At 34.9% G+C, this 60,948-nt stretch overlaps 2 protein-coding genes across 2 annotated transcripts; both read left to right on the top strand.

Annotated features, from left to right (window-relative positions):
* The first annotated feature begins 30,186 nt into the window (after positions 1-30,186).
* LOC132616622 (GDSL esterase/lipase At1g28590-like) lies at positions 30,187-36,310 on the top strand. The gene is made up of 5 exons (XM_060331165.1): positions 30,187-30,600; positions 31,138-31,368; positions 34,398-34,546; positions 34,993-35,269; positions 35,781-36,310. The coding sequence occupies exons 1-5, from the start codon at positions 30,360-30,362 to the stop codon at positions 36,035-36,037; spliced, it is 1,155 nt and encodes a 384-aa protein (XP_060187148.1). The 5' UTR covers positions 30,187-30,359; the 3' UTR covers positions 36,038-36,310.
* A 4,765-nt stretch (positions 36,311-41,075) lies between these two features.
* On the top strand, positions 41,076-59,271 carry LOC132616623 (uncharacterized). Its single transcript, XM_060331166.1, has 3 exons — positions 41,076-42,167; positions 47,319-51,126; positions 51,296-59,271. Exons 2-3 carry the CDS (start codon positions 47,402-47,404, stop codon positions 54,753-54,755), a joined length of 7,185 nt encoding a protein of 2,394 aa, XP_060187149.1. The 5' UTR covers positions 41,076-42,167; positions 47,319-47,401; the 3' UTR covers positions 54,756-59,271.
* Positions 59,272-60,948: the final 1,677 nt, after the last annotated feature.

Consider the following 60,948-nt stretch of genomic DNA (forward strand, 5'->3'; position numbering starts at 1 on the left):
TAGTAACATGTCCTATCTCTGCTGCTCTGGCAAAAATTAAATTGCCCTCCTCATTCCTTACACAAAAACCAAAAGACCCTCTCCCAGGGTTACCTCTTGATGCACCATCAGTGTTGCACATAATCCAACCCCTAAGAGGGGGTTTCCAAATCACTTTCTTGTATTTCACCTGTGTTCTGTATCCTTCCAAAAACTGTAACATGTCCTTCCAACTGTGAGGAATTTGTTGTATTGAAGGATTTCTGAATCTAACCAAGTTCTGAATTGTAACATAGATCTGATATATGCATCTTCCAACTGATTTCCTCTCTCCATGTTTATATGCATTTCTTCTCTTCCATAGTTCCCACAGAACTATAGCCGGCACAGCATAAAAAACTGGTTTCAACCTATTATTAACAGGTTGTTGCCACCATTTAACTATGATTTGTTGTAGTTGAAGTCCTTCAATATTAATACCTGCAAGAGAGGAAAAAAAGGACCAAGTCCTGTTAGCAGAAAAAGACCTAGCGAAAAGATGTTGAATTGTCTCCTCCTTAGGATTTGAACAACACCAACATCTAGATGCTAGGTTAATATTCATTCTTTTCAACACATCATCCAATGGAACCTTAAATTTCCAGCATCTCCACATGAAAAAGGAGATCTTAAAAGGTAGTCCTTTTATCCACATGTATTTATAAATCTCATTCTCCTGTCCTCTTAATCTCAAAAAATCCCAGGCTGATTTAACTGTAAAATCCCCTTTGCTATCCAGAAGCCACCAATGAATATCCTTCTCCTCAGTCATCACAGGTGGTTTAATAGTATCCCTTATGTGTTGTACTACATCTCCTGGTAATATTAGTTCCAATCTTGCCACATCCCAATTCCCATCAATCACCATTTCTGAAACATTTTGAATTCTGTCATCATATGTGTCCCCTGTTGTGACATAGTATAAAGCCCCTAAACCTGTCCAATTATCATACCAAAACAAAGCATTGCCCATTTTGGTTTGCCACCAAATGTGGTGTTCTATCAAGTCCCTAGCTTGAAGCATCTTCTTCCAATTTTGTGACCCATACTTCCATTGTACCACAACTGCATTTTCTTTTTTACAGTATTTATTGCTGAGATAAACACTCCACAGGGATGGTGAAGTTCTAAACTTCCACCATATTTTGCAATATAAAGCCATGGATACATCATGAAGTGATCTAAAACCCAGTCCCCCCTCCTTTTCTGGTATACACAACTTATGCCACGCTGACCAATGTCTATTTTTACCTCCACTTGTGTTATTCCAGAAAAACTGTGCAAAGAGCTTGTGCATTTGTGTAATTACACAATCTGGGGGGTTCAAAGCAGATAAAAGATGAATGGGCATACCTTGTAACACATGTTTTATTAAAACAACTCTTCCTCCAAATGATAACATTTTTCCTTTCCAAGATTGCAATCTGTGCATTATTTTTACCAGAATAGAATTATAGTAATCCTTTTTCCTCCTACTATAGAAAATAGGGTAACCAAGATATGTGAATGGGAAATCCTTTCTTCCAATTCCTGTTATCACCTCCACAATTATTTTTATATCACCTGTGACATTATGGTGCATGTACACAGAGCTTTTATCCCTGTTTACCTTCTGACCTGATGTTTCTTTATATTTTTTCAAAACTTCCATGATTTTCTGTAAGGATATGATATCAGCAGAGGCAAAAATGATCATGTCATCTGCATATGCCAGATGATTGATCTTAGGACTCCATTTAGGGAGCCCATATCCTTTGAAATGTGGTATTTGGTGCAACTGATTTAGATTTCTTGAAAGAACTTCTGCAGCCAAGATAAACAGAGTGGGGGATAAGGGGTCTCCTTGTTTTACCCCCCTAGATGATTGAAAGAAACCATGTTGTTGCCCATTTATTAGGATGGAATACCAGTTATTACTGATTATTCTGAAAATCATGTCCACTACCATGTGTGAGTATCCCATCTGTCTCATGACTTTTGTCAGAAATAACCAAGAGACCCTATCATATGCCTTAGCCATGTCCAATTTAAGTACCACATTTGCAGTTTTAGTCCTCAGCCTTATATCAGACACAATTTCCTGTGTTAGCAACACATTTTCCACTATACTCCTCCCTTTAACAAAACCAGCCTGATTTAGAGAAATCATTCCTTGAAGCCCATCTGCCAACCTTTCATGGATTAATCTAGAAAAGATCTTGTTACTAAAGTTACTCAGACTTATAGGTCTCATATCTGAGAAAGTATTCACCAATTCCTTTTTTGGTAAGAGGACCAAGTTTGTGTGAGTCACAAATCTTGGTAATTCTGTACCACAAAAGAAACTTTTCATCATGTTGGTTACATCCTCCCCAATTATATCCCAACAGAATTGATAGAATAATCCTGTAAAACCATCTGGCCCAGCAGCACTTTCACCATTAAGTTTAAACACTATCTCCTTAACTTCTTCCTTATTTGGCAGGGCTGTGATTCTGTCATTCTGCTCCTCTGTGACCATTCTGGGTATATGGTCTAGAATGCCAAAATTAGAAGGATCTGGTTCCTTTGCAAACTGATCTTGGAAGAATCTAATGGCTTCATTTGCAACTTCTTCTCTTTCTTCTAACCACACCCCATTCTGCCCCTGTATCCTCCTTATTTGTAATCTTTTCCTTCTACCTTGCACATAAGTATGAAAGAACTTGGTATTCCTGTCCCCGTCATCAAACCATTGCATCCCTGCTTTCTGTTTCCAGAAAGCCTCCTCAAGGTGTAAATATCTATTTAGTTCAGCCTGTACCTTGTGTAAATTCTCCCTATTCTGAGGAGATGGGTGCAACTCAAACTGGACTTCTTGTGCCTTTATGATATCCTCCAGAGACTCTATCTGCTGAAATATGTTCCCAAAAGTGTTTTTGCTCCAAATCACCAAAGCAGCTTTAACCTTCTTTAACTTAAAATGGAATAATGAAAAAGGGTTAGCCATGAAATCTGCATCCCAGTTCTCTTTCACTATATCCAAAAAAGTATGATGCTTCACCCAGAAATTTAGAAACTTAAAAGGTTTTCTAATAGGTTCAGAATTTCCAGCATATGAAATAAGCATAGGAGCATGGTCAGACCCTGATCTAACCAGATGTTGGATATCTATATTAGGGTAAACAGTTTGTAAAAACTGATTTCCTAAACATCTATCCAATCTTTTAAAAATACAATCACTCCCACTCTGACCATTCCACCAAGTAAATTTGCTCCCTTTAAATCCTAGATCATACATCCCACAATTATTAATACAAGACTTAAAATCTTGTATCTCCTGCAAACTGACAGAAAGTCCTCCATATTTTTCCTCCTCTGAAGTAATTACATTGAAATCCCCTCCTATCATCCAGGGACTGTTACAATTTTCTGCAATGTCTTCTAAGCTTTCCCACAGAGCCCTCCTCTCCACTTGGGTACATTTTGCATATACCACAGTGATGAGTAAAGCTTCCTGCATTCCTTGAGCTTTGATCTTTATAGTAATGTGTTGCATGTGATCATGAATTATTTCCATCTCAAACATCTCATCCACAAAGATCCAAATCTTGCCAGATATATTTGCAGCAGCAGTATGCATATTCAGTCTTCTTCTATAATCTTCCATTTTATCAGGATCTTGAAAAGGCTCCAAAATCCCTATGAAACCAAAATGGTACTTAAGGTTCATTTTTGTTAGCCTTGGAAAAGCTTCCATAGTATTCACTGACCTAATGTTCCATATCATTGCATTCATCACTCAAACATTAGTCTTACTCAGTGCCCTTCTAGTTTGGATACCAGTTCCAGGTGGAACACTAGAGTCTCTTTGTTGCTTCTTTTTGCCTCTTCCTCCCCCTTTGAGACACTTTGGTGAGATGTCCCCTTGTATTAATGATGACTGATAGTGCTGCTCAAGTGATTGGCCATCCATATCATTTCTACCATCACTGCATTGTATCATGTTACCCTGACTGTCTACTTGTTTATTTAAGTTGCTATCCCCATCCTCCGTATTTTGCTGTGACTTTTTACCACTGCTGACTGGGCTTGTATATTGTACAGGTACATGTATATCCTCCTTGCTCTGTCCAGTGTCCTCTATATTATATGGTGGATCCCCATTAGAACTATTGGTACCTCTTTTTTTTTCATTTAATTCTATACCTTGTAAGTTGTAACCTGTCTTTATTGGTAACATGTGATGATTCACTCATTATTGTTGTTACTTGCAGGTTTTCATCTTCTGGTGCTTTCTCTCCTATGATAGAGCTTTTCTTTTCCTTTATATCTGCTTGTTGGTCAGGTAATGTATGTATTTCTTTTGCTTCTTCTATATTCTTCTGGCTGCTACTATCATCTTCTTCATGGTTTTCATCTCCCCCTTCTTCTAACCTCTTAAGGGATGAACTTATTGGCTGCCTTTTATCAGAATGAAAAACCCTCTCAATCCATTCCTTTGTGTTTGCTGGAACACTTTCATCACTTTTGCTTTCCTCCCTTTCTTCTGTATTAGCTATGTCTTCCTGATGCTTCTCTTCTAAAACTGCAAATGTATTGCTTGTTTTCATTCCTTCTACTGCATGTTGTTCCTTTTCCACTTCTGCAATAATAACCCCTGACTTATCCTTGATGTATTTATTGTTTCTCCTTTGCATCCATTCCTTCTTACCGTGATAATTCCACCTTTTGTTATTGTTCTCCCTTTTCTGTTGTACTACTGTGGACTCCTCTGCTTGAAAAGCTTTCATCTCTTCTCTATGTTTCTTTTGCAATTCTGGATTCAAAATTCTGCATTCAGTTTCTCCATGCCCTCGTAATTTGCAATGTTTGCAATATTTTGGCAAATAGTCATAATTTATCTTGATCCATTTTGATTTGTTTTTTCCAGTATTTTCATCTACTTCTGCAATATTGATTCTATAAGGATGAGTTGCTAATAAATCAATTTGCACCTTCACTTTTGCACAGCTAGGCCTGGTCCTATTTGCCGTAGCCAAATCCACTGTCAAAGGTTTTCCTACTGCAGTTGCCATGGAGAAAACAGCTTCTCTTGCAAAAAAAATTTGGACCCATGATTTATTCTTCAATTTCAGTTGGTTACAGTCTGAATACAGACACCCTAATTAGAAATTTGTGGTACGAGTCAATATATATGGTCACTTCAACCTAATTTCCTTAGTTATCCATTCGTTTTTTATTTCTAAAACTGAAAATAGTTTGTTCAGTATATATTGACTCTTGTGTTAGGGAATTGACCAAACCCTAGTCTAGGGGATGGTGCTACTACGGTAAAGAAACCAATAGTTGTATAATTTTGTTTTTTGTTATGTCTTTAAATTTGTTAGCAAATTTCATTAAATACTTAAATTAAGGTTTATTTCAATTAAGCACCTGAAGAAGGTAATAAAGTGTTCTTATTAGACATATTCAGATCAAATTTTGAAGAAAAAAAAATGCCCGTGTCCTTGATGTCCTATTAGATAATTAAATTAATCACATAAAATATGACATCTGGTATGCGAAAGTGATTACATGGAGGCTGATGTGTATACTAAAAGGAGATGTCATATTTTGTGTGATTAACTTAATTACCTAATAGTGCATTAAGAACAGACGCAAAGGAAATTCAAAATTTGAGCTGAAAATATCTAATAGAAACACTTTATTATGTGTTCAGGTGTTCAATCGAAACAAGCCCATAGTACAAATGCCTATATGAAATTTGCTGGCAAGTTTAAGATGATATCCATATATTAAGCGTAAGATTAGTGGATTTAACTTATATCTCTGACACGTAAAGATTTGGTTGCTCTAACTTATAGAACAGATTGTATATATTACAGGCCTTCTACATGATTTTTTTGGTAAATTTAGAAAAGTGAATAATTACTTTAAATTACATTACTCCATTTCCTTGAGTACATTTTCTCAAATTAATAAATCTCCTTCAAATTTGGTGGCATTTGTTCGTTAGTAAATATGTAGACTTGTTTGCCTCCCTCCAGTTATGTACAATTGTGACTTGTTCACTTTCAGTTTGAAAACTAAAATCTTCAATAATGACACTAAGAGGACAACAAAAACCTAACAACAATTGAGCAATCCGTTTTTACTTTTAAAATCCTCTTTCTTTTGCTAATAACTTAGTGTAGGATTATCTTAAATGTATATCCCAATGTCCACTTTTCTTGGTCTTCTTTAGTCATCCTTGTAGCCTCCAAAAGAGGCATCTTAAATTTGATTCTTGACACTACCATTAGTATTAAGTTTCATTTTTCATGCACAAAGAGGTGACCAAGCAATTCGTATGTTATTTGCTTTATTTTCTTATGTATTAGATTCACTTATCATGAGTAATTATCTATAATTACTTTCTATAAGTGGATTAATAGTATAAATTTCTTATACAATTGATAGATATAAGTTAAACTCTTATCTTTAACTATGAATTTTTTTATTGAGATGTCACAAAAGGGGCGGATAGCCGGGGAGGGGACTTTTGCACGGTCTCTGTTCTCCATCTTCAAATTCTACTTTAAACAAAAAGACCAATACTCTTTCTGTCGCAATTTATGTGATTAATTTAAAGAATTGTATTTTTATATTTATAAATAATTTAAGTTTTATATCAGTTTATCTACAATGAGATGATTTATAATTTTAATTAAATATTTGCACCTTATTCTAGACAACACATCTCAAAAATTATTATTTCTCTCTCAAATTTTATGTCCAGTATATCATATAAATTGGGATGTATGAACCGAACAAGTTATATATTTATTTTATAACAAGATGATCTTATCTTGGAATAAAAAAAAAAATTGAGTGGTATACAACATCAAATTATTAGGAGACAACAGAGCCCACTCAGAATCAAATTTTCCACATCGCAGATGCATATATCTTCTCACCAACCCCTTTTCTTCCTATTAATTAATAATTGTTGCAACTTAGCTTTCGTCTGCCCAATTATCTCATTTCCAATTATAAATTGCCAAATGGATGAAACTATTTTTGCAACAGGTCTTATCCAATTGGGACCCACCATGTTTGACAAACGCTTATTCTTTCTTCCTTGTCATCTTTCGATCTTTTACTGTTCGATTTGTCATCTATTAAGTTACATGGCGAAAATCATTTGCATCCCAACTTTGTTTTAAAAATTAAACTCGTTCCTCAATTTTGAACAATAGTCATTCTCCCTTCTTTATTTTAATTGACTTATTTAAATTTTTATTTTACCCTTACATTATCAACTTTTGTCTTCTTCTTTTTTTCTTTTTAAAATCAAGATATTCTTCTTCTTTTTTAATCTATGTAACAAATTTTTTATAAAAAATAAATATTATCTTCTAGGTGAAAAAAAGTGAGAAATATTAATTGAGTATATAAGTTAATAATGTTTTATAATGAAATAAATTAGCAGAATAAAAACAATAAATTTTATTAATAACAATCAAAACTTTAATAGCTATTTATACAACTAAAAATAACAGGTAATAATAACTTTATAAATATATTTTAATGAAACTAATACAAAAAACAAATAGAGACAAATTCTTAAAAATTATTTATTTATATTGTAAATGAATTTTATATTATAATTTAAGAAATATTTCATTAATTACAACCAAAACTTGTTTATTTTTATGGATAATAGAGAACAAGAGAGTCGTTAAATTTAATTATACATAGACATGCTTATACATACATATATTTAATACGTATGTAGAAATAATTTATAAATATTACTACTATACTTTGGTAATAAAATTTCCAGTTACAAAAAAAAAATTGAGATAACAATTATAGAAAATAGCATTAGATTTTGTGACAAATTCATAAAATTATTATTCTATTTAATATGCTAATGAACTTAAATAAATTTATAAATACGTAAGTTAAAATAATAAATATTACATATAATATAAAAATGTTTTATATAAATGGAGGATTGAAAATAATAAGGACGAAATAGACATTACATAGGATAAAGGGCGAAGAATGACTATTGTTCAAAGTTGAGAGGGGAGTTTGATTTTTAAAGCAAATTTGGGGGGTGAAATGATTTTCACCCTTAAGTTATATTACGTTATCGGTCATTTACTTTCCTTTTTTGGTTTGTTAAAAAAATAGTGTCTTTCTATATTTAGTAAGTGACAATTCAAAATCTTACATGGCAAGTTTAAAGTCACAAGATTCTAGTACATTACACGCATATTCAATTTAGGATCATAGGATTTAAAAAGTCTCGTTTTTATTCCTTAAACTTCGTACTCAGTTAAACTAAGACACTTAAGTTGGAATCGATGGAGTACTATACTCTATCCGTAAATGTGAACTTACTTGAATAGTTGAATGAGCATGTAAATTAATCAGTAAAAATTATTAAAATTTGTGAATTAATTTTTCACCTATGTTCGGTATCCGAGTTGACGTTTAGATTAATTTAAATTTGCTTCACATAAAATCTATAATAGGGGAAACATGCCTATCGGGTTATGTTCATACTCAAGGCTCGAATTCAAGATATCTGATTAAGAGTGGAAGAATTTTATTTATTTCACCATGATCTTGGGTGATAAAACATATAGCCTTAAACATACCATGATATTTATGCGATTATAAAATTATGTTATTAAGTGTAAAATAAAAAGTTAAATTAATTATTTTCTAAATAGAACAAAAAAATAGAGATTATTCCTTTTGGAACATATTATCTATAGGAATTTTAAAAGCACGAAGGGTCATAGAAATGTTGATTGAACATTTTGTCCTTCATTAAAAGATTCTGCAATAAATAAAATTGTCATTTACTATTTTCCACGAATTATTATTTAAGAGATTTTAAAATCCAGTTGATAATAATAGAAGTATTTAAGTTACCAATTCAATTTTACTTCCACGAGGATTCATCAGTAATAACTATTGTTCTGATTTCCATAATTGAAAGATTCTCCAAATTATCAATTAAAAAGGTAACTTTTTTTATTTTTAAAAAAAAAAAATTGAACCCTACGTGGAAAGCTACCATAAACTTTAGGACTTCTATTTCTATAAGGTAGTGACTTTTTAAAAAAGAAAATTGAACCTCACATGGTAAAAGGTGACTAACGTAATCAGGGTCATAAATATTTTATTATTTTTTGTTATTACATTTTAAAAGTAGAGTTGTTATTGAACACTATTTCAGATTTTGGTGGCAAATTAAATCCTCTTAGTGTAAGAAAAGTGCATATGTACATCTATAAGAATTCTAGCAATGAGAGAAAAAAACACCTCCCTAAGACCAGGTTCCACAATCTTTTCTAGGTTAACCTGCACATGATTGATAGATGTGTGACTTGATCTGTTTTTATTTTTATTTTTGTAGATTGGTTGATTCATACTACAAATTCAATTGCTCTATCCAGCTAATTTCTTCCACCTTGCTAGCTAGATCGAAGGCCAAAAAAAGTTTAGAGTTTTTTATTTTTAATTGTCTCTACTAATATATATATATATATATATATATATATATATATATGCATGCCTGTAATCCATAAAGCTAATTAGTGAAATTTAATCTAAAATTTGGTTCATTATTTTTTGTAAATTGATTGATTTTAATTAAATACTTCATCTTTATTGGTTCAGAAAATATCAAATCCATCTAATGTGTCACGCTATGCACACGTGTAACGCATGTATGCTAAAACTATTAAAAGTCCGAAGGTTCATCGCATAACATAGAGTCTCCAACTAGAGATCGCACCCCCTTTGGGAGGATGCCACTTATGAAACAAACGCAAATTCCATACTTACAACGTTCAAAAGAAATTTATTTAATAAGATATTCGCTATAACTTAGTAGCGAAAATAGGCCCATGTGAATAAGTTTCAAAATACAATATCTCAACGTAGCAGGACCTAAAAAAATAGAAATATCCAATCATAAAAATGGGCAACACCTATTTTGAGTTAAATTAACACTTTAGAATTCATCAAACACGTAGTAGAGAAATGTCTTTCATGCTACAACATCTAAGGCTCATACCATGCATGACATTCAACTCCTAATCTTAACTACAAATTAGTTAAGTTTCCCAAGTTCAACATAAGTACTGAATTGAAAATATTACAAGACTTGGGCATGGACACTCCCAAAATAGTCAAGTCATTTAGCAAAATCAAGTTACAAAATATTAGTATCATGACCCAAATTTCATTCAAAAGTGCATATCTGAGTGTATCAGATGGATCACTACAAGTCCCCTAAAGTATACAAAATGAACCTGCTCACGCAATTGTGATCTTCATCTAGGCTTCCAAATAGTCTACTTCAAATGGCCATCCTTAAGTCTCCCTTGGAACATCACCTAAGATAATAACAAACTATCGTTAAGCATAAAGCTTAGTGGCACATAAACTTAACTAACATTTCATATAAAAAAAAAATGCTATGTAAAAAGTGCAAAAATAAATTCTAGAAATGAGTATATCAAACCATCATCAAGTACCTAATGAAGGTACAATTGTTTCAAGAGAATCAAATATCAAATCATAAAATAGTTCAATATATCAATATTCAAAATATCAAATATCAAGAAGCTTTCCAAATCTAATTCAAAAAGGTCCACCGATTAGTTAATTGAATAGTGAACTATGTATCAAATATGAGTGCAAGAAGCAAATTCAAGACATAAGCTTATCCGATTTATCATCAAGTACTTAATCAATGTACGACATTTCAAGAGAACCACCAAACCATAAGATAGTTCAAATACCAAGTGTCAAGAATGCTTTCGAAGCTAATTCATGAAACGTCATTCAATTAGTTAATTTAATTGTGAGCTACGTATCAAAAATGAGTCCAAGAACTAAATTCAAGGAATAGACTTATCAAAATAATCTATATACGATATTCAAGAGAATCAAATATCAACCCAAGAATTAGTTCCAAATAACAATATTCATATCTCTAGTGTCAAGAAAGTTTCCCAAGCTAATTTGAGAAAGTCATTAAGTTAGTTAATTTAATAGCAAGCTACGTATCAAAAAATGAGTTCCAAGAACTAAATTCAAGGAATAGACTTATCAAAGTAAGCTATATACGATATTCAAGAGAATCAAATATCAACCCAAGAATTTGTTCCCAATAACAATATTCATATCTCTAGTGTCAAGAAAGCTTCCCAAGCTAATTCGAAAAAGTCATTAAGTTAGTTAACTTCGCCCAACACATATGTCATGCCATCACATCAAGCATAATCAAATAACAAGAAGGACTGAAGCCCAAATCAAGAAGGGTCGTCACCCAATAATCAAGAGAATCATGAACCATGTTGAAAGTGGTTTTCCACTCATACTCGAAAATGGATAAAAGTCCATCATCAAGACGAAATGTAAATTCAAAGTCAAGATGGGCAAGATCCAAAATTGAGAAGGGTCGCCACCCAATAATCAAGAGAATCAAGAGTCATGTTGAAAGTGGCTTTCCACTCATACTCGAAAATGGACAAAAGTCTATCGTCAAGATGAAATGTAAATCCAAAGTCAAGATGCGAAAATCCGAACAATACCATTAGGTATGTCATTATAAGTGACAAGGTCACTATCACAAGAAGGACAATGTCCCGACAAGAATGCAATAATGCTCAAGCAATCCATATGTGTAGGCGAATTAAGTCGTCTTCCAAAAATACTTCACATAACACCAATGTGATTTTAACATACTCATAACTCAATTACAAAATTATACCCTCAAATGATAACGTTGTCATAGTGAAGTGTCACAAGATATTCTTTCTCAACCAACAAAGCAAGTAAACTAATAAAGTAGCAACAAAATCAATGTGACGACATTTTAAAGTAGAACTATTTCACCAAAATTCAAGCTTTTCACAATATCTCAAACAAAATAAATTGAAAGAAAAGTTCAAGTTTAGGTGCAAACTTTAGAGCTTTAGTGCTTCTAAAGCTCAAACAAACATCTGTTATACCCCATTTTAAACGGGTCAAATCGGAGTGCAACATATTGGTGATTCCTATTTGTTTATTTTAAGGAGTCGCCACCTAATTATTTTAAAGGTGAATTAGGACACCTAATTTATTAACTAAGGTAAAGCTAGACTGAACCTCTGTTAAGAGTCTGCTTAACTTAATGATTCTAGTTAAGAGTTCTTAATTATCTTAAAGGGAAGGGGTAAGGCATCCTTTAAAATCCGTTAAAAATACGGTTACTGACCAAACTTAGGTTAATATCGGAAAATATAATAAATATAAGTAATTTTAAGAAGAATATCTCATGAAATGCATATAAGTAATTAAAATAGTGAAAACTTTGCAAATAAACAATATAATGCGTTTCTAAACTTGCATAAGGAAATAATTATCTTTAAAAGGCCAAAATCATTCTTTATAAATCGTGCATCTTAATATCACCTTATTTTAAAAGTACTGCCACCATATCTTGCGTGAATTTCAAGTAAGGAATTGCATATAAATAATAACTTTTAAAAGAAGATTAGCAAATTTGAGCTTTGAATAAAAATTATGTTATGTGAATATGGTGATGTAAAAAATATATTTTATTCTATAAATATGATGCGAAAGGGCATGAGTTTTATTTTTATTATTTTATTAACTATGCTCAGCTAAAAAAATATGCATAATTGGATCAAACTTGAAGAATTGTTTAAAATATACTTGAGTTCATATTTGCGTATTACTGACGTTTTAAAATTTCTAAGATAGTAAGAATAAAAACATGATCCTCTTAACTCAAAATATGTGTTCACGCTATTGAAAATAAAATATTCTAATAAAAGTAAATATTATAGGTACTATAAAAAATTTAATCATAAAAGAAGAGAATGAAACCTATGGAATTAACTATTGATTTTTCGCTTTAATCAACTACCCCGTCTAATTCCAAGTATCCTAAAATCTAAGGCTGGTCGTTCTAAATAAATAAAATATACAATCAAAAACCTATAACAAGCCGAGACAATTAATCATAAGAGAAGAGTTAAGTAATGCAACAAATATTTCCCTTTCTTTTTTTCGTTTCAGAGAGGAAAAAAAGTGTATTAAGAGGCGAATGAGAATCCCGGGATTTCCTTCGAGTTTCTGTTCAGATAGATTCGAAGGAATGAGAGAAACAACTGGAAATGCATGTTCTAAGACCAATAGCAGCTTAGTCTCAACATGAGACTGCTCGGACAATGAGTCTTTATGAAGACTCCATTTTACCCCGAGGTGTACATGTAAAAAAAAAAGACAGATTAGAAATGTACGTAATCAATAAATAAGGCTAAACATATGTAACGTAAATTAAAAAAAAAACAGATCAGTGACTTGTATGTATACTATATATATATTTGAGTATACTCCATATATACACATTCATAAGGAGGCTTAAAGGGTTAATATTGAAAAGCCTTTGCCCCCCGTCTTCCCGATGTCGCACAAATTCCAAGGGATTTCCAGGAATCCCAGGCATGGCTAACACTAGGGAGGGTTCAAGCTTAATCCATAATGACCAACTAATCTCCCTATTAACGTATTTTCATGAACATACTTCAAGAATACATAGTTATACAACCTCACTGCCTTAATAAAATTAGAACATTTATAGGTGTATTGAGAATATTCCAGCCATTCAACCATACAACAGTAAATGAATATCACAAAAATACTAATTTCAAAATGTGTTAATTAAGGCAAAGAATCTGCATAACTACAGCAGTGACAAAGGTCTACAGGTTGTGAATAACTAATGAATCATGTAATCCCACATAGTAGCATACCACAGCAGACAGGTAATACATTAGGCATATCGACCCTTAAGTTCCCGAGATAGTCTTAAATCCATTTAAGTAAACTGCAGAATAACACAATCACCTTAAGACTCTTTTAGGCATTTTATTATTTTACCACGGCCAACTTATGCAGAGATACATTCATTTATTAAAGATCCAAGGGTCACAAGACGATAAACTATCGACAGGAGAAGGGCAGAAATATTACAGTGCACAGACTTACCAAGATTCTGATAACAGTCAACTTATATACATTTTTTAAACGAAAATTGACTCCCCAGCCTATACTTGCAACCTTAAACTGACCTATGAATTCATTTACTCTTTCTAGTTGTGTCAGGTTATCTAAACTTCACATTATACCAATAAGTCAATAAACCTATCGTGACAGCCAAGTCATAGGTCGACAATTTTGATAGTATATCAAGCTGTCTCCCTCTATTTAAACCATATTAGACCTTTAAAGTCATATTGCTCACTTGTTCAGTCATATAGAATTATTAGGCAAGTTCATAAGATCATACAGCCTCATTTTACATCTTCAAAGCTTGTTTTGTACTAGTACATCAACATAGCCTTATTCATGATTCTTTAGGTAAACGAAAAAAAGAGTGTATAAATGTCTTATTTTCATGTCAAAACAGAAAAGAAATTAAATATCTCAACCCAGACTCCATAGATGACATCGAAAACTAAACCAAACTGACCTCATTACCACATTTTCTGATGGACAGAACTGAAACCAAAAAGGAAAGGTGATCTAACTAGGCATTAGGGAACAAAAAAAGGGGGAGATACACTCAAGAAACATACATTCCCAGGAGAATACTAATCAAAACAGATGAAACATTAGGATTCAAGATAGGCTATTTAGCATTGCCCAATGCCCATTCTCCCTGAAAACTAAATTTGATTTAAATCATAGCACATTTAAAGCATGATGGGTTGATAACTAACACTAGACTGCGTTGGCCTCACAGTTTAAACATACGAACACACAGGGATTTCAGCATACATGGACATCTTGCTAAACTGCACTTAGGTAGCCATCACATAAAGAAACAACGCACTGATTTTGAAACTTATCTAATTCACATGAGCATAGAAATACAAGTTGGTTTCTGAACAACACATTATACTAAGCATAAGTTACTAGTAATCTCATTTTTTAAAACCAACATATAGTATATGCATATTCAAAGAAAGCTAAAACATGCTTATTCAATCTATGTTTGGCAGGACTTAATGCAAATCTTAAGCTATACAAGGATTTCCCTTAACCATCTCAAGTCATCTCAGGCTAAACCCTTAGCCAACTAACAGAGTTTATACTAATCTCAATCCACTTAAACCGAAGTAATATTACAAAGCATTCTAGTGAGTGAATACAATTCATACTGAACTTATGCATGTAACTTAGACTTATGCAAACTGTCTATGGCATAAAGCAAACTACCATAAATTCAAACTATCATTAAATAACATGCTAAACTAGCAATTAAAATTACCACAATAACAACCTAGAACACACATGAGCAGAGGAACAACTATAAATTGAAAATAACTAAAAAAAGAAGATTTACTAACCTTCTTCGGGTGCAGCGAAAAGGGACTTGGGGTCTCTGATCTAACCTCGAATTCAAAGTAGCAACCGGAGTAGAAGAGAATGAATGGCTTAATATTTCAAATGCAAAACCAGAAATATTAAGATTGTAAAACATCAATTTTTTTAGAGGAATCAAGGCGGCTAAAAAGACCCCTTTTTAAGTCCCACTAGGGTTTGTATTTATAGATTTAGATCAGGGTTTGGTTGGGATTCGAAATTTTGGGCGGGTTTTTTTGGGTCAACAACACCCCACTCCAGCTACAAATGTTCAGATTTTGTCGATATTTCAGAAGCTTGATCAGAAAAGAAAGAAGTAGACAAAAACCATTAAAACTTTCGTACCCGAAAATAAAAAGGAACTGATAAAAAACCGATTTGAATTCACAAATAGACAAAACTCATCAAGGTCGCTTCAGATCAAAAGCAGAGGGGAGGGGAAGAAACAAAAACAAACCCTTCAAACGACAGAAATTCTGAAGGGTAAAGGACGGGATAATTAATTTCTATCCCTTAAATGGCCATGCATGGACTGTATTCACGAAAGGCCTATGTGAATTTTACTGTTCACATCGGAGAGAGATGAGTGAAGAGAGAGGGAGCGGAGAGGAAAAGAGAAAGAGGAGGCGCCGCTAGGGTTTATTTTAGGTTTGAGGTGAATAAGACGCGAAATGGGTCGGGTCGGACTATTTTAAAAACGAATAATGGGCTAATTACAATGGGCTGGTCCGAAAACGCTTATAAGTGGATTGGGGCGGACGGGCTAAAAATCAATTTTCTTCTTGTGCTATTTTGGGCTTCTAGATGTGCATAAAAGACCACCTTCAATTAATTATCTATTAACGTGTACCAAAATATTACTTGCTATAAAATATATTTATTACTACTCAAATGAAATTATACGATGTCGTAAATAGCCGTGCGATAATATTTTAAAGTTCAACAGTAAATAAACGCTATTATTTAATTACACAAAAATAAATGCGATGCATGTGCATAAGATGGTAAAAAATGCTGAAATGATTATAATGCAAATTTTAATAATACTGGTAATAATAATAATAACAATAATAATAATAATAGTAATAATAATAATCATAAAATAATAATAATAATAATAATAATAATAATAATAATAATAATGATGATGATGATAATGGTAGTATTAAGATAAAAATAATAATAGCTAGTGACTACGATAGGATAATGAAACGCTGGTATTAATAAAAAGCTAATAATAATAATAATAGTAATAATAATAATAATAATAATAATAATAATAATAATAATGGTAGTAGTAAGATAAAAATAATAATAGCTACTGACTACGATAGGATAATGAAACGTTGGTATTAATAAAAAGCTAATAATAATTGCAATAAAGCATAAATAATTATTTCTTAAGTTTCCAAAAATATTAGAATCGTAAATAAATATTTTGGAGGAAGGCCGGACAAAATTGGGTGTCAACAACATCAAGAAGTTATAAATCCCCAAAGCAACGATCAAGCAAATATGTCGACATCCTTAGCTTTTACAAGTGCCTTATATACCTTAAATACATAATAGAATACTTACTTAAGGTCTGGAGCTTAAATATATAAGAGCTAAATCATGATGAACAAAAACGGGGCTAAATGGGTCACCGCTATTCCTAGTTCTTAAGTATAAAAATCTGGACATCAGTTAAATCCTGCATCGCACATCATTTTTGACATAGTAAACAGAGGAATTAGAATTTTTGTAAAACATGAAAGTTGTGGGGAATTTTCATATCCTTCTACAGCCTTTTGCATCACCTTAATCGGAGTTATAGACAAAAATTTATGATAGAAATATTAACAGCTATGCAACAAAAATGGGATTTCAATTCTTACCACAAGTGAGAGCAATGACTTTTGAATCTTTCAAAACAAAGGTTAGATTCTTCTTTTAAACGGAATATATGAAGTATTCAACAAAGAGGATTTGATTTCTCATGAGTAAAGTGAAGAGCCAGGGTTTGAGCTTTAGCCTTTAGTAGAGAAGATCAAGTAGCTTCTACAAAAACAAAAAAAAAAACAAAAAAAAGGTAAATTTCATCTAATGCTAGAAAAAAATTCTCATGAATCCAATGACTAAGATATAAAGGCTATTTTCTTGAAATTGCACATGACACCTCCTTATTTTAAACTCTATAGAGAATATCCTTCTACCGAGGACATGTAATAGCTATATTCATACTATTCTCGTGGATTCTTTTTTATTTTTGGTATTATTTGTCGTACAAAATTGTTATGTTTCATAATTCAAATAAGGAAATGATTTATATAGGATATTTAATATTAAGGTTGACTTTATACATATTTCAAATAAGAAAAGATTTAATGTGCAAAATTCTGGTGAATTAAACCTCTAAAATATTAGGGAAAACTAAAATAATAATTTTTTCAAATTTGAAGTCTATATTTTTAACGGGTAAAAAAAAGGCATTTCACCAAAGGAATTTACAAGAATAATAAAATAATTATTAGCTCAATTCTTTTTTCACGTTATCAGAATTTTGCCTGCATGATAACCTTTGATGCTGTAATACATGATTGTTGTTAAATCATATAGGGGAAAGGATTAAGAATTTTATGAAAATAATATATTCCAATTAAGAAAGTTTTTTTTTTTTGAGAAACTAAAAATAAAATAACATGCCACTGCGAGGACTTAAGCTTTAAAGTATCATCAGGAACGGTGAGACATATGTTGGATGATTTGAAATGACATAAAACAATGGGGAAAGGACACAAATGGCCGCTGGGCCATAAATAATCCCATGCGCTGGTATCTATTCCCAAACCTAAAAATTAGCCCATAAACTGTTCCCATCTGGTAATCAAAATCTGTAGCAAACCTTTTGTGGCGACTAAAGTCGCCACACAAACTTAAACAGTCGCCACTAAAGGCTGGGTGGTCCAATAGCCCATCGCTTTTTTTTTTTTTTATAAAAGTCAGACTTTTTGTGACGGCTAAAAGTCGCCACTAAAGGGCTGTTAGAAAAATCAGGATTCTTAGTGGCAATTAAAAAAGTCGTCACTAAAGGTTAAATATCCTAAAACATGTATAATATGTGTATATTTAGTGAGAAACATCCCAGAAATATCCCAAAACATGTATAATACGTGTATATTTAGTAAGAAATATCCCAAAAAACTCCGAGGCAATTTTTGTATATAATATGTACCGTTTGTGTATAAAAATATGTATCAGTACCTATCTGTAATGTATAGAAACTATATAAATTATGAATCACTAAGGTATGTACCACTTTCGTATATAATATGTCTCATTTGTGTATATAATGTGTATTATAGAATAGAAAATTGTATCATTTTTGTATATAATATGTATCATTCTTGTATAGAAAATGTATATATAATTTCAGTATGTGTATATAAACTATATCAGTCTTGTATAGAAAGTGTGTCATACGTATAAAAAATGTATCATAGAAACCGTATCATTGTGGTATATAATATGTATCACTATTATATATGTTAAAAATAAATATCATATCATTATTGTATAATATGTGTATAATAAATGTATAATTAACGTGTAATTTATTTATAATAAGTTTATGATTAATTCCAGCATATGTATATAAAATGTATCATTCTTGTATATAAAGTGTATATATAGTTCCAACATATGTATATATGCTAGAGCAACCCTTTAGTGGCGACTTAGTCGCCACAAAAAGTTTTTTTTTTTTTTTTTTGTTTTTTTAAGCGCCTGGGCTGTTGGGCCGGCCAACCTTGACATTATTTTGGGCCGACCGGCCATTTGTTGGCATTATTTTGGGCTGAACGGACACCTAGTGGAATTAAGCCCAAACAGTGGTTAAATGTGGGATTAGTTTGGCTGAGTGGACACACAGTGTCCTTTTCCCTGAAACAATTGATTAAATTTTTTTACACTTCATTATAAGACTATATAATAGATAAAATTGTCATTTACTATTAATCCTTTCAAAATAAAAACATCCAATTGTTGTCCTATTATTTAGGACATCAAAACAAACTAAAATTTGGTTATTAAATCCTATGTAATACACTATTCAAATTAGTCTAGAATTCTTGTGCCAATGCATTAAACGCCTAAGTATTATTCACTAGGAAACAAAAAGATTTTGTTACGCTACAAAGATACATAAGTACAATAAAACATAGGAATTTTTAGCAATTTAGCGACGGATTAATGACGAAGTTTATATCTAAATCCAACTTTTTTCCTTATAGTGTTTGTTGTCAAATGAGGTACACGCATTTGTCAGGCGCAAAGCGCGTACGCTGAGACTAATTAAAATAGTGTCAAATAAACGGAACAAAGAGAGTAAATATTTTTCATCCTTTTTTTTAACCCACTCATATTCATCTTATCCCACCTGGTTATTATATTAAATTTTCTTATATCGTTTTCAGCTTAAATATTTTTTTCATTTTATTCTCTACAACCTTGTTTCAGCTCCGTTTTAAGAGTCACCTACCCCGTTCTGTTACATTTCTGTTTATCTAGTGAAGTGCTTTTATTTTAAAAAGATAAAAAAAAATCATGTTCACTGAGCCGGAGGTAGAATAGAAGGTCGCAAAAATCTAGCGGTTTTGATCCAAACCTTATATTTGTCTATAAATTTTCATTTAATAGACAGAAATTATTAATTTAGAACCAAATAACTCAAAAAGATTAAAATTCAGAATTCATAAAACTTTAAATTTATGAATTTGTCTCCACATGTCCGAATAAAGGGTGATTTTAATCTTCTAAAAACAGAGAAAGTATTGCACTATTTTCAATAGTTGAGTGACTTTTCTATTACAAAATAAAAAAAAAAAGTGACATTAATTCACTATTTTCTATAATTGAGTGACTCGTTTTTCTTCTTCATCTTTTTATTTTTTTTGTGGTTGAAGGAATGACTTCTATTTTTTTTTTTTTTTTGTGTGTGTGTGTGTTTTTTTTTTTTCTGAAAGAATAACTCTTCGACTATAAAATAAAGAAAAGTTACTTTGTCACACCATTTTCAATATATAGTTGAGTGACGTGTGTGTCTATATATTTATATCCAACTTTAGTTATGTGAGAAACTATGTATAATGGTTATCATAACTCGATTTAATATATTATACTAGCTAGCTCAGTAGCTAGACTATACCCTGATTATGGAAGTAAGATACATATAATTTCGTTGAATATATGGTGTTGTTTTATATCCATGACGGGAAAGTAATTAAACACGCATTAGTAATTAATCGGAAACAGCCGCTTGGATTTACGGATTTACTTTCTTTGAGACGAGGGTCTATCGAAAACAGCGTCTCTACCCCACAAAGATAAAAATAAGATCTGAGTATCTCTTACCTTCTCAAGACGCTACTTGTGAAATTACACTGAACATGTTGTTGTATAATTAATTAATCGGACGTCTTTTGTCAAATCGTCAAAGTGAAGGATTGTGTAGCTCCCGAATAAATGCTCAACCATAATTATTGATTAGTGTCCCTATATGAAATTAATCACTACGATTTTTTTTTCATGAAGTATTTTCTCCGTCTCAAATTAGTTGCCTTGTTTTGCTTCTTGAGAGTTAATTTGACTGATCTTTCAAGTTAAATTGAGTTAGATTAATTTAATATTTTAAAATTAAAATTTAAATATTAAAAAATTATATGAAAAATATTATGACTTGCCATTCTTCTTATATGATGAAAAGATACGTTCTAAAAGTTAGACAAAAACCCACCTAGTTTGGCTATCGAGAAATGCAATATGACAACTGAATCGAGAAACGCAACATGACATCTAATATCCGTCACACGTAGTAGAAGACAATTATGAAATGGTGTTTCATCATTAATAGTCCCTTTCGACACTTGGACACCACTGAGAATTTTGTTTGTTTGTTTTTTTTTTTTTTTTATATTCCTTTCCTTTTTCCTGAATAATATGTCTTGAATTTAAATAAACCATGTGGGCATGGGGACATGCGTATTTGAAGCCATCTGAAAGTATTGGAATCTTGAATTGATTAATTCCTAATGTGGCTAAATACAGAGCAACTTAATCAATGGGTCTATTCAACTACAAATTAGGTAGTTACTGTTAACAATATTGAATGAATTTTCAAGGAAAAAAGAAATTGGCAATAGTAATATTGTTGAATATGAAGGGAATATCCCACTTGTATATTTGGCAGTCAATTAAAGCCTCTCTAACTTAATTAATTTCAATAACAAATAACCCACGGAGTACTTCAAAATTTTGACCATCTATATTAATACTACTCTTGGTTATTACATCCTAGCAAAATATAGGCCTTTACTAATCATTGATTTTTTTGTTACATTTTCTATTATATTCACTTTTACCCTGAACGACACACCATGAATTTTAATAAATAAAAAATTAAACTGAACTATTCTCGTTAGTCATGGTGACACCATATTTGAAGCTATCTTAAGAGAATCAGAACCCTGATTATTTCACAGCAATTGCTAAAAGAGTAGTTTCATATGGTCATCATTCAATTTCTACTTTATTGCTAAATATCTGAGATTATTGCAGAAATAAATAAAGAGATTGGACCCAATTTTTTTCTCTGTCCCTTCATATTTACACTACAGCTATTTATAACACTGTTAAAGGAATCTGCTGTGTATATTTACACTGCAGCTATTGTGCAAGTCATGTGCCCATCACTATTCTACTGGTACTAAGATAAAATATTTACATCAGCCCATAACACCACATTGTGGCTTTTATGCTTTTACTTTCCACGTGTTCCATCAGCCCATAATACCAGATTTTGTGTACTCCTTGTTTTCTGTAATTCCAACACCCCTCCTCAAATTGGAGGGGGAGGAACGAACACCCAATTTGCTTAACAAGAAACGATGAGAAGAAGCGGGTAAAGGCTTGGTAAAGAGATCGGCGGGTTGAGACGAAGATGGAAGAAAAGAGAGTGAGATCAAACCATTGAGATACTGTTGACGGACGAAGTGGCAATCAAGATCAACGTGCTTCCTCTGTTCATGAAAGACGGGATTTTTAGCGATATGTATCGCCGCCTGGCTATCGGAAAACAGAGGAATTGGAAGGGAAATGGGTAGATCTAGGTCGGAGAAGAGACGAACAAGCCATGTGAGTTCTGCTACTACTCATCGCATGGATCGGTACTCCTCCTCGGCAGATGAAAGGGAAAGGGAGGTTTGTTTTTTAGATTTCCAAGAAGTGGGAGATCCACCGAGCGTGACATAAAAGCCACTGATAGATCTGCGTGAGTCCGGGCAAGTAGCCCAGTCAGAATCGCAAAAGGCGAGTAAAGAGAGAGAAGGTGAAGAATTTAAGAAAATGCCTAGACTTGGGTCGTTGAGAAGGTACCGGAGAACATGGTGAGCAGCGTTAAGATGAGCTTTGTGAGGGTTTTGCATATACTGACTAAGGTGTTGAACGGAGAATGAGATGTCGGGACGGGTATGAGTAAGAAAATTGAGTTGTCCTATTAACCTCCGGTAAGCAGTAACATCGGAAAGAGGTTCACCCATGTCTGCTTGTAACTTGTGGTAAGGGTCCAAAGGGGATGAAACTGGTTTCAAACCGAGACAGTTGTATTCGGAGAAGAGTTCAAGTAAAAATTTGCGTTGATTGAGGATTAGTCCCTGTGGCTCGCGGATGATCTCAATTCCCAAGGAGAAATGTAGGTCACCCAAGTCTTTGATTCTAAATTCTGAGTCTAAGAATGATTTTAATTCATCGAGTTCTGCTTTGTTGTTTCCTGTAAGTAGTATATCGTCCACATAAACTGCTAAAATTGAAATAGAAGAATTGTGCACTTTGTAGAACAGTGAATAATCATTCAATGAATGTGTAAAACCTTTGAACTTCAAAGCTGCAGTTAAACGTGAATACCATTGTCGTGACGCCTGTTTTAAGTCGTATAACGATTTCTTAAGACGACAAACTTGAGTAGGATCAACAACTTTCAAACCAGCTGGAAATTGCATATACACTTCTTCGTCTAATTCCCCATGTAAGAACGCATTATTTACGTCCAACTGGAAAAGGCCCCAACCTTTCTTAACTGCCAATGCTAGAACACATCTGATAGTTGTTATCTTAACAACAGGACTGAAAGTTTCAGTGAAATCTATGCCTTCCTTTTGTATATCACCTCTGACAATTAACCGAGCCTTGAGTCTTTCCACAATACCATTGGAGTTCAATTTCACTTTGTAAACCCATTTTTTAGGCAAAGCCTTTTTCCCGGGTGGTAAAGATACAACTTCCCAAGTGTCATTAGTGATCAAGGCTTCTAGTTCCTTAGTCATAGCATCCTGCGAACCTGGATATAAAACAGCCTGGGAAAAAGTGATAGGTTCTTGAATATGTGACAAAGAATTAATGTAGGATTGGTTTGAGGTAGACAAAGTAGAGAAAGCAATAGGAGACACTTCTAGAGAGGAGGTGAAATAGGATTCTGAGACATTAGAAGGGTGAATACTGTCACACACATAATCTTTCAAGTAAGCTGGTGTTTTGACTGACCTGGTTGACCTTCTAAGAATAGTAGGATTCAGAATAGGTGTAGATGGTGTAGAAGGAACCATAGGACCATGAGAATCAGCGTTTGCCGGACTAGTAGAATGTGTGGGACTAGGTGGAGAGGGAGGTTGATCAGTTGCAGCAGGTGGAGATGGATTAGGATCACCTTCAGTAGTGAAAGAAGGTACAGAAGTTTCAGGCTGATCATGAGCTAAATGTTCATTAGGGTCATCTAAAGGAAAAGTAGGCACTGTGATGGGGTTAGAAAAAAATGGAAAAATTGATTCATAGAAAATCACATTCCTGGAGATAATGAACTTTTTGGTTTTGAGGCTAAACATCTTGTATTCTTTCTTCCCAAAAGGATACCCAAGGAAAATGCATGGTTCTGCCCTAAGAGCCAATTTATTTCTGCCTTGTGAAAGAGTGGAGGTAAAGGCAAAACACCCAAAACATTTCAAATGAGAGTAAGTGGGGCAGACACCAAAAAGGTTTTCATAAGGTGTTTTAAAAGACAATACTTTAGTAGGACATTTGTTAATAATGTAAGTTGCAGTCATGAGTGCATCCCCCCAAAACTTATGAGGCAAATTTGATTGGAAAAGCAAGGCTCTACAAACTTCTAGGAGATGCTTGTGTTTCCTCTCCACAACACCATTTTGTTGTGGAGTGGCTACACATGAGGTTTAATGTAAAATTCCTTGAGAGGAAAGAAAACTAGAGCTTTCAAAACTGGATCCTAGCTCCCATGCATTATCAGATCTAATGATCTTGACCCTTTTATTGAACTGTGTTTCTGTCATTGCCAAAAAACTCTTAAGAATGGGAAAAACATTGCTTTTAGTGGATAATAAGAAGGTCCAAGTTCCTCTTGTAAAGTTATCTACTATGGTAAGGAAGTATTTATATCCATCATAGGTAGGAGTTTTATAGGGTCCCCAAGTATCAATATGAATTAAATCAAAAGGTTGTTTAGTAGAAATATGACTGTTAGGAAAAGGTAGTTTGAGTTGTCTAGCCAAAGGACAAACAGAACAAGGAACAGAAAATTGTGAACAAAAATTGAAGGGGATTCCATTGATATTTCTCATATTTGAAAGAGGCATATGGCTCAATTTTACATGCCATAACTGGCTTTGTGCATTACAAGCAGAATAACAAGAAACAGTGGATGAAATATCCTTCATTCAATGGAAACTAGAACTAGGAATACTACAAACTTTGGATGAAACATCCTTTTTGGAATGAAAACTAGTACTAGAAGTCAGGCTAGCATAGGCAGGAGCTGTTGGAATCCTATCTTTGAGAATATAAAGTCCATTTTGACTCTCACCAAGCAGAATTGGGCTCTTCATTGAAGGGCCCTGCATAAAGCAATGAGCAGTGGTGAATAAAAGGAATTTAGAAAACTATTTACACAGCTTATACACAGATAAAAGATTGAAGTGGAAACTTGGAACAAAAAGGAAATTATGTATAACAAAATTAGAGAACAACTTTATGGAACCTGAGTAAGACACTTTAACATGTTGAGAGTTTGGCAACTTAACAAAGATAGGTTTTGGTAGAGGTGTAAGATTAAAAAAGAAATTCTTGTTATAGCTCATATGGTCACTTGCACATGAGTTTATGATCCAGGTGTGTCTAGAAAAGATCTTCTGATTGACTTTAGAATTTAAAGAAAATGGACTAGGACTGAAATTCATACCAGCATAGTTTGCAGTTGTTGTGGCCTCAGAAACAGAACCTTGTTCACTTTTGTTTATATGTTGTAACATCTGCATCACCTGGGCAAGCTGCTCATTGGAAAGCAATTTTCCTTGCACCTCTGTGTCTTTAAAAGTCTCTCCATAATCATTTGTTGAAACTGCATTTCCTTGTGCACTGTTCTGAAAATTCTTTTGCTTAGTAAACTTGAAATTGGGGGGGAAACCATGTAGCTTGTAACATTTATCAATCAAGTGTCCAGTTTTCTTGCAATATTTGCAAATGAGAGAAGATATTTTGTTATCATAACCAATCCTTTGTCCCCTAAAATCAGTAGAGAAAGTCCTCTGTCCATTACTTGTATTTGTAGCAACAAAAGAGGAAGATTCCCCTGGACATTTTGGTGTGTTCTGGACTTCCCTTTGTTTTTCTTCTTGAATTAAAAGTGCATAAGCATTTGACACAGTAGGTAGAGATGAAATCATTAGAATGTTTCCTATTGCACCACAGTAAGTATCATTTAAACCCATTAGAAATTTAAGTAATCTTTCATCTTACTTAAACTTGATATTCTTTTCTTTTGCTCCACATGAACATTCACAAAGACATGGTGAAAAAGGATCCAAGGTATCCAACTCATCCCAGAGTCGTTTCATCTTGGTAAAATAGGTTGCAATATCAGATGCACCTTGAGTAAGGTCACTAAGCTCCTTTTGGAGTTGAAAAAGCCTTGCACCTGAGCTTTAGCCAAATCTTACCTCCAATTCTTCCCAAATATCTTTAGAAGTAGAATAATATAAGACACTTTCTGAAATTTCCCTAGATAAAGAGTTTAATAACCAAGAAATGACCATGTTGTTGGCCCTAGACCAAGCTCTGTGCAGATCAGTTCCTGCACTTGGTTCTCGGGTAGATCCATCAACAAAACCAGATTTATTTTTTGCTGTTAAGGCTATCCACATTCCTCTTTTCCATCCACCAAAACTCCTGCCATCAAACACTGTATTGGTTAACAGTGTGCCAGGAGAATCAAATGGTGAAATAAAGAATGGATGAGAGGAATCAATGAGTTCATTTTGTGTACTGCTGGCAGCTAAATTGGAAACTTGGGTCCCAACAGCAGCATTAGCATTTTCTGTCATTGTAACAGAGATGAATCAGATAAAACTAAACAAGAAGGAAACAAAAATTGGAATAAAACAATAGAGGGATTCAGATTGAATGCTCTGATACCATATTGCAGAAATAAATAAAGAGATTGGACCCAATTTTTTTCTCTGTCCCTTCATATTTACACTACAGCTATTTATAACACTGTTAAGGGAATCTGCTGTGTATATTTACACTGCAGCTATTGTGCAAGTCATGTGCCCATCACTATTCTACTGGTACTAAAATAAAATATTCTACTGGTACTAAAATAAAATATTTACATCAGCCCATAACACCACATTGTGCAACTCATGTGCTTTTATGCTTTTACTTTCCACGTGTTCCATCAGCCCATAACACCACATTGTGCAACTCATGTGCTTTTATGCTTTTACTTTCCACGTGTTCCATCAGCCCATAACACCACATTGTGCAACTCATGTGCTTTTATGCTTTTACTTTCCACGTGTTTCATCAGCCCATAATACCAGATTTTGTGTACTCCTTGTTTTCTGTAATTCCAACAAGAGTTATCTTATATAACGAAATAATCACTTAAGTTTGTTTTAGTATCCCAGAAGTTATCGACTTTTTTTTTTTGTAATTAAAAAGCCATTTCATTTTGTATGAGTATCACAAAAAATGTCTTTTATTTCTCCTACTGACTTCTTGTGATACTTAGAAAATGTTATGCAACATTTTGATTATGAAAAATATTGTAGCTACTTTCGTGATACTTAGTTAAAACTCGTGTTTGTTAAAAAATAATTTAACAACTTTAGTACAATATAATAAAAATTCAGTTATCATTCATAAAATTAACTCCAATGGCTAAATGAATAGAAGTAGAAACTTAACCCGTAGATTCAAATATCAAAAATTAGGTAGTCACTGCTAACAGGATTACAAGTTTTATAGAACTAGTGAAGGTTATGGTTTAGTGGTAATTACCATTTCATTTTTTTTTTAATAGAAGCTTTAATTAATTTCGAGTTTGAAAGAACAGGGTCCTTTTTAGTAAGGGTCATTTTACCCCCACATATTGAGACTCTTTGACATGAATTTATATTAGTCAGCCCCAAAATAGATAGAGTAAAATTTGAAAAATGAAAAAAAAAAAAAAAAACAGTCACTATATCGAGGGAAATTTCCCCTCAGGCCCTTGCCAATTGGACATTTGGGGGTTGGTGAGTCAACCAAAGTTGGTACATATTTATTCCAAAATATATTTAAGCCTTTATATCCATCGCCAAATAACGGCCAGAAAAACAAGCAAACAAATTTCGATGTTCCTTATCCATATAGGCTTTTACGACGTGGACATCACTAAATTTTTTATTTTATCTTTCATCCTTTTGTTTTCCTGATTGACACATCATTGATTTCAATAATTTAAATATTAAACTGAACTGCTTGCGTTTGTCAGGGTGATCACAGCATATTTTAAACGGAAAAGGGTCAAATATATTCCTGAATTATTAGAAAAAAGTTAAATATACACCTCGTTATACTTTAGGTCCAAATATATCGTTTTCGTTATATTTTGGGTTCAACTATACCTCTCTATTATATTTTGGGTCCAAATATACTCCTCCTCCGTTAAAATTGTCCTTGGTAGACATGAGATATGACGTGGCACTGACAACTCGGTGAGGTGGATATCACATGGCATGCCACCTCACCACGCCAACCCATTTACCCATCTCTTCTCCTTCTTCTTCCACCACTACCATCTCCTCCCCTCCATAACCTTTGCCACAATTAGCACCACCACACCACATAACTAGAGGTTCCCTTGATTATGCGTTATCACGTTAAAAGAACTGAGATTTTTTATTTCTTTCCTTTGATCTCAATGTTCTAGGGTCGTGTTCACTTTAGAAGTATATTGGCTGATTTGAACACTGACACAACACAATTGCTGAAATTGATTGGTCTCAAGCACTAGTATTTTATGGGGTGATTTTATGAAGTATTTTCTCTTCTTTTGCATCTAACCTAAGGCATGTATCCAGCTTTGAAGCTCTTCAGCCAGTAAATAGGTATAATTTTCCTGTCCAACTACATGTAATAAACATTTTGCTGCTATCTGAAGAGAACAGTTATTCATTTGCAATTGCCCTCTATCATGATATCACTGTTGCAGCTAAACAATTGTATCTAGGTTCTTAGTGTGTGATTTTCCATTCTTCTAATCAATTGCTTAAAAAACATGGTTGCTTCTTTCTCTTCATCGTCAAGTTTCACGCACTTAGTTGGCACCATCAGGAATCTGAAAGGGCAGAAATTCCAATCCGAAGATGGTGGTGTGGTGGTGCTAATTGTGGCAAAAGTTGTGGAGGGGAGGAGATGGTAGTGGTGGAAGAAGAAAGGAAAGGGAGGGGTAAATAGGTTGGGGTGGTGAGGTGGCATGCCATGTGGTGTCCACCTCACCGAGTTGTCAGTGTCACGTCATATTTCATGTCTACCATGGACAATTTTAACGGACGAGGGGTATATTTGGACCCAAAGTATAATAAAGGGGTATATTTGAACCTAAAGTATAACGGGAAGGGTATATTTGGACCCGAAGTATAATGAGGAGTGTATTTAACCCTTTTCTGATAGTTCAGGGGTAGATCGACCCTTTTCCGTATTTTAAACTATATATAGTATCTGAAAAGTGTTATAATATTTGATTAATTCATAACAATGGCTAAGTACAAAGCAATATAATGGGTTTTATTGTATCAGGAAGTTAGCTAGTCACTGTTCATTTTTTTTTTTTTAAATTGTTACGAGATGAAGTAGACTTTTGATTCCTAGTCTTTTTATATATGAAACGTGTTGCGCACATTATTTAGATTACTTTTAGAACTACATTATCCGTACATTCAGTAGTCATATAGTATAAGAGACTGTAATTTGTTATATAAAGATTCACAAGTGGATGGATCAAAAGTGTACATATGTAAACAAATTTAACCTTCACTTAACTGTAATCAATTGAAGGACAACTTTGCTTAGTCAAATATCACAATGACCAAATCAAATTTGTTGACATTTGAGGGATTAAAAGTGCAAATCTTCCTTCTTCTTTTTTGGAAAGATAAATCAGCACTTTTAGTCCTTCAAACATCAATATATTCTAATTTTCTTGTGATATTTGACTAATTTAATTAATTGCAATTATTTGACAAATCTAACCTTTAATTAATTGCAATGTGTACCTTTAATCCATCTCAACAAATTTAATGAATAACTAAGTAACGTTTGATATAACTAGTTGTTATAAATAACGTCTGGTGAACGCATTGGGGTATTTCCTCGTAGGCTCTCTTGCAAATTGGACATTTGAGGGGTTGGTAGGTCAACAAAAGCTTCTATATATTCACTCCAACTTCATTAAACTCCTCAGAGGACTTCAAATATTTTTGAACCCTCTATCATATCCAATAGCCAAAAACACAAAAACCAAACATTCAAACTTTTCTCAGAAAGAGAAAAAAAATACATTTTCAATGCCTTCTTCTAATTGTTTTATTTGTATAATTCTTTTGTTAATTGCATCATTTGGACATGCTCTTGGATGCTATGACTCGATAATTAGCTTTGGCGATTCGTTAACCGATACCGGAAACTTAATTCGACTCTCAAAATCCAATAATCAAGTTGCTTCTTCAGTGCTTCCTTATGGTGAAACCTTCTTTCATCATCCTACTGGTCGGTTTTCCGATGGCCGACTCGTTATTGATTTCATTGGTACGTGTGATATATTAACATTCTAGACTTTTATCTTTCAAGTGACGTGATAATGCAAATATTTTTTCAAGTAGAAAAGTGTATAGTGGTGGATATAGCTTTTGAGCTATACGGAATTATTCAACCTTATGTCTACTTAATCAGTGTTTTTGACATGGAGCATAAACATGTACGTTGAAATTTACAATATTTCAACAAATTTTAGCTGAATTCATAATTTCAAAAGTTATTAGTATGAGGTTCGTGTTAAAAACTTTAAAGGTCGAACCCATCAAGTTCAAATACTGAATCTGAACCAGCATTTTTGACACCAAACGTAAATATATACGTGAAGAATCACAAAATTTCGACAAATATTAGATATTGAATCAACATGTTTAAAGCTACAATGAATTCAGTGCTAAAAACTTTTCAATGTCGTACCCGTCATATTCAAATACTGAATTCGCCGCTGACTATATAATTATGTTATGGGATGTATTTCCCTGTTTTATTGCTTAAACTTTGTTCTAATTATTTTATGTGATAATTTTGCAGCTGAGGGTATGGGATTCCCACTTATTCCACCATATGCTGGTGTTATGAAAAACATGTCAAGTAGCAGAAATTCCATAAGAGGAGTGAATTTTGCAGTAGCTGGAGCAACAGCTGTAGATATTTCATTTTTAGAGAAAAGAGGAATTAAGAACCCTGCCACCAATGTCTCACTAGGAACTGAACTGGACTGGTTCAAACAAATGTTGCCATTTTTGTGCAAGTCTCCTGCAAGTAAGTACGCGTTCCCGATATAGATTTGGTTGAAATTTGAAAAAAAAAAAGGTTTTCGAAAGTTAAAATTGAAAAATTATATTTGAAAGTTGAAGTTGTGCTTGAATATGCCTAGATATGCATTCACTAGAAAAAAAAAAAAAATTGTGAGTGGAAAAGAGTTGTCAGCTTTTCAAACTTGAAAATTCACCTTCAAAAACTAACCACAAAATCAAGTCAAATCATAATTAAGGGCGGAGCCAGCCTTAAAGCTAGTTCGGAAATCCAGTAGCTTGGCTCAAACTCTTTATTTGTATCACAAAATTCATGCTATATATATATATATATATATATATATATATATATATATATATATATATATATATATATATATATTAAGAAGCAAGTAAATAAAAAAAATTATGATTTAGAACCCATAAATTAAAATTTTAGCTTCGTCTCTGTGTATAATCAAATAATGTTTTGAAATAGAAAATATTTCTATGATCAAACGGGGCCTTAAATACCCTACATCATGGATTTATCTTTCTCGGCAAACCACCACCAAAGTGGACCAAACCATAGAAGAAGATACGTTATTTTCGAGACAAGGACGTAAAAAATACGAGGATAAGAAATTCTAGGCAAGCTAAGAAAAAAAAAAAGAGATTGATAAAACCGTAAGTTAGGGAGAACACAATTATAAGCCATATGCAAAAAATTTTGCTTGCTCTGCACTCATTTGATTAAAAAGAAGTAACTTCATAATTACTCTAATTAACAATATTTTATTGAACATTATTACCCAAAGTCATTCTTTATCCGGGTTTAACGTTGTTTGACAATTTTTATATAACTTTACTTCGTTATTAAGTATATATAAGATAGTAAGAAAATTGTTAAAACTTGTGATCTTAAATATGTCATAATATTTGTATGATTATATAAGATTGTTCTTAAATTAAATTGTTTCCAAATTGAAAATAATATTATTTTTTCTGAAACAAATGAAAAAGTCGTCACAGCCACCAATTCAAGAGTGGGACCAACCCCTATATTTCTAGCCGGTCAATTACTTAATGAAAAAGAAGTTATTATAAGAATAGGCTTGACAAGGAGTAGTTGAGAAGTTGATCCAACCGTAAGTTCAAGCTTTAAGGAAAGGGGTTGCACATATTTAGAAGTAACCACAAAATTGAAGACAAATAGTCTTTGTCAATGACAAAAGAAATTAAATCTAGTCATACAAAGCTAGGTTGGAGTGGTGGAAGTAGTCCATTTTATAGTTGTGAAGTCCATTTTATAGTTATGCCAAGTTAATCCAGAGACGGATTCAGAATTTAACTTTACGTGTTTGGACTCGAAATTCTATGACATTTCGTCTAATAATATATTATGTTTGAAATCAATTATCTATATTTATTTCATGAGTTGTTAAGTATATATACAAGGTGTAAGCTTATTAAATCTATATATTGAGTTCGAGTGTATTCATAGCTTCTTCACTATAGATTGCGTCAGTCATAGATGCCGTATTTTATGCATCGACATATAAACATTTTCACAATTAGATCACTTATAAGATAATTAAACGTATATTATTATAATTATATTAATAATTAGTAATTTGTTAAATAATAAGTAACCTACTGAATAGGTATAAATAGTATATACCCGATCGATAACGTAAAAAGTGACATCTAATTTTCAATGTGCATAATTAAAGCCTTGATTAAAACAAGCCAAGCAAAGCCATATTACTTGGTGATTTGTTCCTAAAGAAATAGTTTATTAATTAGGGATCTATTATATATATATATATAAACCAACTACTTATGCTTAGTTGTTCTAATTTTATTACTGCATTTCTTTGTAGTACTAATAATCCACTATTTGGGTCTTCCCCTGTAATCAAAGTATGTATTTTATTAGTAAAATTATATGGGTTTGCTCCCATGGATACTAAGTGTTGAAATTTCATTGGAAAATTTTCTTTATAAGATTCCCATAAAGCTTTGGCTGATTCTCCTAAAAATGTTTCTAAATATTTATACATTGTTTCTGCGTCTGTTTCACTATATATTTTTATATAGTCTGCTACTACTATTCCTTTCCAAAGATCTATCACTGAATTCCATCTTTGCGGATCATGTGCTGCTATATTTAATATTTTACCTTTATTACCTCCTTCTTGAAGAATAATGGGTTCTTCTATAGGCATTCTTTTTCCTGATGGTTTGACATTGTCTAAAGGTTCTCCTGCTGTTCTAAAAACTCTTCTTCTAGGTACATTTCCTGTGCTTGTGTCTATATATATATATATATACTATTAGATCTTCTTGGATTTCTTGCTAAGTCATGTATTCCATGATAAAGCAAAAGACGAATAAAGTATAGTGGAAATTGCAAAATTCTCTTTAAGATCAAGTGCACTTTTGTCTAGGATAAAGCCTTCCCTTCATCACCAACGTCTAATAAAAAGTAATCAAATTTAATCAGAAAGAATAATCATATATATATTTGAGTCCTATTATGAAATTTACGTGATTAAGATGGGCAATATGCTTTGTTACGAACTAAAGAAACAAAAGAAATATATAATGGCCTAGTGGGGCAACCATGTTAAAATGTTTTTGAATAAAACAGCTTGGTACTATTTTCGAAACACCGCAAAATATATGTTTTGGATTATATGTTTTTGGAAGATAGAAAACTTACAAACTGTTACATACTAATTTATAATATCCTCAATCACACCCCCACAAATATTAATCCACCTCCTTGTACAAATATTTTAAAAACTATCTCCACATAAACATGCATTAACATACTAACATTGTTATTTTTTATCATAGCAATATAAGATGACACAAGATGACTTAAATTATTTCAAAACTCAGTAGGAAAATGGATGTTATTTTTCTAAAATAAATGATAAGAGCGAGGGTTAATTAAGGTGATAACTTTTTTTAAAATTGTGAACAAATTGAGTTGAGAAATGTTTGATTTTGTTTCTGGAATGTTATTCTAACAATTTAAAATATAATCAGGTTGCAGAGAATTTCTTGGCAGCTCACTAGTTCTAATGGGGGAAATTGGAGGCAATGATTATAATCATCCATTTTCTCAAGGAAAATCAGGAGAAGAAATTCAGTCATATGTGCCTGCAGTTATTTCAGCCATTGGCCTAGCCATTAATGTAAGTATCAATTATTAATTATTTTCATCAATTCATATACTACACTAAAAAAAAATCAAGAATTAGCGACGGCCTTTTTTTGCTAATCATCTTTAAATAGTTAGTAGCTGAATAAGATATTTGATAATCTATTTAATTACTACAAATAAAAAGAAATAGAAATTAACGATGGATAACTTATGTTGCTAAATAACAAAAATTTGTTGCTAATTTATTTAACAAAACTTATGTTTAGTGACGGATTATCAAAAGATTCAAGAAGCTATAGATTAGCGATCAATTTTATAGCTACTTTCTACTTTTTTTAATAGTGATTGTTAATTCATAGCTAAGTAGGATTAGTGACGGATTTTTGTCGTTTAGTGATAGATAATTCGATTTTTTGTAGCGTTACTTAAACATTTTTTTTAATTCTAATAAGTAAGATTTGTTTGATTATGATGCAGGAACTAATTGAACTCGGAGCACAAACATTGATAGTACCTGGAAATCTACCAATTGGATGTTCATCTTCTTATCTAACTACTTTTAAAGACTCAAATAAAAATGACTATGATGCTTCAACTGGTTGCATTAATTGGTTAAATGATTTTGCTGAATATCATAACCAACTACTTCAAGAAGAAATTCATCGACTTCGTGAGATTCATCCTCATGCCAATATTATCTATGCTGATTACTACAATGCAGCCATGCAAATCTACAAATCTCCTAAAAATTTTGGTAAGTTAAGATGTTTAATATATTACATCATCATATCATTATAGATTTGACTTATATACTCTGACGGTGTAAATTATTTTTACACTATCAAAAGAGGTTCAATTTGAATCCACTTATTGAAATTCCTAGCCATGTCACTGCTAACAACACACTACAAAAAAAAAAAGGAATTAGCTATAAAATTTGTCCTTAATCTGTCGCTAATTCGTCGTTAAATTGGATTAGCAACGTATATTTGTTGTTTAGCGACTTATCCGTCACTAATTCTTGTTGTTTTAAAGTGATTTTAACCTGTCGCAGAAGATACATGCATGTCTTATATATTTTTCATGTTTCACTTATCGTGACTGGTTACCTGTAGTTAGCTTTTAGGTGACCAGATAATATAATTTTTATTTTTGTACTGTCAGTATATAAAAAATTAACATGATCATTGTTTCCACACTTAATGAAAATAAAATTAATTAATTGGTAGTTCAATGATCTCATTTTTTTTTTAATGATGGTATAGGTTTTACAAGCTCTATTGTAGCATGCTGTGGAGGAGGTGGTCCATACAATTACGACTCAAATGCAAAATGTGGCTCACCATCATCAAATGTTTGTGATAACCCATCTTCGTATGTTAGTTGGGATGGTGTACACTTGACAGAGGCAGCATACAAAATAATAGCTAAAGGATTATTACAAGGTCCATACGCAATTCCTCAAGTGAATGGAATTTGTTCATTTGATGGATCTAGTAACAAGGGATTATCAGACCAATAGTATATTATAAGGGATTGTATATAACTGTCCAATATTTTAGAGATTAATCTTGTAAAGAATATTGTACAGTTATACTTGGGTGGGTCGATCAGTTGTGTAAGCAACTTGGAATTATAAGATACAAACACCAACTTTTAGCTTGCATTTGATGGAGAGTTAGAACCATTACAAGTTTGAAAGTAATCTTGTAATTGTTCTTCATATGCAAATGTAGCTTTCTTTTATTAAGTTTACAATTATTTGATTTATTAGTCAATGGGCATGTTTGTTTTATATCTAGTGTCAATTATTGCAAATTTTGTATATAAGAATGTAATATTAATGTGAACTGCGGACAGGGGCGGATCTACCTTATGAGGTAGGGATGCCACGTCACCCCCAAATTTGGCCAAAAATTAATAGTATGTGTGCAAATATCCGTGTAGAAACGTATATATTGATTACTAGATGATGAAAGCCCGGCTAGCATGGGTCCAACACAAAAAATAGTACCACGCTTTTCTTTTTAATCTGTCTAAAAAAATGATATATTTTTATGTTTAGAAATCATTTAACTTGAAACTTCCCCTTTTACCTTTAATGAAATGATTTAAATCCACACAAATATCTATGACTTGTTTTAAACCACAAGTTTTAAAGATCTTTCCTTTCTTTTTTAAACTTCGTGCCTAGTCAAACTATGTCACATAAATTAGGACAGAGAGAGTACATTTTAGTAATATAATTATGGAATTTTTATTATAGAAAGTATTATAATTCAATTAATTGAAAATATCAATAAATTATTTTACTTAGTCCGCTTCTTCCATATAGGACTTTCCTGGTTTGGTTCTCCAATCGAAAGATTTGAAATACACATTCTCCTACCGAGTTTCATGCCATCATCTCTTTCTACTCAACAACACTGAAAAGTGCTTTCATGCGTTAGCATCTGTTGTAGTCTTAAATTTTTAAGTATAGACCAACTTCATCATTTTAAGAAAATATGTGTATACGTTTCTTGACCGTTTATATTTCATCTTCTTGATGTTATTCCTCATTATTTGTGTGAGACGTGTGTGTCTAAAATTAGTGCATTTTTATCCTTATCCAAAGGTATAAGTTTTAAATCTTATGACTTCTTTAGCGGTTTTTGTGTTCAATTTAAATCGTTATTTTTTTTTTCCTAGAATTTCTCTTCTTTAAATTTTCTCTAAGCGTACCTTTACCATTTTCTGAACTTATTATCATTAGTTAAATGTATTTTATTTTATTTTATAGAAAGTATTATAATTCAATTAATTGAAAATATCAATAAATTATTTTACTTAGTCTGCATCTTCTACATATGACCTTCTTGGTTTGGTTCTCCAATCAAAAGATTTGAAATACACATTCTCTTACCGAGTTTCATGTCATCATCTCTTTCTACTCAATAACACTGAAAAACGCTTTCATGCGTTAGCATCTGCTGTAGTCTTAAATTTTTAAGTACAGACCAACTTCATCATTTTAAGAAAATATGTGTATGCGTTTCTTGACCGTTTATATTTCGTCTTCTTGATGTTTTTCCTCGTTATTTGTGTGAGACATATGTGTCTAAAATTAGTGCATTTTTATCCTTACCCAAGGCATAAGTTTTAAATCTTTTGGTTTTATGACTTCTTTAGTGGTTTTTGTGTTCAATTTAAATCATTATTTTTTTTCCTGAATTTCTCTTCTTTAAATTTTCTCTAAGCATACCTTTATCATTTTCTGGACTTATTATCATTATCTAAATGTCCTATTTTTTTCGTCTTCTTGATGTTATTCCTCATTATTTGTGCGAGACGTATGTGTCTAAAATTAGTGCATTTTTATTCTTACTCAAAGGTATAAGTTTTAAATCTTTTGGTTTTATGAGTTCTTTAGCGGTTTTTGTGTTCAATTTAAATCGTTATGTTTTTCCTGAATTTCTCTTCTTTAATTTTCTCTAAGCGTATCTTTACCATTTTCTGAACTTATTATCATTATTTAAATGACTTTTTTTTTATAGAAAGTATTATAATTCAATTAATTGAAAATATCAATAAATTATTTTACTTAGTCCGCTTCTTCCATATAGGACTTTCCTGGTTTGGTTCTCCAATCGAAAGATTTGAAATACACCTTCTCCTACCGAGTTTCATGCCATCATCTCTTTCTACTCAACAACACTGAAAAGTGCTTTCATGCGTTAGCATCTGTTGTAGTCTTAAATTTTTAAGTTTAAACCAACTTCATCATTTTAAGAAAATATGTCTATACGTTTCTTGATCGTTTATATTTCGTATTCTTGATGTTATTCCTCATTATTTGTGTGAGATGTATGTGTCTAAAATTAGTGCATTTTTATCCTTACCCAAAGGGATAAGTTTTAAATCTTTTGGTTTTATGACTTCTTTAGCGGTTTTTGTGTTCAATTTAAATCGTTATTTTTTTTCCCGAATTTCTCTTCTTTAAATTTTCTCTGAGCGTACCTTTACCATTTTCTGAACTTATTATCATTATTTAAATGTCCTATTTTTTTTCATCTTCTTGATGTTATTCCTCACTATTCGTATGAGACGTATGTGTCTAAAATTAGTGCATTTTTATCCTTACCCAAAGGTATAAGTTTTAAATCTTTTGGTTTTATGACTTCTTTAGCGGTTTTAGTGTTCAATTTAAATCGTTATTTTTTTTCCCGAATTTCTCTTCTTTAAATTTTCTCTAAGCGTACCTTTACCATTTTCTGAACTTATTATCATTATTTAAATGTCCTATTTTTTTTCGTCTTCTTGATGTTATTCCTCATTATTCGTATGAGACGTATGTGTCTAAAATTAGTGCATTTTTATCCTTACCCAAAGGTATAAGTTTTAAATCCTTTGGTTTTATGACTTCTTTAGCTGTCTTTGTGTTCAATTTAAAATCGGTATTTCTTTTTTTCCGAATTTCTCTTCTTAAATTTTCTCTAAGCGTACCTTTACCATTTTCTAGACTTATTATCATTATTTAAATGTCCTTTTTTTTGTTGCAATTGTCTCGCACTTCATCACGTGAACCCCACCTCATTATTTTATTTTTTTTTGCAATTGTCTCCACTTCTTCACGTGGACCCCAACTTTATTTTTTTAAAATTAATTATTATAGAAGAGTGGATGGACGACAATCCAACCCACTCTTCTATACCACTTTCGGGACTTATTATCATTATTTAAATATCATTTGTTTTTTACAATTGTCTTTTACTTCTTCATGTGTACCCCACCTTAATTTTTTTTTTGCAGTTGTCTCTTACTTCTTAACGTGAACTCCACTTTCATTATTTTTTTATTTTTTAATAACTATTATAGAAGAGTGAGAGGACGACGGTCCGGCCACTCTTATATAATAGTAGAAAAATGGCACTCTCAATAAGCAAACCAGCTCGGGTGCCACTGGTTTGCGTGAGCCGCTTAAGTTCTTTATCTCTCGAGGCGTCCGAGGTCGTTTCTTTTCCTCTTTATCCTTCTTTTTCCCCTGCATTGTTGCTAAAAAAAATATATTCTCTCTCGTCCTTCTTCATCATCATTTTTTTGTTTTAAATTTATCTACACCAACCATTTTTTTTTTTATATAATTAAAGCTTACTTCATAAGTAATTTGAATTTGATTTTATTTAATATAAAGTTTTTTCTTTTTCTGATGACGCAATAATGATTTATATTGGAGTATAATTTGAGCAGTAATTTATTGACTTTTACAAGATCAAAGGGTTTGTTTACTAAACATTTTGGGTTGATTCTCATAGGTTGAAAATTTGAAGCTTTTATTTTGCAAAGAATTGTCATTAAACTTGATTATTGAGAAGGAAAAACTAACTCAAAAATATTGAAGGTAAATTAATGTAATCAAACAAAGAATATGTAAAGATTAAGTTACATTATTAGCAAATTACCTAATTGGATGCGCTTTTTCAAGAGTTATGGGTGTTTCTTTCTTGTTTTTGCCATTTTCTTCTACACTAGATTTTAATTTTTAAATCACGTGTGGAAAAAAACTGAATAAACAAAACTTATTTGTTTACGAAGAAAAGACCTAAGAGACCTAATCGAATCAACTCAAAATTAACTTAACGGACCCATCCTTCTTATTCGATTTTTGTGGCTATTGGTAGGTATTGCATATATAAAAAAGTGGCACCTGCAACTTCCAAATTCTGAATCCGCCTCTGATTGCAGGGATACATTATAAATTGATTTGTTTTATGCTGATAGTTAGCTTATATATCACAAACTCTCTTCTTTATTTGGATTTGGGGCCATCAATGTACGCAAGCTCATCCAACTGCAGTTTGGAATCTGAATAAAAAGATAAAACTTTTGGATCACATAAATATTGCCATCTTTCACAGACCATTTTTAATTTTGTAGTTGAATCTGCACTTAATACTATGTGGAGGGAATTAACTAAACGTTTAGGAAGAGTGTATATTAGTAACTAGATCAATGTCAATGTTATATCTTCCAGTTATATATTTGGGTGGAAATATTTGATTATGCATGCCAATTATTGTGTTTCTGAGTCCTGAATGAAAGAGTTTACGATTAAACAGTTTTATATTGATAATTAATACGATGCTGATATACACATAGTTATCTAGGAAACTCTATAGAGAGAATACAAAGTCCTAAATTACATGGATTCTATGTAAGGTTATCTACAACAGAGTTTGAAAAGGAAGAATATTGTGATAATTATAACCATACGGTTATTATCCCTTGAATTTAGATATCCTAACACCGAAGGCTTTGATTCAAAGGTAAGAGCGCAACACATGAAGTTTGGTTAAGACATTCGTTATGAGTTCGATATTCATTATCCATTGAATTTCGAACTGTGTGTCAATTGGTACTTTCATACGAAAATGTTGGTATTTAATCAATTTGACGGGGCGAAAATGTAACCGAGTCTGAATAATGTAAAGTCTCGTTGATTTTAAAGAAAATATCATTGAATAAACGAAAACATTATTCAGTAAGTCATGATGTTTTTATGTCAAGGAGGGGGTGTAGACACGTGATTTTTGACCCTCCCCGTGTGTTTCACCTTATAGTGTTTAAATATTTCTTTTAATTTTAATTCTTGACGTGTCGATTTTATTCTATTTTTATTTAGTAGGCTTATTTGCGAAAATAAAAAAAGAACAAAATATTTGCTATTTTTAGAGTATAAGTTTTGTATTTTAAAGAAAGAAAATTACAAAAATATGCTTTGTAGGTTTTAATTTTGCTTAGACAGTTATTTATTTTAAGATTTTTTTTTCTTTCTTTTCAGTTATCTAGAATTAGTTATTAAATATATATATATATTTGTTTTTATTTATTTATTTTTATTTTTACATTAAAAAAAAAATAATGAGCAAATGGGATTACACCACCTCATCACATAATGACAAAGCTCCATAACAAACCTTATCACAAAAATAAGAAAAAGGGGGTCACGTTTTTGGTGGAAACATTTTTTCATAAAAAGGGGATAACAAAAAGGGGGCCCGCGGATTTAGGGTCTGTTTTTGTGCACAAAGGAACACGTGAATTGGGGGATTATTGTTAGGGGTGGGGACCACGAAGGGACCTATATCATATTCAATCAAAAAAAAAAAAAACCAGGAGGAGCATCGTTAAATATAGAGAGCAGCTTTGTTTTTTTTTTCGGGGGGGACTGCCTACTCTTTTGATAGCAGTAGCCCACTATACTTCTCTTCCAACACCTGAACTTTCAGCCGTCATCCAACACCATATGAGCTCCACCATTAGCTCATCATCTTCATCTCCCTTAAACATCCAAAGTTTATGAAAAACAGAGTACCTTGAATCCACTATGATTTCGGGTCTCGTATCTCGTTTTTTGGGCTGAGTTAACGAGGTCGAGGTTGTTGTTTGAAGTCTTGCTTGGGGTTTCTGGCCGCTGGTTCCGCTCAATGTCGCCGGTGAAATATTCGGGTCAATAGCTTCATCGAGTTCCTGTAACTTAAACAAAGATTCATCTATACAAAGGTCCATGGTCCTGTTTGCTTTCAAGTTTAGTCCGCATTTTTCCTCTGTAATCCAATGCTTGGAGATATAAATAGTTATCAATACAATGAAGGAAGTTTTACGCCATTAAGGTCCACTTCTTACTTTTCCTCTTTATTTTTTATTATTACTAGTTCATATATGTCTGTTGGATTTTCGTTTTCCTCTTAGTTATTTTTGAGCCGTTGATTTTGCATAATCTTCGTTTCTGTGTAAGTTTGGATCATGCTGATGTTTAAATGGGGTTATAATACCTTCATGGACCTTTATTTGAACTACTGGATATAAAGTGTTTTGCTGGGTCTTTATGTTGGATTAGATTGTGGAAAATCTTAATATGTTTAGAGTTTGGCGTTGGGTTTAATGATTATTTGAGTTTGTTGGATGGATGTTCAGATTCGTGTTTTAATATGGATTAAATATAGTTGGTCAGCTGTTTAACTTTGGTATAAAAATCAGATGTTTAACTTGGTTACGTAAATCAGTTTTTTTTTTTTTTTAGTAATCAGTTGGCCACTAATTTAACTATTAAAAAATCAAATCCAAAAGCTTTAGTAAACTTGAGGCGCAAATTACAAGTTGTCTTGATTATGTAAACGTGCGCGCGATGTGATCGCGACAATAAATTAATAATAACCAAATAATTTTAAGTTTCGGATTTTAGAGACAAATAATTGTCTTTAACGCTAGATGAGCTTTAGGCGGGTTTTAAGATGTTTGTTTCGATTAAGAATGCGGCTACGCATCTTATTTCGAGACACCCTAATAACTCAAGGATGCGGTTACGTACCTTGGCCGAACTCTTTTTAATAATTAATTTTGTTTTGAGTAAGAATGCAGTTATGCATCTTATTTTGAGACGCTTAAAAGATCCGGAATGTGGTTACGCATCCGAATTAAAAAAAAAGGGTAAAAAGTTCAATAAATAAAAGTACGAGCAAATCAAGGCTTGGGAACATAATTTATCCAAAATAGATTAAGCTAAGTATAAGTCGATAAAGCGACCGTGCTAGAACCACGGGACTCGGGGAATGCCTAACACCTTCTCCCCGGTCAACAGAATTCCTTACCCGGTCTTCTGTTTTCGCGGACCATAATAAAGAGTCATTTCCTTTTGATTAGGGATTCATAAGGTGACTTGGAACACCAAAACTCAATTCCAAGTGGCGACTCTGAGTAAATAAATAATCCCTTTTCAAAACCGTCACTTCAAATGGAAAAACCCTTTACTAATAAAAACCTGCGCGTTTATAGCGCGGGGGCGCAAAAAAGGGGTGTGACAGCTCTGGCGACTCTGCTGGGGACTTAACCAGAATTCGAGCTTTGTGATATTGCCTTATACTTGGCTTTTATTATTGTTATTTGGATTTATTGTGTTTTGTTGAGCCTAATGTGCTAATTACCGCTCATTTATCGCTTTGATATTGTTGAACTGTATTATAAACTGTCTTCTCTCGCGCACCCCTCTGAATCTCTGAAACACTTCACACACAGTCACAGGAATGCAGTTATGCATCCTAACTTTCTGTCAAGATAAAGCCGGAGTGTCTTGGCCCCCGGTGAAGGATTTTAGTCACACATGTTAGGCGGGACAGGATAAGCAATGAAGTCGGAATAGCACTGCTACCGACAGTATTGCCCCTCCCCGGCACGAGTTGTCCGCTCGGGTGACCCAGTCTAGACACCTTTGCCATTAGGTCTTAAACCTAGCAGAACTGAAAACGCAGAACTGATATCCCTAGTAGGCTACGCTTATCTGCATCACGTGCATTTGACTTAGTGGGACTCGGCACAGGGGCCGGGTCTGACTAGGACAGGTGACCTTTTATCAGACCAACATGTGCATCCAATGTGCTAATTGTAATATACTTGGGAAGTGCCTGATTGTTGACCGGCTTTAGGATAACCAAGGGGGTTCGAGAGAGATAAATATCACTGACTTTTGGGCCATTAAAAAAAAAAAAAAAAAAAACTGTTTAGCCCTACCCTTCTCGAAAAAAAAGGAAAAAAAAAAGGAGAAAAGAAAAGAGAAGAGGTCAAATATCATCCCCATTTTTTTTTTTTTTTTTTTTTGAGTTTATACGAACTACGCGATCCTGATTCTCACCGTCCGTGAGATACGTAGGCAACTCTCTTCGAGTTCGGCCCCACCTTCTCAGGTTTGAGAGGTTCATTTGTGTCATTTGTGTAGTCCTTTTGTCCATTTGTGTCAGGTTAGTTTGTCAAAACAATAAAGATACTAAGTCACTTTGCAGAGTCCTTGTCATAAAATTAAACGTACCCACGAATCGGTGACAGGGTATTTAGACAATTCACTCTAGGTTTGGTTTTCAAGTCCAATGTTGGGCAACTTTGTTGAGTTTTGCTATCTGGGTCACGGTAGACTGCTGTAAAAAAAAAAATACAGAGATTGATTGTGATTTTTCTTGCCTTAGCTTTTAAAACCACATATTTTTCTATAAGTTTATTTGTCGTCCACGTGCATTCATGAGTCCAAGTCTAAAAAGGTCATTACTTTCATATCCAACAGGTCTATATGAGTCTTAACCATGTATTTACATCCATAGGTACAACATGTTTTATCCGGGCCGTGGGAAGTGTCAAAAGAGGAAGCGAGATGGGAGTATACCACTTCAGGTTGTTCATGAGGTCCCTTGGAAACTTTGGACATGGTGGAATGAAATGGATGTGCTAGAACACACAAAGATCTTTAAGCATATGGGGTTCTTGACCAACATTATGAAAATCGACCCTAGGAGGGACGTGATTGATGCTTTGCTATCCTTTTGGGACCCTACAAAGAATGTGTTCCGATTTTCAGACTTCGAGCTGACCCCTACCTTAGAGGAAATTGCTGGCTATACCGGACTTGGTGAGAACCTACACCGCCAAAAACTTGCAGCCCCAAGACTTATTTCTGTGAACAGTTTCCTCACAAAAATGAACATCGCTAAGCGCAAAGAGGATGAGAAGAAAAAGGGCAAGGAAGAATTTCTGGATGAAGGTTGGGAATCCCTGGACAAAGGATGGGTTTCTTTAGAATTCTTGTATGAGAGGTACGGGAGAAGAGACGGGTTTGAGAGGTTGGGAAAGAGGCTCAGTAATAAAGGAAATTTTGAAATTTGGAAAGACCACAGTCGTTTTGCCTTCATGGTGGCATTTTTAGGAATAATGGTCTTCCCAAGACGGGGGCAGAAAATCAACATCCGTTTAGCCGGGATAGTAGACGTCTTGACCACAAAGAAGGATCATACCATTGTGCCAATGATCTTAGCAGATATTTATCGGGCCTTGACGGTTTGCCAAAAGGGAAAGGTTTACTTTGAAGGGTGTAACATATTATTGCAAATGTGGATAGTGGAGCATATCTTCCGACCCCGTCACGTGGCAAGATTTGTTCATGATCGGAGTGATTACATTTCAAGCTATGAAACTAGGGTAAAGGATTATAAGCAACCGGACGGTGTGGAGGCATGGATTGGAGAATTTCGTTCATTAATGTCAGATAAGATCACTTGGAACTTCCCTTGGTTCCCTTGGAGAGAAGTCATACACACATCTACACATCGCCCGTTTCTCTTATTGATGGGTATAAGGGGTGTTCAACCGTACGTACCATTACGAGTTTTACGACAATTGGGTCGGCGCCAGATAATACCTGTAGTAGAAGACATGACGAATTTTGTATTTGAGGTAAGACCAGAAATCCCCTTGCCTGAAGGATTGGTTGTGGAGATTTGGAATGGCTGTCGGGTAATGACATTCGATACAATGGTTACCGAGCGTCATTCGGGGGAAGTGCATCCGGGATACCCTATATGGCTCGAGAACCAACCAGTTGTGAAAGTTCAACCCAAGAGATCCGCAAAAGGGCCAGTAGATTATGAAGCCGAAATGGACATAAAAATCGCGATGGCGATGAAGGAGCACCATGCCGCCAATCTACTCTTACAAGCAGATTTAGAGCGTGCTAGAGCAAGCTTGGCCCAGCAACAAATGGAGTATGAGGAAAAGATCAGACAAGCCCGTTTAGAAGTAGGATCAGATTATCAATCCACACTGCAAACTATACACACAGACCTGGAGCACGCTAGGGCTATAATTCAGCAGCGGGATGTAGAAATTGCCGAGGAAAGGGCCAAAACAGCCGCACTACAGGGAAAGCTTCAACTGGCCACGATTAGGGGGTCACAGATAGCGGAACGTGCTAAAATTATTAGACAAGGTTTGCAAGAGAGATTGAGCATCCTTGAAGAGGATATGCACCAACAGCAGAATGAGTTTGAACGAAAAGAAGAACATTTTAAAAAAGAGAAGGCTGAGTGGTTACGCTCCCAAGATAAACTTCACGAAAAATTGGAGGAAGCAAAAAGGAACTTGGCTCGCCAAAATATAGGCTCTGATATGTCTCAGTTAATTCAGGAGAGGGAGATGTTACAGGAGAAATTAGAGTCAGTGACCGTGCGTGAGAAAAAGGCGAGAGAAGAGGCCGCTGCCCGTGAGTTAAGGATAAAAGAATTAGAGTACAAATGTGGGACGGTTCGAGGTAGGGTCCGAGGTATGGCCATTCGCTCTTCACAAGCAGGTTTGGAATATGAAAGATTGGGCTACGAGCAGTTTCATTCGCAAATACCTACCTTTGTCAATCATCTCACCCGTGCACTGCAAGGTTTATATAAGGATATGGGTGGCCAGCTGAATCAGAGTCATCATGAGGGGGACAAGGAATAGAAGTGTCGATGCAGTCAACGTGTTCGTCTTTTACCTTTTGCTCTTTCATTTTTCTTTTGAGTCAGCGTTACGTTGTCTTTAGTACTAGTGGAGTCGATTTTATTTCATTTTTCATCCTTTCTTTGAGTCTTTGTAAAAATGATGGAATGAAAGTTGAAAATCAATGGAAAAGATTTTGTTTTCAAAATAACCCAGCTATTTGTACGAACTACGTTACGATCTGATTCATGTTTTCAACATGATACGTAGGCAACCCCCAACGGGTTCGATCGAAGCTTCTAAAACCTGCAAAAAAAAAAAAAAAAAAAAAAAAAAAAAAAAAAAAAAAGAGAAAGGAGAGGTTGAAAGAAAGAAAGGGAGAAGAAGAAAAGAGAAATGAGCGATGAAAAAAAAAAGCGAGGCTGCACCTAGATAAGCCGGGATGAGACATAGGGCCTGCCATGGTAGAATTGATACATGCATATGAATGAGTGATTATGAATTGCTTAACCCTAACATTAGCTGTTTTACAGAGAAGAGTTAAGGTAAAAGTGGTTGGTTTGTGGCCATACTGGCAACGCATCATTATTTCACAAGGTCAAAGGGCAGTATCGGAATGACGGAAGGGACTTCGCTACCGATGATCAACATAGGGGATGAAACGGAACGGGTGGCTCAACAAGAATCTGCCATCGCCGAGGAGAATAGAATTCTCAGGCAACAAATGATTGAGATGTTGCAAGGATGGTCGAATGGTCAACAACCTCCTCAGTCAATCCCTGGGTTCCCCGACATCACTTCCGTCGCACAGGCATGCTCACAAGCACCGTTATCTACTGCGGAAGACCCGGTATACCCACCTGGGTTCGGTCATTACACCAATTTGCCGAATACGGCGGAAACTTCTGTAGGTCGTCCTCCAAGGGTACCAATCAGGACCGATCATTCCGGGATTGCAACCACTGGGCCTGCCTACACATACTCACTGTCTAACCCCAATCATGTTGCAAATGTAAGACCCGTTTACACAATACCGCCACCTGCGGTTATGCAAAGGTCAAACCTTGTGCCACCATCTGACATCCGTCAAGAGCAGCATTTTGCACCCGATTTTGCATTTGGGGCTCCTGATCCTTATCATCAGACTCTACATTTTAGTCCTCTAATCGATTCTGAAGGACCTGCTAAGAATGCGGTTACGCATCTTGGCCATGAATATAGAGGTCCTGCTAAGAATGCGGTTACGCATCTTGGCGCTGAGTATGGAGTTGCTACTAAGAATGTAGAGCATGACGAAATGGTTAGGAAGATGAAAAGTCTAGAACAAGCTATGAAGAACTTGCATGGATCAGGAAGCTATAAAAGCGTTTCATACAGTGATTTGTGTATGTTCCCGAGTGTTCACTTACCTCCGGGGTTTAAGACACCGAAGTTTGACAAGTACGATGGGCACGGTGATCCCATAGCTCATTTGAGGAGATACTGCAACCAACTGAGAGGAGCTGGGGGTAATCAGGAATTGCTCATGGCTTACTTTGGGGAGAGTCTGACTGGTTTAGCTTCGGAATGGTTTATTGATCAGGACATTGTGAAATGGCATACTTGGGATGATATGGCAAATGAGTTCGTGCAACAATTTCAGTACAATATTGATCTGGTTCCTGATAAAAAGTCTCTAACCAACCTGAAGAAGAAAGTTACCGAAAGTTTTAGGGAGTTTGCGGTTCGTTGGCGTGAACAAGCTGCAAGGGTAAAGCCACCAATGAGAGAAGGAGAGATGGTGGAGACTTTTCTCCAAGCACAAGATGAGACATATTATCAACACATGATCCCAGCCTTAGGAAAACCGTTCATTGAGGCCATTAAAATGGGAGAAATAATAGAAGAAGGAATCAAAACAGGACGCATTGTCGGCTTTGCCGCGTTGAAGGCAACAACCCAAGCCATTCAAAATGGTTCAGGGAGTTTTGGTGGAAAGAAGAAAAAGGAAGACGTAGCTACGGTTGCGCCTGGGCTACGGCGAAACCCGAGGGGCCCGCCTCGCCAATACACTCAACCCCAACCCCAACCCCAACCCCAAAACTACACCCAAGATCCATATAATTACCCACAACACTACTTCCCTCCCCAAAACCCACAATATTCTATTCCGCCCCCTCAGTACCCCATATACAGTACGCAGCCATATGTCCAGCCCCCTTGTTACCCGCAATGGCGTGCACCAACCCCGCAAGTCCGTCCTCCACCTCCACAGACTTACCAAGGCCCTCCCAGATCCAATTTTCGGCCCAGGCCGGAGTACAAAAGGGCAAATACGGTCAACGATAACTTTACCCCCATTGGGGAATCATATGCTGATTTGTTTCAGAAGTTGAGGGCATTAAATGTTTTAAGCCCAATTGAAGGAAGGATCCCAAACCCTCCTCCGAAAAATCTTGATTACTCTCAAAGATGTGCTTATTGCTCTGATACCCCGGGACACAATATAGAGAAATGTTGGTATTTGAAGAAAGCAATCCAAGATTTGATTGATACACAACAAATTGTGGTGCAAAATGCAGATATACCGAATATCAATCAAAACCCACTACCAAATCATAAAGAAACAAACATGTTGGAGTTGATCTATGGTAGTGATGGGTCTGATGTTCCATACAAGCCTATCATGAAGATTGAAGCAGGCGTGGAGAAATCAGTAAATGTGGCAGATTCCGCAAAAATAGCACCTTTGGGGTTAAATGAGGTTACAAAGAGACCAATCCAGTCAGACGCGATGAAACCCTTATTGATTGTGAAGGGAGCTCCAGAGAAGGTTGGGGCAAGTCAGGGAAAACCAAAGTTGATCGTGCCAGGGGTGTCGAGCAGGCCTATTTTAACTGTCAAAGGGGCGTTCACCACTCCTATCATTATTAAGCCAGTGACACAACTTTCAATAGTTGATGCTAAGGCGGTTCCCTGGAATTATAATCAGACTATGGTTACTTACCAAGGGAAGGAAATCATCAAAGAAGTAGACGAAGTAGGGGGCCTGACTCGTTCAGGAAGATGCTTCGCTCCGGAAGAGTTAAGGAAAACCAAGCAGGTAAGGGAAGGCCAAATACCCGTTAAGAAACCAGTAACAGAAGAAGAAGCTGAAGAGTTCTTGAAAAAGATGAAATTGCCAGACTATTCCATTGTGGAGCAATTAAGGAAAACCCCTGCTCAAATCTCTTTGTTGTCTTTATTAATACACTCAGATGAACACCGCAAAGCTTTGTTGAAGATTTTGAATGAAGCTCATGTCCCTACTGAGATTACGGTTAATCAATTGGAGAAAATTGCTGGGAGGATCTTTGAGGTAAATAGAATCACTTTCTCAGATGATGAACTACCCGTTGAAGGTACTGGACATAACCGAAGCCTTCATATTACTGTAAAATGTGAGCTTTCCTATGTCACGAGAGTTTTGATTGATGGGGGCTCTGGTGCAAACATTTGTCCTCTGTCAACCTTACAAAAACTAAATGTAAGTACTGAAAGAATTCGACCAAATAATGTGTGTGTTAGAGCTTTTGATGGAGCGAAAACTGACGCCATCGGTGAGATAGATCTTGTGCTTACAATAGGGCCTGGTGATTTTACCATAGATTTTCAAGTATTGAACATCAATGCCTCCTATAATATGTTGTTGGGAAGACCGTGGGTACATATGGCTGGGGCAATCCCATCCACATTGCATCAGATGATCAAGTTTGAATATGATAGGCAGGAAGTGATCGTTCACGGTGAAGGGGATTTGTCCATTTATAAAGACTCCACTGTTCCCTTTATCGAAGTGGATAATGCTGATGAAACACTGGTGTATCAAGCTTCTGATATAGTGGTAGCTGAGCAGATCCCTGAAGGGAAACCCATTCTGAGACCGCAGTTGCCTCCAACATCTGTTATGGTGGTAAATGAAATGTTGAAATATGGTTTTGAGCCAGGAAAAGGCTTGGGGGCTTCTCTACAAGGTATGGTTTATCCGGTGTGTCCACGTGAGAGTCCAGGTCCATTTGGTCTGGGGTTCAAACCAACGGCTGAAGATAGAAAGAGGGTTAAAAAGCGAAAAAAAGAAGCATGGTCACTTACTAAGCCTGTGCCACCAATCTACAAGTCCTTCGTCAAGAATACCAGCAGTTTTTCCCAGCCAGTACTGGATGTGGATTTTGGGTTGATTGGGTGTTTCCAGAACTTGTTTGTTGAAGCTGATATGGTTGAAATGGGAGGGGGTCCCAGTAACGCGGATGTGCAGTTCATTGGCCATGATGTCCAACTCAGCAATTGGGAAGTCACTCCTCTCCCAACCAGGAAGGAGTTTTGGTAGTTTGTTTTGTTTTCCTTTCCTTTATCCGAGTTATTCCAGGGTTGTAATTCGGATTTTTATCTTTCGCTTGTTTTAATGTTCAAACCCTTCTATCCTTCCTTTCAATGAAATGCAATTTGTTTTTTCCATAAATTCTAATATGTTTGTTTATTTTCTTTTGTACAGTTCTGTTTGTGCTGGTTCTAATGATATGACATGCATGCGGAATTCTCAGCCAGATTTTAAAATCCGACCTAACCATGAAACAATGAACCAAGAAGTTGAATATGATGAAGAAGAAGTATTTCAGGAAATAAGCAGGGATTTGAAACACTTCGAAGATAAAACGAACCCTAATTTGAATGAAACCGAAGCAATCAATCTAGGAGATCAAGATAATGTCAGGGAAACTAAGCTAAGTGTGCATGTTCAACCACATTCCAAGAAAGAATTAATCCAGGCTTTGTTTAAATATAAGGATGTTTTTGCATGGTCTTATGATGATATGCCGGGTTTAAGTACTAAATTGGTGGTTCACAAATTGCCAACTGACCCCACATTCCCTCCTGTGAAGCAGAAATTAAGGAAACTAAAATCAGACATGAGTGTGAAGGTTAAAGAAGAAATCGAAAAACAACTTGAGTCCAAAGTCATCCGAGTCGCTCGATACCCTACTTGGTTATCCAATGTTGTCCCCGTTCCGAAGAAGGATGGCAAAACGCGTGTGTGTGTGGATTATCGTGATCTAAACAAAGCAAGCCCGAAGGATGACTTTCCATTGCCCAATATCCATATTTTGTTAGACAACTGTGCTAAGCATGAGATTGCGTCTTTTGTAGATTGCTACGCAGGGTATCACCAGATCGTTATGGATGATGATGATGCAGAGAAGACATCCTTCATCACAGAATGGGGTACATATTGTTATCGAGTCATGCCGTTTGGGTTGAAGAATGCTGGGGCAACATATATGAGAGCGATGACCACCATATTTCACGATATGATGCATAAAGAAATTGAAGTATATGTGGATGATGTGATCATTAAATCAAGAAAGCAGTCTGACCATGTCAAGGATTTGGTGAAATTTTTCGAAAGGCTTCGCAGGTACAATCTTAAGCTCAATCCAGCGAAATGTATATTTGGAGTTCCGTCAGGGAAACTTTTGGGGTTTGTAGTCAGTCGGCGTGGTATTGAATTGGATCCTGCAAAGATCAAAGCTATTCAGGAGTTACCACCGCCAAAGAACAAAACCGAGGTAATGAGCCTACTTGGGAGGTTGAATTACATTAGTCGATTTATTGCTCAACTCACAACAACTTGTGAGCCCATTTTTAAGTTGTTAAAGAAGAATGCTGCGATTGAATGGACTGACGAATGCCAAGAAGCGTTTGACAAAATCAAGAGGTATCTGTCGAATCCACCTGTATTGGTTCCTCCCGAGCTTGGGAGACCTTTAATATTGTACCTATCAGTCCTGGACAATTCCTTTGGTTGCGTATTGGGTCAACATGATGTTACAGGCAAGAAGGAACATGCAATCTATTATCTCAGCAAGAAGTTTACTACTTATGAGGCTAAGTACACTCATCTAGAAAGGACGTGTTGCGCTTTGACTTGGGTTGCACAAAAATTGAAACATTATCTTTCGTCCTACACTACTTATCTTATCTCCCGCTTGGACCCTTTGAAGTATATATTTCAGAAACCCATGCCCACGGGCAGGCTTGCAAAATGGCAGATATTACTCACGGAGTTTGATATTTCGTATGTGACTCGGACCGCGATGAAAGCCCAAGCCTTGGCAGACCATCTGGCGGAGAACCCAGTGGATGAAGAATATGAGCCATTGAAAACGTACTTTCCTGATGAAGAAGTGTCATGCCTCGAGGAGGTCATTCCGGATAACGATCCGGGTTGGAAGTTGTTTTTTGATGGGGCTGCTAACAGGAAAGGAGTTGGGGTAGGGGCCGTTCTTATCTCAGAATCAGGACAACATTACCCTGTAACAGCCCAGCTTCGATTTTATTGTACCAACAACATGGCGGAGTATGAAGCTTGCATTTTGGGTTTAAGGTTAGCTATCGACATGGGGATTCAAGAATTATTGGTATTGGGGGATTCAGACTTGCTAGTCCACCAAGTTCAAGGAGAGTGGGAAACCCGTGATTTGAAGCTTATACCATATCACCAGTGTTTGCAGGATCTTTGCAGACGGTTCATAACAGTAAAATTTAAGCACATTCCTAGGATTCATAATGAGATTGCTGATGCTTTGGCCACCTTGTCTTCAATGCTCCAGCACCCAGACAAGGCTCACATTGACCCTTTACATATACAAACTCACAATCAACATGCTTATTGCAATACAGTTGAAGAGGAACTTGACGGTGAGCCTTGGTTCCATGATATTAAAGAATATACCGAGTCGGCGAAATATCCAGCACATGCTACCAGTGACCAGAAGAGAGCTATTCGACGATTGGCAAACGGATTTTTCTTAAGTGGAGGAATTTTGTATAAAAAGACTCCAGATTTAGGACTTTTGAGGTGTGTAGATGCTAAAGAGGCTACAACTATCATGACTGAGATACATTCAGGAGTTTGTGGACCGCACATGAACGGGTATGTTTTGGCAAAGAAAATTCTTCGAGCAGGCTATTACTGGCTCACCATGGAGCGGGATTCCATCCGTTTCGTTCGTAGGTGTCATCAGTGCCAGGTACATGGCGACTTGATACATTCTCCTCCTTCAGAATTGCACACAATGTCTGCTCCATGGCCTTTCGCAGCTTGGGGGATGGATGTGATCGGACCAATTGAGCCGAAAGCGTCCAATGGGCATAGGTTCATTTTGGTGGCCATCGATTACTTTACAAAGTGGGTGGAAGCAGTAACTCTCAAGTCGGTGACTAAAAAAGCCGTGGTGGATTTCGTTCATTCCAACATCATTTGCAGGTTCGGGGTCCCGAGGACAATGATTACAGATAATGCGGCGAATCTCAACAGTCATCTGATGCGTGAGGTATGTCAGCAGTTTAAGATTACACATCGGAATTCAACTCCATATCGTCCGAAGGCAAATGGGGCTGTGGAAGCTGCTAATAAGAACATTAAAAAGATACTGCGCAAAATGGTGCAAGGTTCGAGACAATGGCATGAAAAGTTGCCTTTTGCTTTATTGGGTTATCGCACAACTGTTCGCACTTCAGTAGGTGCAACTCCTTATTTGTTGGTATACGGGACCGAAGCGGTTATACCTGCAGAAGTTGAAATCCCGTCCCTTCGAATCACTGAGGAAGCCGGAATTGATGACGATGAGTGGGTCAAAACCCGTTTAGAGCAATTGAATCTGATTGACGAAAAGAGATTAACATCGGTATGTCATGGTCAATTGTATCAAAGGAGGATAGCACGAGCACACAACAAAAAGGTGCGCCCCAGACATTTTGAAGTGGGTCAATTAGTGTTAAAACGGATTCTTCCACATCAGGCAGAGGCCAAAGGCAAGTTCGCCCCAAATTGGCAGGGGCCATTCGTGGTGAAGAAGGTTTTGCCCAATGGTGCTTTGTATCTGACAGACATAGAAGGCACAATGTCTGAAACTGCCATCAATGCAGATGCAGTGAAAAGATATTATGTATGATTTTCATCTCCCTACCTTTGATTTACTTGTTGGGTGCTTGATATTTTTAAGGGTTGATATGACGAAGGCAGTCTATTCTGCTACCTATACATTATGTCATCCCTTGCTACCCCTTTTGAGCCATAGTTTATTTTTCTTTCGCAACCCTCGTTTGGAATCAAGCTTTTCATAAATATTATTATTAAAAAAAAAAAAAAAAAAAAAAACAGCAACAACAACAAAATCAAAAAAAAAAAAAAAAAAAAAAATCGGAACTACGTCTGACCTGATTCTTGTCTAGACAAGATACGTAGGCAACCCTATTTTGGGGTTCGGTCCAACCAAAGAGAATCCAAAATTTCCCGTTTCGAAGAAACTGGGATAGAAGTTATTATTTTCTTTTGAGTCGATTCCAAACGTTGTAAGTTTCATCCCTTATTACTTTTGTATTGTCTTTGAGCCTCCATGCCATCCTTTATTTCCAACCCTATCCAAAAGCCACGTTACAACCAAATAAAAGACCTTCAGATCAATCATTAAGAATGTCAAGGCTGAGCAAGCTATGAGTATAAGGCATTTGCATCATTGGCATCACTTGTGGCATCAGCATAAGGGAGATAGAAGAAAAATGAAAATGAGAGAGTCTTATTGGTGAAAACCCTCACGGGCACCGTAAGACGATTGTGAGTTGAGAGAATTGAAAATGAGAGTCTTATTGGTGAAAACCCTCACGGGCACCATAAGGCGATGGTGAGATGAAAAAAATATATAAAAAATGAGAGAGTCTTACTGGTGAAAACCCTCACGAGCACCATAAAGCGATGGGGAGTTGAGAGAATTGAACATGAGTGAGACTTGTTGGTCCACTAATTGTATGAAGGCCTTGATTTTGACGCAGTTGTTGGGTGTATACATTCGGTTTCGAAGTCAAAGGGTTAGTAAGAGTTTATGAATAATTAGGATGGACAAATCAGACTGATTAAGCCAAAATGCATGTCATATCATTGGAGCTGGCTACAACATTCAGATAAGTTTTCCCCATTCTTTTCTTTCTCGAAGAGGACATCCTTCTGTTAACCTCTTTTCATCTTTATCTTTTATTTTGCTTTCGTCGTTTGGATTTCAGGCTTTTTCTTCGAGTCATTCTGTTGTGAGATAAGTAAGAAAGGATCACAAAACTTGCTACCAGTTTTCCCAATTGCGAAGCAAAACATCTTGGCTAGCACATGAAGGTAACATAATTCAGTCGGCGTAAGATACTCAACCAGCTGTCGACCATTAATAAGTTTTGGATTCAGGGAAATACAAGGTTCAATAAAGTTTGAGTTAACGGACATTATGAAACAAGAGATCTATGGTCTGGTGTTGAAGTTACTTCTGAGACATTTTGGAAACCATGTTTGAGTCAGTAATGCCGTGGGTCAACAGGATGCGATAACTGTCTAAAAGCAGAGACAAACAAGATGAGTGCAAAAAGCAGTTGCTTTCACAGACAAGCCATAAACCAACCACAAAGTTTTGAAACTCACAAATTTTTCTTTGTTTGAAACAGGGACATAAAATTTTATTCGCTGCCTGCAGGTACATTCTGAAAAATGCAAGGCGCAAGTATTACGAGGACAAAACTCAGGACCCTCCTGGAAAATGGGATTTAGGTTATCAGGACCCTCCTGGAAAATGGGATTTAGGTTATCAGGACCCTCCTGGAGAATGGGATTTAGTTATCAGGACCCTCCTGGAAAATGGGATTTAGTAATTCAGGACCCTCCTGGAGAATGGGATTTAGTTATCAGGACCCTCCTGGAAAATGGGATTTAGTTATCAGGACCCTCCTGGAGAATGGGATTTAGTTGTCAGGACCCTCCTGGAAAATGGGATTTAGTAACTCAGGACCCTCCTGGAGAAGGGGATTTAGTTATCAGGACCCTCCTGGAGAATGGGATTTAGGTTATCAGGACCCTCCTGGAGAATGGGATTTAGTTATCAGGACCCTCCTGGAAAATGGGATTTAGTAATTCAGGACCCTCCTGGAGAATGGGATTTAGTTATCAGGACCCTCCTGGAAAATGGGATTTAGTTGTCAGGACCCTCCTGGAAAATGGGATTTAGTAACTCAGGACCCTCCTGGAGAAGGGGATTTAGTTATCAGGACCCTCCTGGAGAATGGGATTTAGTTATCAAGACCCTCCTGGAAAATGGGATTTAGTTGTCAGGACCCTCCTGGAAAATGGGATTTAGTAACTCAGGACCCTCCTGAAGAATGGGATTTAGTTATCAGGACCCTCCTGGAAAATGGGATTTAGTTGTCAGGACCCTCCTGGAAAATGGGGGTTAGTTCATCAAGACCCTCCTGGGAAAAGGGGGTATAGTTAAGGGACGCACTTCCTAGTTAGTACATTTGATTTTACTTCCATAATTAAATTATTTTATAGTTTATAATTTTGCTAACACTCACCAAAAAATTTCCTGGTATGAACTAGGATAGGAAATTTTGTTCGTGTTCGTTGTTTTTGGTAATTTGCAGGACCCGCCTGAAGAATGGGAAGCAAGTCAGGACCCGCCTGAAGAATGGGAAACAAGTCAGGACCCGCCTGAAGAATGGGATGATCAGGAACCCGCCTGGAGAATAGGGCCACCTTTCAATTTCAAGTTCAGGAACCCGCCTGGAGAATAGGGCCACCTTTCAATTTCAAGTTCAGGAGCCCGCCTGAATAATAGGGTCAACATTCAACTGCTTTTCAATTTCAAGCTCAGGAGCCTGCCTGAAGAATGGGGTGTACTTTGGGTTGCTTTCAAGTTCAGTCAGAAGTAGCACGAGTCCCGCCTGGAGAATAGGGATGACTTTAAATTTAAAGTTTAGAAACAAGCATGAAGGTTCAAGTCAAGATTCAAGAGAGGCTGCATAGATAGGGTCTTGTACTTGTATTTTCTTTTTAACTTTTATCTTTCATTTGATGTAATAATAGGACCGCGGACCGGAGCCTCGACAGGACCTCGCTCGACTATTCACCTCAATATGTTTCATCTCCCTTCTTACTCTTGAACTACACGTGACCTAATTCCCTTATAACCCGGGATATGTAGGATGCCCAAAACCAGGGCTCGGTTGCATTATCTTCTTTCTTTCCCTTCCTTTTAGAACAACGGTAGGGTTAAACTAGTCTCTTTGTCTACTTGTTTGTTTGAAAACTCTTCGTGTTCCCAATCAAACAGGGACAGCTGTAGACACGTGATTTTTGACCCTCCCCGTGTGTTTCACCTTATAGTGTTTAAATATTTCTTTTAATTTTAATTCTTGACGTGTCGATTTTATTCTATTTTTATTTAGTAGGCTTATTTGCGAAAATAAAAAAAGAACAAAATATTTGCTATTTTTAGAGTATAAGTTTTGTATTTTAAAGAAAGAAAATTACAAAAATATGCTTTGTAGGTTTTAATTTTGCTTAGACAGTTATTTATTTTAAGATTTTTTTTTCTTTCTTTTCAGTTATCTAGAATTAGTTATTAAATATATATATATATTTGTTTTTATTTATTTATTTTTATTTTTACATTAAAAAAAAAAATAATGAGCAAATGGGATTACACCACCTCATCACATAATGACAAAGCTCCATAACAAACCTTATCACAAAAATAAGAAAAAGGGGGTCACGTTTTTGGTGGAAACATTTTTTCATAAAAAGGGGATAACAAAAAGGGGGCCCGCGGATTTAGGGTCTGTTTTTGTGCACAAAGGAACACGTGAATTGGGGGATTATTGTTAGGGGTGGGGACCACGAAGGGACCTATATCATATTCAATCAAAAAAAAAAAAAAACCAGGAGGAGCATCGTTAAATATAGAGAGCAGCTTTGTTTTTTTTTTCGGGGGGGACTGCCTACTCTTTTGATAGCAGTAGCCCACTATACTTCTCTTCCAACACCTGAACTTTCAGCCGTCATCCAACACCATATGAGCTCCACCATTAGCTCATCATCTTCATCTCCCTTAAACATCCAAAGTTTATGAAAAACAGAGTACCTTGAATCCACTATGATTTCGGGTCTCGTATCTCGTTTTTTGGGCTGAGTTAACGAGGTCGAGGTTGTTGTTTGAAGTCTTGCTTGGGGTTTCTGGCCGCTGGTTCCGCTCAATGTCGCCGGTGAAATATTCGGGTCAATAGCTTCATCGAGTTCCTGTAACTTAAACAAAGATTCATCTATACAAAGGTCCATGGTCCTGTTTGCTTTCAAGTTTAGTCCGCATTTTTCCTCTGTAATCCAATGCTTGGAGATATAAATAGTTATCAATACAATGAAGGAAGTTTTACGCCATTAAGGTCCACTTCTTACTTTTCCTCTTTATTTTTTATTATTACTAGTTCATATATGTCTGTTGGATTTTCGTTTTCCTCTTAGTTATTTTTGAGCCGTTGATTTTGCATAATCTTCGTTTCTGTGTAAGTTTGGATCATGCTGATGTTTAAATGGGGTTATAATACCTTCATGGACCTTTATTTGAACTACTGGATATAAAGTGTTTTGCTGGGTCTTTATGTTGGATTAGATTGTGGAAAATCTTAATATGTTTAGAGTTTGGCGTTGGGTTTAATGATTATTTGAGTTTGTTGGATGGATGTTCAGATTCGTGTTTTAATATGGATTAAATATAGTTGGTCAGCTGTTTAACTTTGGTATAAAAATCAGATGTTTAACTTGGTTACGTAAATCAGTTTTTTTTTTTTTTTAGTAATCAGTTGGCCACTAATTTAACTATTAAAAAATCAAATCCAAAAGCTTTAGTAAACTTGAGGCGCAAATTACAAGTTGTCTTGATTATGTAAACGTGCGCGCGATGTGATCGCGACAATAAATTAATAATAACCAAATAATTTTAAGTTTCGGATTTTAGAGACAAATAATTGTCTTTAACGCTAGATGAGCTTTAGGCGGGTTTTAAGATGTTTGTTTCGATTAAGAATGCGGCTACGCATCTTATTTCGAGACACCCTAATAACTCAAGGATGCGGTTACGTACCTTGGCCGAACTCTTTTTAATAATTAATTTTGTTTTGAGTAAGAATGCAGTTATGCATCTTATTTTGAGACGCTTAAAAGATCCGGAATGTGGTTACGCATCCGAATTAAAAAAAAAGGGTAAAAAGTTCAATAAATAAAAGTACGAGCAAATCAAGGCTTGGGAACATAATTTATCCAAAATAGATTAAGCTAAGTATAAGTCGATAAAGCGACCGTGCTAGAACCACGGGACTCGGGGAATGCCTAACACCTTCTCCCCGGTCAACAGAATTCCTTACCCGGTCTTCTGTTTTCGCGGACCATAATAAAGAGTCATTTCCTTTTGATTAGGGATTCATAAGGTGACTTGGAACACCAAAACTCAATTCCAAGTGGCGACTCTGAGTAAATAAATAATCCCTTTTCAAAACCGTCACTTCAAATGGAAAAACCCTTTACTAATAAAAACCTGCGCGTTTATAGCGCGGGGGCGCAAAAAAGGGGTGTGACAGGGGGTTGAACGGAAAAGGCTCAAATATGCCATCGAACTATCGGAAATGACTCATTTATGCTACTCGTCAATAGTTTGGCTCATTATGCCATTGCTGTTACCCTCATCCATGTCATTTTCATTAATTTGGGTCGGTTTTTTTTATTATTGATTTGGATTTAAAATTGGGCTGGTTTAATTAAACAACGCGGACCTCTGATTGGATGACATAATATATATATAGGATGACATAATATATATATATATATATAAAAAAAAAACACACACACACGCACACAACTTGTGTATATTACTACAACTCTTCTCAATAATTTGTTTATTTTTTTAAAAATATATTCAAAATAACTTTACTAGAAATAATACTAAGCGTTTTTTTTTCATAGGCACCAAACCAAAAAACTCATTATTGTTTTTTTATGCATATCGTTCTAAATCAATTTCATTGGTGCCAAAAAGAAAGAGAGGAAAAGAAAAAAGAATAGTAGCACAACTAGAAAATAGTTAAACGAAAAAAATGATCCTAGACTTAATTGGTTAAATATGTTATTTACTTCAAAGACGTTACATATGATTTTTATATCAAAGAAGTCTTAATTGCTTAAATATGTTATTTACTTCAAAGACGTTACGTATAATTTTTATATCAAAGAAGTGGTTAAATATGTTATTTACTTCAAAGACGTTACATATGATTTTTATATCA

Source organism: Lycium barbarum, chromosome 11 (genome assembly GCF_019175385.1).
Source record: "Lycium barbarum isolate Lr01 chromosome 11, ASM1917538v2, whole genome shotgun sequence".
Classification (NCBI taxonomy): Eukaryota; Viridiplantae; Streptophyta; class Magnoliopsida; order Solanales; family Solanaceae; genus Lycium; species Lycium barbarum.

What these genes read in the sequence shown, in the direction of transcription:
- LOC132616622 (XM_060331165.1), top strand. Translation starts at nt 30,360, where the DNA reads ATGCCTTCTTCTAATTGTTTTATTTGTATAATTCTTTTGTTAATTGCA. An exon ending in ACTCGTTATTGATTTCATTG is followed by an intron (nt 30,601 to 31,137) that starts GTACGTGTGATA and finishes ATAATTTTGCAG; the next exon opens with CTGAGGGTATGGGATTCCCA. An exon ending in TTTGTGCAAGTCTCCTGCAA is followed by an intron (nt 31,369 to 34,397) that starts GTAAGTACGCGT and finishes AAATATAATCAG; the next exon opens with GTTGCAGAGAATTTCTTGGC.
- LOC132616623 (XM_060331166.1), top strand. Translation starts at nt 47,402, where the DNA reads ATGACGGAAGGGACTTCGCTACCGATGATCAACATAGGGGATGAAACG. An exon ending in CCAACCAGGAAGGAGTTTTG is followed by an intron (nt 51,127 to 51,295) that starts GTAGTTTGTTTT and finishes TCTTTTGTACAG; the next exon opens with TTCTGTTTGTGCTGGTTCTA.